Source organism: Papaver somniferum, unplaced genomic scaffold, assembly GCF_003573695.1.
Source record: "Papaver somniferum cultivar HN1 unplaced genomic scaffold, ASM357369v1 unplaced-scaffold_6, whole genome shotgun sequence".
Lineage (NCBI taxonomy): Eukaryota > Viridiplantae > Streptophyta > Magnoliopsida > Ranunculales > Papaveraceae > Papaver > Papaver somniferum.
In genome coordinates, this window is record NW_020648748.1 from 1,764,042 (window position 1) to 1,836,130 (window position 72,089).

A 72,089-nucleotide genomic window follows, 5' to 3' on the forward strand; every position below is an offset into this window, starting at 1 on the left:
GTATCAGAGCAGACCTTTATATCCTTAGGGGCTCACCATATTCTTAAGATACATAGGAGGGTATCAACGTAGATAATTTACGACAAGTCATTTGACGCGCCTTTACTCTGCGTCACCTGATTTATTGTGCACGATCAATGTAGACTATTTACGACGAGTAATTTGACCCGCGCCAGAGTCACCCGATTTATTGTACACGTGTTAGACCCGATAAGGAGCCTTTACTTTACATGGTATTAGAGTAGGCTATTTGTGACGAATCATTTGACCGCGCCTTTAATCCGCGTCACCAAATTTTTTGTACACGTATTAGACCCAATAAGTCGCCTTTACTCTGCGTCACCCGATTTATTGTGCACGTGTTAGAACCAACAAGGCCACACGTGAGGAGGCGTGTTGAGACTGTTAGTCCGAGCAGACTATTTGTGACGAGTCATTTGACCGCGTCTTTACTCTACGTTACCCAATTTATTGTACAAGTGTTAGTTGCAACAAGGCTACATGTGAGGGGTGTGTTGAAACTATTAGTCCCACTGATTTGAATCACTTAAAAGGGGTTTGAGGGCGTGTTGAGACAATTAAAAGGGGTTTGAATCAAAGGATGATTAACAATAGTTTTCAATGATCATCGCCGTCACGATGGTAGTTACTGGATAAAAGGTTGTGGATTTAGAGGTGACGGAAAAGTTACCTTGGAGAGAGAAGAAACAGAAGAGAGAAGAGAGAGCCTCAATTTACGACAACCCAATGTATTTTTCCGGTTTATACTAACATTTTGAAGATAAAAGTTAGTAATGTTGTGGTTGACCGAAACCCAATGAAAAGAGATAATCTTACTTTTGCTTCAGTTATCATCTCCTCTGCATATCTCTTCTTTTCGTTAATGCATCAAGAGTTTCTCTCGATCCTGTAAGATTTGCACTACACCAAAATTAGGGATTAGCAACGATACATGGCAATTCCAAAGTGGGGTTGCAACAGTCTGATCTGTTGCGAAAATCGATATTGCAGTTTTTCGCAAGGGCTACATTAGCGTTGCGATTGTTTTTCGCCATTGTTTCTAACTGTTGCAACTCTAAAATATTGCAACTGTTTCACTTGAATATCGCAACAGGCTAACTAGTTGCGAAAGTTTTGTAACATCAAAAAATAGCAGTTTTGACCGGTCAAAACCAGGTCAATATTAGAGTTCTCTATAGCAAAATCAAGTTAACCCTATTCATTTGAAATCAAATTAGTCAATAGAAATATCAAGATAGTGTTCTTAGAGTTAATTCACCATGATGAACTCCTACACAAAATGTATGAAGCACACCATAAAAATCATATGAAGGAATTTATAAACTGAGTATCACACCGAGGTTCTGACAAAACGATTTAAAGAAAAATGAACTCTCACATTCTTAGGAACTAAGGAAACCAGCTACCTAGGTGAACATTTCTGCTGCACTGAGGCACGCCCAAAGGTTGAAGTTTAAGTTGTCACCATGGGTTGTGAGGCATTTCTACTGGAGGAACCAGCAAGAACAATGTGCTAGCTAGATGTGGCACGCCCACTTCCACTGAAGCTGCTAAAATCTACAATAAAACAATGAACCAATTTACTATTAGTATTCAGTGTGCGAAATGAGAACACTATCGTTTTACTTGCCATACATGTGAATGCCTGACCCTATACACCAAGCCACATGTCAGTAAGAACAACACAAAGATGATAGCAAAGTGATATAAAGGCCTGGAGCGTTCAGAACTAGGTGAAGATCTATGCTACTCTGCAGTCCTGAATTAAGTGCATCCACTTCCGCAAGTGCAAATTTTTTCTTAGTCTTTAAAAGGCACCGAAAAGAGTGTTATGTTACTGACATATATGTGCGAGTAAAAGAGGGTGGCATCAACTTTCGTGAAACGACATGAAAAGATAATCTAGGATAGAGAGAGATAGGCAGGAGAAGCTTCTACTTACTTTTCTTTTTGCATAGCCTTCATTGCAGCCGCCCCACTTCATAGAGGTTATGATAGTCTCCACAAATTGCATTGAAGAGCTAGGTAATTTGAAAGGTGAGAATGGAAAGACTCACATGAATTGTTAGCACATGACAGCATAGAGGTTCATACTTTTCTTTACACAATTCCCAAAATTGTTTCCCATGTGAACAGTCAACAACTTCATCAGATGTTCCCTGCATAGGGATACAGAAGAGATGCATGTTATGACAGTCTCCACAAATTGCATTGAAGAGCTAGGTAATTTGAAAGGTGAGAATGGAAAGACTCACATGATTTGTTACCACAGGACAGCATAGAGTTTCATACTTCTCTTTACACAATTCCCAAAATTGTTTCCCATGTGAGCAGTCAACAACTTCATCAGATGTTCCCTGCATAGGGATATAGAAGAGATGCATGTTATGATAGTCTCCACAAATTTCATTGAAGAGCTAGGTAATTTGAAAGGTGAGAATGGAAAGACTCACATGAATTGTTACCAGGACATCTAATTAACTATATTTTGTCAATGTTCTGCACATAAACAAGAGGGAAAGAAAAGCTCAGACATACAACAGGAATAATCCAAGTCACTAGAAAGAAAGAAAAATTAAATAGTTGAGTATAGAAACGCAACCTTGTAGATGTCAACCAGTATGGCCACTTTACAAGATACAAGTCTGATAGTATAGGGATGGAGAACAGCGGCTCTTAACTGAGGCAAACGAGTTGTTAGGATCCAGCGTGGGACCACTTCCTGTTTTGGGCCCTAGATATCTCCTAAGCACTTATATAAAACTTCTACATATGTGTACATGTTATGCTCATTTGTCTACCAAACAGGACATGTGAAATTAGAAGTTATCATATTATTGAAAAAACATATTATGCATCCAAACTTATCCCCTGGAGATAAATTTCAAACTGAGCTAAACAATATTCAACTAGTAACTTATTTTGTACAAAAAGAGACAGCTAGACTAGTTAAGTTCATATCCAAATATAGCCGATGGCAATGAAATATACATGGTAGATCAGTCTCAGTTTTCCAAATTGGAGAGATAAAGTTGCCTACAAAGAAAAAATGCACTCTGAACCAAATAATTCAAACCTATTTCATTACTTCCTCAATAAATAAAACACAAATTCAGCAGTTATGGCTTTACATTACATCCCTCAAAGATTCTAGGGAGTATCGTAGTTTTCAAAATAATTTCTTCTTTCTATTTCTTTTCTTATAATAAGCACACACCACCTTAACAGATGAGAGCACATAGTGAGATGTCGAAAAGAATGCAACATGTTTTTAACAAGGCACTTTGTCAATTATCTACTTTATATATGTAGGAGTACATGAATCTTACCTTTCCTCCTTCTGTTATTGAACCTTCCTTATCCATCACACAGTAAATTTGCTGAGTTTGTAACTGCAATGATACGAAGTAAGAAAGATTTCAGCACATTTCATACGCCGAACCTTAAAATGCATGAGAGGTATAAAATATAATATAATGGTAATAAATATGCTCACCACTAATATAGGACTGTTTCCCATTAGTTTAGTTTCATGGACTTCAACGTCGGATATATGTAAGATCTGCAATATCGAAAAAAAGAGATATTAACAACAGGCACCATAAAGTAGATGCCGCTGGCATTTCAAATCAAGCAGGCATCACAAAAAGCGGTTGTATTTATGCTCTTCCATTAGATAAAGGAAATAAAGTAAATACTGTATCGACGCATTGAAAACTTCTTTCCAATATCATTACATACCAAATTATTTCCAGTAAATAGACAATTTAACAAAACCCCATCAACTCATTTCCAATTTAGATGTTCGTCGGCCAAACCTTATTGCTGAAGAACATTCCCTGGCTTCCGTAAGCTTGCTTCTCTGCTTTACATCTCTCACTTACTTCAAGACTACAATTCTTCTTCAGTGTTTCCACATCACCTTACAGAAAAACAAAATCCAACTTTTCTCATACACGATAACTATGTTTTATTACGATATTTCCTACATCTAGATGACCAGATCAATTATATTGAAATGTTAAAGGTACATAAGTTGTGTGTTTCATGATTACAAGTTAAACATCATTTGCTAGTCTTGTGGTTAGTTTCACTGTAAATGCATTAGAGCAAGTACTCGTTTTTAGTTGTCAATAAATGACGAGTTAATAACAACAAAACTTGAATGGGTATTACCGTAGGTATAGCTCCATAAGCCGGTCTATTTTTTCACACTAATGTTCCACAAACTTACTCAGCAATCGCTCTCTTCTTGAACCTCTTTTGATGCCACCTGAACAAGACCCGATAACCCATACAAGTTCAAGTGAATTAAATCAAACAACTCTAAATGAAGGTAGAAGCAGGATGGATAATTAACCAAATGGCTCTTCAGATATACCCAATAAGTGAAGAGAATACGACCATATACAACCAGATTTTTCCCATAGCAAGGAAGAAATTAAGTAATTAACCTAAAAATATTAGACATGGAGTCACCGATAATAAAATTAATAACACTTTTCTTTTATATACCCACACTGAAATTGTGCTCAGAATACAAATTACAGAAAAAACAGGATTACACTGATTATTAGAGAAGAACTTATAGATACATAAGAAAGGTTTACACTTATAGGGGGGTGTAATCCATTGGAGAAGCAACAAAAACCTGAGATTGAAGCATCATAATCAAAAAATCAGAATTAAGTCACTAAAACAAAAACCCGTCCCGAAAACATGACAATAAACAATCTCTAGAACTTATAATCAAAGATACTCGAAAATTAAAACTTTCTTGTTTCTTACCAAGTATGGTTTTATGAAGATGACTCCTCAAGATTGAAAACCCGAACCACACTGCAAAAAAGAGCCATACATTAAATAAAATTAATCAGCCAAATCAAACTAGGGGTTCTAATAAATATTTGGGTTTTAAGAGAACACTAACCTTATAATATCAAATAACTCCTCAACTGCAATTTTCTTTGTGATTCAAATCGTCCTCAACAGCGGTGTTAGGGTTTTTACTCGGGAGAGATCATATCTAAAGATTCAGAAATCTTTTAGTATAGAGAGAGTGAAAGGGAAGAGTGTTGGAATATATGCCATAGATGTTATCCACCGAGGTGGTTAGTTAGCATCACAGACTAAGTCTAGCTAGTGAATCCTCTATTCAAGTTAGATAACTTTAGTTTACCTAGTCAAGATAGTTTGTTATCATCTAGGGTTACTGTTTTATCCTATAATTCTATAAATAGGAATTATCATGTAAATGTAAATCATCTCTCTGAGTTCTAGAGATCTATAATACAATTCACCCTTATGGGTTTTATCAGTGGATGTAGGTCAGATGGACTGAACCACTTTAATCTTCTGTGTGTTCTCTATTTCCCTCTTACCATTCATATTTTATGTTGGTATCAGAGCGGGGAGATCCGCTCAAATGCTTCCGCTTTCTATATTTTTTTTGTTATCATATTGATTTTCTCATAGTTATGGACTTATGGGGTATCATCGATTCCGCATCTACTGGCATCTTTTTTTGTTTTAGTTTTGATGCTTACATGGTGCTTTCTCTACTATCCAGATTTCTTAGGGTTAGTATCTTAAATCACAAGTAAGTTCATAAAATCTGCTTTCCTTGTTATCAGAATGGGTATCAAGTAAAGAGGTGGTATAGTACTCACGTTTTGGCATAGAAGATTCGTGGGTTCTATAATCTTTATCATTATTGTACTGTACATCGCATCAACGTATGATTTTGAGTCTATGCAGTAATATCACTTTCAGTGATTGTCAATCTAAACGAGGTTTTATCTTGTTCTCAAAATTTGTTTGTTCATTCTCTCAAGAACATTCAAGTCAATTCTGAAAATATTTTCTATTTTCGAACTTCTTGCCATTTTTGGTAATCAAAATATTTGTGGAATGTATTCCATATCTTCGAAATCTATTATATTTCTAGTTTACTCAGTCAAAACCAGTAATTCCTGACTCTGAGTTGTCAAGCAGATTTTACTGACGGAAATTGATTTTATTTCCAAAATTGTTTTCGTATTCCAAATATTTGTTTCATGCGAAATTATGTCGTCATTTGTCTTCACTACAAATATTTCCCATATACGTGTGTATTTTCATGATCTATACACACCATAATTTTCGGGATCAGTTTTCTTTCACGAAAACTCTATTTCACGTTCATCTATAGCCGTGACTAATGGGAATCCATTAAGTCAGATGTGTTATGTTTGGTTATTTCTTAAATATTCTCTTTTCCTTCTTTTCTGAGAATTTATTTCCGAAAATATCTATACTTTTCGAGGATATCCTGCCAATATATGGTAGTCTCTTTTCCATAGTTTGGTAATCTATTTTGTACCAAGATTTTCTCTAGTTTTCTGATCTCATTTACAACAGTGTTTTTCATTCACGAAAACTCTCATACCCAGATGTACATCTGTGTTTCTCGGTCAATTCTTATACAAAACAATTTGATCGTTTCATCCAGCCAATATTTTCAACCCTGAGGGACAAGACTTTATGTGCTACGGTTGTGAAGATATATTTGCTGCTTCTGTACCTTTGTTCAAGTGTCAATGTCCGTGATTGGTGATCGAAGTTCAACCTACATAGTTTTGGGTTACAAAATTCTATTCCAGAGATTTTTCAAGTTGTACTCTTCCTTTATCTCTGAACTTCAATCCATCTTATACTTCAGTTTTCATGAGGTACTATGCTCTTCAGTACCTAACGGATCATATCATCTATTGGCATCCTTTTGTATTCTCTTGAGATCTGTGAATACAGAGAGAAACAAGATGTGTTAATATGCTATAAAAAAAAAAAAATTCTTTGCCATTATTCACGGCAAAACTTGGCTTAAATATCACGAACCTTTGGTTTCCTAATCATCAAATTATAATCTACTGATCATATTTTTATCAGGGATTCTTTTTATCAGTTTCAATCAATTTCTTTCGAACTTGAGTTCGAATCAATCCAACCCTATTGTAATGGGTACAATACAATCAACTTCTTGTATTATCTACTGATGATTGATATTTGGAAAGGATTTATATCTTTCCATTCTCCAAATATAATTTGGATGTTCAGATCTTCTATTTTCAGAGGGTATCAACATCTGGGTTTACCCATCTAAATCAAATTTTTCATCATCTTTATCAAGTTTCATCAAAGTTGCTTGTGCACGGGTCTCCCAGTTCTCAAACAATCAACAGGGAATACGTTGTGCGATAAAGATCCGTCTGCTTCCGCTTCTGTCGATGATGTTTTCTCGATCTCACCTAAATACTAGAAGAGTCTACATATTTAGATGAATTTTTCACCGTTTTTTTTTTCTTTCTTAGCATCATCATTTTTTTTTTCTATCACCAAGATCAATCGTTACTGCTTCCATTTCAATTTTATTTTCTTCGATGCAATATAATCACCCGTTGCATTTTTCTCTAAACCACTGTTTCAAGATCCATGTTTTCATATCAAGGGTTTCAATCATCTTTTCTGTTTTTATTTTCACACAAACATATTTGGGTTTTCTGTTTACATATTAGTCAAGTCCGCGAATATTCTTCGCATAACCCAAAATAAACCTATATCCATTTCAATTCTATCAATACCCATTTCAATATTAAGCTAGTTATTTGTCTGGTTTCTTTCTTCTCGGTGTTCAACGGCTCATATCGTGTTTGCTATCTTGTTATTGTGGTTCACTTTGGCGCATCTAGATTTTGTGTGTCTAATGCATCAGGGATAGATATATGTTCTTTTTACTTTTATGTCTCTTTAATATTTCTCATGGTATGGCTGTAAACAAAAAAAACAAAAATCCAGTTAGTTTAGGATTTGAATTAGCTGTTATTTTCCGTGTAAAGGGGAGATGCAAACAGTGGTACAAGTGCAGTACCATTTCGGGATTGATACTACAAGTCATCTACGTATTGATACTTCTGTTTTTCTTCTTTCAAGATCATATGGCGGGACTGAAGGCCTTGCTACAATGAACATTCAATATTGGTTTTATACAGCAGTATAGTAACGGGGTTTCTCAAGTTGACTATTATAATGGAGTTGAAGTTATATGGTTACAATCACACTGAAGACCGTTTTCCGCTACATCATCAGCTGTTGTTATTTTACTGGTTGTTCCCGTTTTTTTTTTTGCTTTTTGTGTTGCTGTTGCAGCGTTATGGTGTTCGCTGTCCAACAGAGTTCCTGCAATCATCTTTTGCCAAGTATTTGTTCCCTCAAGTACTAGTTCAGGTAATCAAGTTGCAGCGTTATGGTGTTTGCTGTCCAAGATAGTTCCAGCATTCATCTTTGCCAAGTAGTTATTGCCTCCGGTCCTAGTTCAAGTTGCACACTTCAAAAAAATTCCGTGTTCAACTTGAGGGGGGGTGTTGGAATATATGCCATAGATGTTATCCACCGAGGTGGTTAGTTAGCATCACAGACTAAGTCTAGCTAGTGAATCCTCTATTCAAGTTAGATAACTTTAGTTTACCTAGTCAAGATAGTTTGTTATCATCTAGGGTTACTGTTTTATCCTATAATTCTATAAATAGGAATTATCATGTAAATGTAAATCATCTCTCTGAGTTCTAGAGATCTCTAATACAATTCACCCTTATGGGTTTTATCAGTGGATGTAGGTCAGATGGACTGAACCACTTTAATCTTCTGTGTGTTCTCTATTTCCCTCTTACCATTCATATTTTATGAAAGAGATTCAGTGGTGGTGGTGGTGAGTGAAGGCGGCCGCAGAGCAGAGCTAGCTAGGTTTTTTTTGAGAAATAAAGAACAAGAAAGTGAAGTGAAGTCAGAATAAAATCTCTTTCGATAATAAAGGTTTGCCGACTCAGTTTTGTTCTGAATAGGTTGAATAACAAACTGACCGAGTCAGCTACAAAGTCTAGGCAGTCACACTAGTTTTTAGCACGCGGACAACTGGATTCAGTTGCAAATCGCAACAGAGTCAAATAGTTGCGAGTTTCGTAACTGTCTTAAGCTGTTGCGAACTTTTTTCAACTGAAATTAGAAACAGAAAATTCGAAGCTTAGCTGCTGTTGCGAATCTGAGTTGCTAAAATCCATTTTTGGTGTAGTGTTATATTGTATTGAATGTACAAAGATGAGATCAGAGATGAAGGACTCAGTCCTGTATATAGACAGGACAATGAGCACTAACTCATAGAATACATGTGACTTTAGACAGAAAATAAGAGCAAAACTAAATGACTAATCCGTACAAGTAAGACACGTCTGGAAAGAATAAAATCGTGACTATTAGATGAGTTAACAGCCCCCCTCAAACCGATGTCCGTACAAGAGGCATCAGTTTGGATTTCAAAATACTAAACTGAGACTTGGAGAGTCTCTTCATGAACAAATCTGCAATTTTTTGAGAGGTATGACCATAGGAAACTTTGATTAAACTAAACCTTATCAGATCACGAATCATATGGTAATCCACTTCACTACGTTTGGTGCGTGCAAGGAAAATGGGATTAGTTGTGAGACTACTAGCACCTTGATTATCACAAAATAACCTGCACGGCAGATGAAGATTAACTGAGATTTCTTCAAACAAATATGAAAGCCATAATATCTTTGTTGTTGCATTAGCAAGACCACGATATTCTGCCTCAGAGCGTGAAATAGTGAATTTCTTTTTAGATGACCAGGAAGCAAGACTGTCACCTACAAACATACAGTAACCAGAAGAAGATCTTCGAGTATCCAGACAACCTGCCCAATCATTCTCCCTGAAAGATTGCAATTTAGAACAATCACCAGCACTTAAAATAAGTCCTTGACCCAGAGAACTTTTATATATCTCAATATGTGTTTGGCAAGTTGAAGATGAATGTCAGTGGGGCACTGTAAAAATTGACGGACATAGTTAACATCATAACCAATGTCAAGTCTAGTAAGTGTTAAATACTGAAGCCCACCCACCATACTTCTAAAAGAAGTAGCATCAAATAATGGAGTGCCATCACAGATTGAAGCTCTATGACCTTGAGAAACTGGAGTCCTGCAAGGTTTGCATCCTAACATGTCATGTTTCTTCAAAAGTTCAAGAGAGTATTTATTTTGAGTGAGTAACAACTTCTTAGCTGTGGAATCAAAAGTAGCCTCAATACCCAAAAAATAATGCAAAAAGCCTAAGTCATTCATTGCAAACTCTGACTTGATAGAATTGATGAAGGAATGAAGTAAAGCATCAGAAGAACCACAGAGAATAACATCATCCACATAGACCAAGAGAATCAATCTGTCATCTCCTTTTTGATATAAGAACATAGAAGTATCACACAATGAGTTTCAGAAGCCAGAAGATAAGAGATATGAACTGAACTTCTCATACCAAGCCCTAGGTTCTTGTTTAAAACCATATAAGGATTTTTTGAGTAATAAAACATGATTGGGATGGTGAGTATCAACAAAGCCTGGAGGCTGCTCCATGTACACAGTTTCAGTTAAGTTTCCAAGTAAAAAGTCATTGCTTACATTAAGCTGTCTAATGGACCAATTTTGAGACAAAGCAAGACTAATTAAGAAAACATCTGATAATAATAGTTTTGACAACTGGACTAAAAGTTTCCTCAAAGTCAATTCCATCCACTTGATGATACCCTTTGGAAACTAGTCTATCCTTATGACTTTCAATAGTACCATCTGCATGAAGTTTGGTTTTTTAAACCCATTTACATCCAAGTACATTCATTGAGGGATGTTAAGGAACATGAATAAAAGTATCATTCTGATGAAGAGCTTCATACTCATTATGCATTGCCTTGATCCAAACTGGTTTCTTAATAGCCTCTTTAAAAGTTTTAGGATCAGAAATAGGTGTTTCTTTGCTTAGAAGAGCAACATGAACTGGATGCTTAAGAGCATGGTTTGCTACAAAATCTTTAGAAATAGGATTAGGTAGATGAATACCTGACTTGGACATGGTGTGCATCCTGGATGTGGAATAAGTATCATCACTGAAAGTAGAATCTTGTAAAGTTGATACAGAAGATGCAGTGGTTGACTCAAGTGATGAGAAAGCAGGCTTGCAAGAAACATTAGAAGCAGATAGTAAAGAAGTATTGTCTGAACAAGCTGACTGTAATGCAGTAGAAACTTCTGAAGTAACTTCAATAGTAGGTGATATAACAGCATCAGAAGAAGAAGGCATAACAGTAGAGATAGTGGTGATAGAAGGAAATTTGCTTTCATCAAAGACCACATTAGTGGTTACATAGATTTTGTGACTTTGTAGGTCCACGCATTTGTATCCTATATGGTGACTGTTATAGCCTAAAAAGACATATGCTGGGGATTTGGGACTAAGCTTATCCTTTCTATAGGGTACCAAGTTAGGATAACAAAGGCAACCAAATACCTTAAGCATATTATAATCTGGCACTGTATGATATAAGACTTCAAATGGAGATTTGTAGTTTAAAATTTTTGTGGGAAGTCTATTGATGAGAAAAACTGCAGCTAAGAATGAATCAAACCAAAAATATTTGGACATGGAAGGAGAAAAGGATAAAGTATTACCAACCTCTGTAATATTTCTATGCTTTCTCTCTGCAGAGCTATTTTTTTGATGAAGATAAGAACAAGATATTTTAAAGCAATTCCACAAGAATCAATGAACTCTCTAAAAAGTCCTTTTGTTAACTCAAGTGCTCCATCACATTGAAAGTATTTAATTTTTACATCCAAGAGATTTTCAACAAGAGACTTAAAAGTATTGAAACATTGAGTACTATATGATTTATTCTTCATAGGGTAAATCCAACTGAACTTAGTGCAATCATATACAAAGAGTATGTAGTACTTGAATCCTAAGTGAGATTGCACTGGAGCATGTCCCCATATGTCATAATAAACCAGTACAAAGGGAGAATGTGACACTGAATCAGTGGACTTAAAAGGAAGACACTTATTTTTACCCAATTGACATGATCCACAAACAAAAGTAAAAGACTTCTTAGAGAGTTTGATTGCATATGCAGCATCAAACTTTTGAAGAATGTCTGAAGCAGGATGACCCAATCTGGAGTGCCAAATAGTTGGAGAAGCAACTAGATATGAGAAAGACACATGATGAGGAGGTTGACAAGTGCTTATTGGATACAGACCATCATGTACTTTGCCTCTAGCTAGAATATGATTGTTCTTCAGTGACTTAATATCATAACCCCATGGATAAAAGATGAAAACACAATTATTATCTAATGTAAATTGAGCTACAAATAATAAGTTATGTTGAATATGAGGAACATAAAGAACCTTGTTAAGGTGGAAATTAGTATTTGAAGTATGTAATACAGAAGAGCCTTGCAAAGAAATATGGAGAAGCTTACCATCACCCACCATTACTTGATCCTGTCCAGAATAAGTAGAAGGTTGATTCAATATTGTGGAATTATTTGTCATGTGACTTGATGCTCCAGAGTCTGGAATCCAAACAGGACCAGAAGCACTATGTCCCCAATAACCTCCAGACTCAAAGGCAGTTATTTGTGGTTGAACATTATAATAAAATTCATTTGCAAACCATGGTGAGTAATCTGAACTGCTACCAGCATTCATATCAATACAAATAAAATCTCTTTGTGGAGGTGGACCACTATTCTTTGAAGGAATATACCTAAATCGACACATGCTAGCCAAATGACCTTGTTTAAGAAAAATTTGACAAGGAATAGTGTCTGGATCAAGATATTGTTTCTGAGTTGGATTGAACTAAGTCTTCTTAAAACCAGAAGAATGAGATGAAGATGAAACAAATTGAGATGAATTGGTATAATGAAATGAAGGAAAACCAGGAGGGATATTTGGTTTTTGAAAAGAAGAATTTGAATGAAAACTTTGCTTCTTGACATAGAAAGCTGAGTTTGTTGGATCAGAAACAATAGAAGAAAAAGAATCTGCTTCTTGTTCTTTTAGAAATTTCTCATGACTAATCAAGCGAGATCGTAATTCAGAGAAAGAAATAGGAGGTTCTCTATGTTGTACACCTACCATAAAATGGATATAATCTCTTCCTAAACCTTTGAGAGCATATATCACAACATCTGCATCAGGGACAGGTTTACCAATTTCTGATAGTGAATCAGATCCAGTTTTGAGTTGATGAAGGAAATCACTGATAGTTAAAGAACCTTTCTTAATAGAATGTAACTGAGATCGTAACATGGACTTTCTAGCAAATAATTGTTCAATGAAGAGTTTGGCAAGATGAAGCCATTTTTCTCTGGCAGAAACATTACCAAGAAGCTCGGAAGATAAAGATTTATCCACAGATGCATTTATACACGATCCAAAAAACTTATCAAACTGCAACCACTCAAGATAGTTAGGATTTGGGATTTGAGTATTGTTGATCATGACAACAGGTTGTTCTGGAGGAATCGATCCATCAACAAAGCCATAGATATTTGTACAAATCAAGATCGAAGCCATTTGATCTTTCCAAACAAGATAATTGGAATTATTAAGCTTTTTCAGAAACAAAATTTGCAATATTTAGAAACGAAATGCTAAATTTACTTTGAAAGATAAAAGGATTGTAAGTCGGTTGTTGAAATTGAAAAGGAAATTGTTGTTGTTGTTGAATGTGTGGTTGAGGTTGTGACTGATGATAAGAACATGATTTGAAGGCGGTTGTAGAGATCTATATTGTTGAGCAAACTTACGAAAGGATGATGTATAAGACGGTAATGTAATCGGTGTATGATGAAGAAAAGGTGGTGATCGGTGAGAACCAGTGGGTGAAGTTTGAGATATGGGAGAAGAACAAGGTAATTTAGAAGAAGATCGTGGTAGCGGAGGTGGTGGTTGAGTTGATGTAGATGGTTGAGAAGAGAACACCGGTGGTTGTGATGTAGTTGGAGAATAAAGAAGAAGGCATTCCAAATTGTGGTTGTTGATGGGAAACAGCGGAAGATGCTTGAGTTGTTTTTAAGAAAAAATTGCAGGTTTAATGGTGGAAAAAAAAAGGATCAGAGAGAAGTTGAAATTCTCTTTTGGTATCTGATACCATGTAAGATTTGTATTGTATTGATTGTACAAAGGTGAGATTAGAGATACAGGACTCGGTCCTTTATATAGACAGGACAATGACCATTAACTCACAGAATACATGTGACTCTAGACAGAAAATAAGAGCAACATTAAATGACTGATCCGTACCAAGACATGCTGGCAAGTATAGTATCGTGACCATTAGATGAGTTAACATATCCAAATGTTCCAACAAATACTTTCAGGAATGCATTTCCAAACGTCTTTTCTCAAATTAGAATTATCATACTTCGCCCGGTTCTTGAACAAATCGAGTAAGTTGTTAAAATATGGCAAAGATAAATCGGCCTGCGTGCAGGAAAAATATCTAAGAAAGCCAAGTACAACTAACTCCTGAAACAAGAAATCCAAGTACAAAATCCCGCATGATTGCTTTGAATCATGGTGAGGAAATTTTGTTTTGGTTTTCTCCGATGTCTCCAAAGTTTCATCTCCATATTATTGATAATAATCCACATCTTTTTACCCGCAGTGTTTATTCGCTTTTATTTCCATGATGACTATAAAGAAATTTATAATTGATGGACATATAGTGGCCTAATATTGTCTACAATACTAGGTAGAATATGAATGAACATCTACTACATTTCTTGTGTGGTTTTTGTCCATTCATTTTATGTGTAATATGTTCTCCTACTGTACATTTTAAACTCTAGATTTTTTTTTAACCAAGGAAAGAACTTGTATTAAACATGAGTACCTGATACATCACAATTTATATAGGGAATTAACAAAGGAGGTGGATGAAACCACCAATCCCCACATAGATTATGTTTATAAGCTTCCTTCGCTATTGCATCTGCAGCTTTATTACCAGACCTATACACAAAACTACAAGACCAACCAGGATTAATATTACATATGTTTACACATTTTCGCAACAGGGGCATACTCTGCCAGTGACAAAGAGAAGATTGTTGTTGAAGAAAAGAACAAATTCCCAGATTATCAGATTCAAAAATAACTCGAGACCAACCATTTGAATCTTCCAGTTGCATAGCCTCCCACATTTCCCAAGCTTCAGCCTGCTGAGCATTACTAACTTTTCTCAAGGCTCCCCTTCCCATGACATATGCCCCTGCAGAGTTCCAAATTATAATTCCAATACCAGCTAACAAAGAACTAGAATGATAAGAAGCATCGATATTAATTTTAATGTACTGCAAAGGAGGAGGTTCCCATTTATTATGTAAATGCTCATTATGAACATTAGGATGATTGTAGTTAGCAGGAGTGTTTCCTAGATGATGCTGGAAAATGTATGAAGTAACCTGATGGACTACAGAGTTATGGTTGGGAGTGGTATTGTTAAAAACAACACTACATCTAATCTTCCATATGAAATGCATGATGCACATAGCTAATTGAACAATCTTAGGGGACTTCTGGATGCTGATGATAGAGTCTTTGAGTTGCCAAGTCTGAATCCAGGATAAGAGAGAAGAGTGCTGCAAAATAAAGTGAAACCGCTGAGGTAAAAAATACTGCCATATTTCCCTAGAGAAAGGGCAATGAAGAAAAAGATGGTCCAGATCTTCTATTTGATAGTGGTTGCAAAGAACATATTGTAAATCAGCATTATGCACATGGGTGAAAATTCTTTCTTTGACTGAAACAGCATTGTGAATAGCTCTCCATAGGAAAAGCTGAAACTTGTAAGGCACTTTCAACTTCCATAAAGATAACCAAAAATGTTGAGATAAACCCATGGAGTTATCTGTTAGGATATCCTTATCACACAACATCCTATAAGTTGAGGCAGTAGTAAAAATACCAGTGGTTGTAAAGGGCCATATTAATTTATCCTCTTGATCTAACTGAATGGGAATGGTTAAAATGGAGTTCACCTGATCAGCTGTAAAAAGGAGACGAAGAAGCGACACATTCCACTGTTCAGTATCAGTATCTATAAGATCAGAAACAAACTGGTAGTTAGACATATCCAAATCACCCCAGTCCTGTAAAGCAGAATTCAGTGAAGGAATCCAGTTAAAAGTCCAAATGTTGATATGAGCTCCATTACCAACTTGCCATTTATCATGTTTCAACAAAATCTCAATCCCAATAGAGATACTTTGCCAAATCCAACTTGAATTTAAGTTAACCGGTGGAGGGAAAAAATGCAGGTCATGATGAGGAAAATGTTTACCTTTCAACAGCTTAGCCCATAAGGCATCTTGGTTATGTAACAATTGCCAAGCAAGTTTCGCAAGAAAAGCTAAGTTATAGTTGCATAGATTTTTAAGTCCTAAACCACCTAGCCTTTTAGGTAAACATACCTTTTTCCAAGAAATGTACTTTTGAGAACGTGGCTTGACATAACTGTTCCACCAATAGCTTCTCTGAATTCTTTCCATTTGATGAAGAGATGTTTCAGGGAGTTTGAAAACCTGCATCTGATACAGACCCATAGAGCTTAGAACATAATTAACCTGAGTAGTTCTTCCTGCTTGATTTACAATTTTTCTCTGCCAGCCCTGCAATCTGTTATTCATGTTATCAATAATACCCTGACAGTTCTTATGTCTAGATCTATGCAGCAGAAGAGGTATACCCAAGTATTTTTCGCCAAGGCCCATAACTTTCATACCAAGAATACCAGTAATATTAGACCTATGAGCATTAGAAGTGTGCTTGCCAAAAAATAAGGTTGATTTATGCATATTTATCACCTGACCTGAAGCTTGTCCAAATATATGAAGCAAGTGTTGAAGCTGCTGCATTTGAGTAGAATCAGCTTCAAAAAATAACAAACAATCATCCGCGAAAAACAGATGATTAATTACAGGGAAGTGCTGATTAATTCTAATCCCTGAAAGACAACCAGAGTCCACATTAAGCTGCAAGAGTCTAGAAAAAGCTTCCATGACTAAAAGAAATAAAAAAGGAGACAATGGGTCTCCTTGAAGAATACCCCGAGTCGGAGAAAAAGTTGAAGAAGGACTGCCATTGATAAGAATGGAAATATTTGAAATAGAAATACACTGCTCTATTAAACTAATCCAATCATTATGAAACCCAATTGCCGAAAGATGGATAGCAGAAAAGACCATTCCACCCTGTCGAAAGCTTTCGACATGTCTAATTTCAAACCAACCAAAGCCTTCTTAACCTTTTTACGTTCCATACTAAACAAAATCTCATGAGAAATAATAATATTGTCATGGATATGTCTTCCTGCAACAAAGGCAGTTTGAGTAGGGGAGATAATATCAGGAAGAAGGGGTTTAAGACGGTTGGCTAAAATTTTAGAGATAATTTTATAGCTAACATTGCACAGACTTATGGGTCTGAAATCAGCAGGAATTTTTGGGTTTGAAATTTTAGGGATTAAAACCTTATAAGTATGATTGATGGCTTTGAGCATATGTTTATGTGTGAAAAAATATTGCACCATGGAGAATACCTCCGTGCCAACAACATCCCAACAGTGTTGATAAAATCCATCTTGAAACCCATCGTTACCCGGAGAAGCCCAAGGTTTGATTTGAAAAACCACATCCTTTATTTCTTGAGCATGAGGCACCTGGATAAGACTGTTATTCTGTATTTCTGAAACACAAGGTTGAAAAAGCTGCAGAATCTCGTTATTAATCTGAGGCTTAGAAGAAATAGCAATATTCTTAAAATGGTTAGTAAATATAGCTTCAATATCACTTCTGCTATCAAAACAAATGCCCAAGGGACCCTGGATAGAATTGATAGTTGATCTTCTCCTATTGTAATTGACTATGGAATGAAAATAACAAGTGTTTCTATCTTCTTCAAGAAATTTATCACCTGCTTTTTGCATGAAGAACTCCTTTTGAATCGAAAGCCATTACTGCAAGGAAGAGCTTAGATGCTTAACTTGGGGATGAGAAGAAGGCTAATTGCAGTCATAGCAAAATTGTAGCTGCTTCTGAATATTTTGAAGGTTATTCTCAATGTTGCCAAAGGAAAGTCTTTTCCATATCTGCAGCTGAGTTCTGGTTAGTTTTAATTTACTGGAAAACTGAAACGAAGGAGACCCCGAAAAACGATGCTGCCAGCTGCGTGCAATAATATCAGTACATGAATCCATTTTAAACCAACACTTGTAGAGTTTAAAGGGAGAATGTTTTGTAGCAGAAGGAACTGTATGTAGCAGAATCGGGAAGTGATCCGAAGCAACAGGTACTAAATGTTGAAGATGTGCATTTGTGTAGTGGTTGATCCAGCGATTATTCACTAAAGCTCTATCTAGACGAGCAGAGACATGATCATCTCCACTACGATGATTTGACCAAGTTGTGTCAGCTCCTGAGTAACCTAAGTCAATGAGACCTAGTTGCTGAACAAAATTTCTAACATGTCTAGCATGATGAGGATGAGTGACACTAGAGCTATGTGTTTCAGATTCATGCATGGTGAAGTTTAAGTCACCAAGAAGAACCCAAGGAAGATCAACAAACAAATGCATATTAATAAGATACTGCCACTGGTTAGCATTTTCTGTATCATCATGAGCATCATACATGAAGGTTATCAAGAAATCCATATTATTATCATGAGTGTGGACAATAGCATGGATAGTTTTTGAGGTTGTATGCATGATTTCAATATCAATTCCATTTTTCCAGCCAAGAGAGATACCTCCAGAGAGACCCAAAGCGGGATGAAACCAGTAATGAGGATAATTAGTTCTATAAAGATAAAATCTCATATTATTAGACTGAGCTTTGGTTTCACACAAGAAAAAAATATCAGGGTCATTGTTGGTCAAGCAGAAATGAAGATAATCCCGGGTATGAGGGTTTCCTATACCTTGACAGTTCCAGGAAAGAATTTTCATGACGGCGATAATAGAGAAATTGAAAAAAAAAAAGACTACAAGAAAACAGTAAGAGAAAAAACAAAGCAAAATTGAAGAAAGAAGGATAAGTTTTGACAATCACCTGTTGCCATGCATCAGTGTGATTCTGTGCATTATAAGCAGAGGCTGCAGCAATGTCCCAAACATTATCCAATGGCTGAAGCAGTGGGATCATCATCAACAGAGACAGTATCATCCGCTTGAGAAGTAACCACCTTGTCTTCCAAATCAGTATCAGAAAGAAGCGGCTCAGAATTTATAACCAAAATAGGTGTACGACGATATCTTTTCTTAACACCACTAGTACTAGCACCATCACTAGTCATAGGATAAGAAGGTCTCAAGGCTGAAGAGGGTCGAGCTTGATTGTAATATGAAGAGGAAGCACCAGAACCTGGATCAGTGGCCGAGAAGATTGAAAGGCGCATACCATCAAAGGGTCTAGGCTGTTGTTCCATAAGTTGTCGTAGTCTATCCCGCCTCTGAGATCCATGTTGTAGGAAAAGTTGTGCTTCTTGCTCAGGATTCCTTTGAGGAGGTAAAATGGGCTCTACATAACCAAAACCCCTAACAATTTCTTCCATCTCATGACGGGTATGAGTCATATTTGCACAGTCAATCTCTTCATGATTGGGAACTTTACATTCAGGACAAAGACGATATGGCTGTTTCTCATAAAAAAAACCAATCCACCTAGTTACACCAGCAACATTAGCAGTAGTTATACCAGTAATAAGGGGAGTGTTAACATTTATGAGAACAAGAGCTCTATACTTAGAGGATGTAGGAGGGTTCACACCATCTGGTTCTATAACTCTAACTTCCCCAACAATATTACCAAATATTCGAAGAATATCAGCATAGGAGAATTCAGGTAAAAGATATTTATATTCTAACCAGAAAGGAGAAACCGTAAAATCCAGTAAATGGTAATCCATAGTGGGATTCCAATCCTTTAAAACAATCAAATGACCATCAAAGTTCCAAGCTCCACCAAATAAAATTGCATCTTTATCTTCTGAAATTTGAAACTTGATAACAAAAATATTTGGTTCTAAACCACACACCTGGACAAACCATTGATTGTGTCTTCGAAGCTGAGGCCAAATAAATTTAGCTGCACGTTCAGCATCCTGCCAAGACATAACCCTCGGAGCATAAAGCTTACCAGCAAGACTAAACTTCCAATCCCTAATTCCAGCTAAGATAGCAGTATTAGAATGCATAATCACTCTTAACCTAATCGGCTCTTCACTGATAGAAACACTTTCCATTTGGTGAGCAATATTATTCAAGGAAGGAAGAGCCATGAAGATAAAGAGAAAGATGAAGATAACAAAACAGAAGAGGGTATGAAGAAAGCAGAAGGTTGTGAGATTGGTTTTATAATCAAAACATGAAGGAGGTGGCAAGAGATAAAAGGGATAAGTATGGGGTAAAGTTTTAAGAAATTGGAAGAACATAAAAAGTTGCAGGAATCAAAGCTTCTAAAAGAATTGAGATAACATCAGAAGCAGAGATCAAAAAAGGTAGCAGCTCGTTAAATCCAAAACTATGATTCCCAAACAGATAGCGATGGAGAGACAAGATAAAGATGAAGAATCTACACACCACTGTTAGATAAGGCCAACTTTTGAAGACGCCAACTTTGATACTGCCAACCATTGAGAAACCCAGATAATTGATGGGACAATACTGCAACACCATGCGTGGCAACAGATAAAGGAGAAGCTTAATCTTCCATTAAAGGAGAAAAACAGATCAATTAGCACCAGAGGTCGACACGAAGAAAGGGGTAACAAGAAAAACAAAAGCTAGGGTAAGAAAAACATCGAGAATTTTACAATAAATTCTAAATCCAAAACAAGAAATCAAACAGAAGGATTCAGACAAGAAATTAAAGCTGATGATTGAACAAAATAAATACGGATCAGATCAAATTAAATGAACTCAGATTTGGGTTGACTAATTTTGACTTGGTGATTGACTTTTCGCCTCAGAGCGTAATGTAATCAAGTCGGTTCTATTTACTTTAACTGTTTAACACGGTGACCAAATTAATTGTGTTCTGTAAGAATCCGTATAATCAAAGTCCAGCAATAGGAGAAACGGTTTAGGGTTCGTAATCAGAGTTGTTCTAGCTCTCAGCCTCTTAGGTAGAGAATCTGTTTGACACCAAAAGAGACAAGAAGAAACAATAACTCTAGATTGTTGGTGCCTAACAGTTGTGTTGTTCAAACACTTTGAATGTCCTATCTTCTCTTTTTTAACTTTCTACTCGGACAAGATGCAACTGGCCGTAAATACTCCAGGCAAAAAGAGGCTGTTAGTAAAGTCCGTGTATGTTTTAAAGTTAGTTGGTCACGTACTGGGTATGTGAAAAACTTGGAACGGGCTTTCTTTTCACGTACTGGGTATGTGAAAAACTTGGAACGGGCTTTCTTTTCACACAATTAGGGATACGAAAATAATGGGAAAATTGGATTCAATTGTCAATGGCTCCTATCGGAAATAGATTGACTACGGATTCCATGAAAACCTCAATCTTTCGAATAGCCTGATCAATCATCAGTTCATCACATATTAATACTCAATTTCTTCGCAAATAAAACACAAGTTAGGAAACTAACGTTTCTTACTTCGATTTCAAGTTAAATATTATATGGTACTATTACACAAACAGAAAAATACGAGTTCAATATTGAAGTCCTTGAATCTTCACCTTCCGGATATAAGCAAACCCAAGAATACTTCCTAATACCTGCGGAAACCACGATCAACCAAACGACCTGAGGGGCATTGGAAGGCATGATGACCCCGGCCACCACAGTTACTACAGATCCCAATGGATACACAGTCACGACTGATGTGCCCTGGATGATTGCAGGTACGGCATATGATATCACGGAAAGGGCCTCCAACTCTTTCTCTCTCTGATGGCATATTTGACTTGGGGCACTGCCGAGCCAAGTGGCCTGACATGCTGCACACGTTGCAAACAGGGTCGTTGGAGCAATCACGAGCAAGGTGACCAGGCTTGCGACAGTTGTTGCATGCCTTATCGTTGTTGCAATCGGCAGCAAAGTGACCTGGTTCGAAGCAGTTGTTGCAAAGCCTTTGATCGTGAAGAGCTGCACCTGAAGCTGAACATTCCCGTGCTAGGTGCCCCACCTTGTTGCACAAATGGCAGATGGGATCATTGCTGCACTCGCTCGCAAGATGGCCATGTTCCTTGCAGTTCCAGCACATAGTTTTAGAGTTGCACTCTGCCGCAATATGCCTATCCAAAGTGATAAAACAGACCAACAACAATAGAGATCAGCGTTTTTCTTGAAGATACAAAAAACTGAGATAAACAAAACATCACAGGTTACCCTACAAAACTCCATAGATCTTTCTTTTAGGTTGACATGTTCCAATGAACTACTTAGAACATATGCCTACAAAGCATGAATAGTGGTTCTTAACTCTCTTGAGTTTTCTATACGTATAAAAAAATTCGAAAATCTCACTTGGGACTAAAATGCTCTGTTTCCACTTTACAGAGCTTATCTAAGCATTTTACGGTAGAAAATTACTGGCCCCTATATTACGTGATATAGATCATGCGTATGATTACAGCAAGATATCGAGATGCATAAGAATCTATTTGACACTTGTTCATGTCAAGTAATTTTAGCTATGAAGCTTGGCATATTACATCTTTATCACATCTTAGTAAGTTCTCCTTAGGCATCCACAAGTGCAACCACTTCCCCAAATTATTCCTTAATCTTTATTAAACTGATGCAGTATCCAGCCCCAATCCTGATTCAGTTTGTTAATAATTCTCACTTGTGTGAATATGTGACTTGAATCTTATGCAGTTTCTATTGAACATATGTTATTGCTGATGCATAAGGATGATTCCGTGGATGACTAAATCCTCATAAGTCCCCCAGTAGGCATCCAAAAGTGCAACCATTTCCAAATGCTCCTTAATCATGTATGGAACTGATGCCGTATGCAGATAGCAGACCCTATCTTAATTCATTCTGTTGTTAGGTCTCACTTTCCTGAATGTGTGACTTGCAACTTAAACATTTATAATATTATACAAATGTTATTGTTGATGCACAAGGATGAATTGACATCCACAAATGTAACCAGTTCCCAAATGCTCCTTACTAATTTATTAAACTAATGCAGCATGCAGAACAAATCCTAGCACAGTTTGTTGTTAGTTATCACTTGCCTGAATGTTCAACTTGCATCTTATACAGTCAGTGTTTAAAACAGCGAAAGCCTAAAGCGACGCGCTCACTTAGTAAAGTGTAAAGCGCAGTTAAAAAGCGCTAGTAAAGCGCTGCCCCGCAAAATAATTAAAAATACACTGCTTATCCCTCCAGTGATAATCTTGTGCCAAAACTTGCAGTCTAAATACACTGCTGGCTTTCCATTGAGAATTGGACCTTTCACTTCAGTTCCATATTTCCAAGCTGGATCAGTTTTCATAGGCTTTCTACCTTTGGCTTTGGTAGACATGATTGAAGAATAGAAGAAGAAGATGAAGAACAAAAGAAAGAAGACAAAGAGTCTGATGAATAGAAGATGATGATCACTAATGAGAAGAAAAGAGGGAAGAAGATGATGGTTCAGCGATCAGAAGAAAAGAGGAAAAAGAAGGGGCGATATAAGGAGAAGAAGAAACGTTTTCTTCTTGTAGAAGAGAAGTTTAAGAGATCTTTCAGTTTTTTTATTTATATAAAAGAATATAGGGCCTGTTATTTACTGGGCTATGCTTAAAAGCCCTATTTATTTATTTATTTTAATATTAACCAACTCTCAAAGCGCATTATGAAGCGCTTTGGAACTGGGGCGTTAAAAAGCGCGCCTCAGTGCGCGCCCCAAAACGCTTTTTAAAACACTGTATACAGTTTTTACTATACAAATGCTATTGCTGATACTAAGAATACTACTACCTCCGTTTCTAGAAAAGAGATACTATCACTTTTTTATTTTTAGGCCAAAATAAAAAAGTGATAGTATCTCTTTTCTAGAAACGGAGGGAGCATAACAATGTCGAACAAGTAAAATGGGATTTCTCATGCATGCAAAAACATAAAGAGTGGCGACACTATCTCTAAACTACGAGACATGAGGCTCTGATGTCCCTCTAATTGCTTGTAATAATGTTTGAGGCTGTGACTGGTAAAGTTTTCTCTAGTCATATCATAACAAATAAAAAGAAACAAGCATTGTCCTAAAAACCAAACAAATGCTAATTAGAGAATACGCTTACCCTGGAAGTCCACAATTGTTGCATACACCAATATTTGGACATTCTCTGGCATAATGACCGGGCCGCTTGCAGTTCTTGCACAGTGAATCAGGCCTGCTAAAAGAAGGTAAAAAACAAAATCAAAACCGCTAAGACCCCAAGATTTTGTAAGTAAAACGCCATGGAAAAGCAGATATCAGATAGAACTAATTCTTCAAATTTGAGCATACATTAAAACCTCTTACTTCAGCCTTAAGGATATCATACCAATACGTTTCTTAACCGGTCATTTATCAACCAGAGGGATTGGAACATGACAACCCTTCACCCACATTTCAATTTTATATCATGACAGACTTCGTTAATATTGCACAATAAACAAATTACAGAAGGCCAAGTATAGATTTTGTTCCTTCAGGACACCAATACCGCGATACCTCATGCTCAAAAGATTTCAACAGCATAACAGATTGGCGCGAAGAAGGAAGAAATAAGAAATCCGTGTTTTTCGACAATACCGTTGAATTTCATTTTGTGTTTTTAAGTGCCTACTCTAATGAGTAGGTATTGTGGTAGAAAATCATGTATATATGCAAGAAAAATAAAAGATGATGTGGTAAGTAGCAAAATTTTAACACCCTGGCACCTGAAACTACTTCGATGATCCCTTCGGTATGGTGCATCACGATAAGATGCTCGCTCCCTGTCCCTGGAACGCATAACTGGCCTTGATCTGTGAGGAGGAGGACTCCTGCTACCACCAGAACTCATATTGGAAATATTTCGAATAACGAAATCCCCAAAATATCAAAAACCACCACACCAACACCACCGCCAATCTGAATCACCACACCAAAAACCACCAACAGCTCTCCTCCTTCCTGCCACATCAATGCAAAACCAAAACCACCTCCGTAAGTCTTAAAATCCATCTCCACTCTCCAACATTCCCAATTCACAAAAACCCTAACACACCACATAATCAATGTTCAAAAAAACCCAAATTCATAATCTACCAAAACACCCACACACACCATCAACACATAACAACATCATCAAAACAACCTTCCATTCTTTAACTTAACCTTCATCATACATACTTCAAATTCCCCTTCCAAATTCATTAAACCCAAACCCAAAGACCCAGACATTGAATCTACAAAAAACAATCGGAACCCCTAATTTGAAACACACAACATGCATCTTAACTCATAAGAAATACAAACCCAACATTCTGGTGCTTAATTTATGTAAATTTCAACACCAATTCACATATCAGAACATAAAAATTTGTCAGGAGAAAATGGAAATTCACGAAGAAATTGATTATAACTCGAGAGAGAAAATATATGCTGAAAAGATAAAGATGGAAAGGGATAACAATTCACTCACCTTCTTAGGATTTGAAATTTAGAGCTCGACCACTTGTGAACACGATTGTGAACCCTAAATCTTGTAAGAGAATCGATGACGTTTTCCTAAGCGAACAGATAAAAAATAAAAACAGAACCCTAGATTGTAAAAACTGATTTTTGTCGATTTAATTGGATCAAGGAGTGAATGATTTTTCGTTGACCAAAATAGCCCTTTCAAAATACAAAAATAACTAAAAAGGCTATTACGTCATTTTATTTGTTTTTCTTTTCCTTTTCCCTTTTTTTTAAAGGATTCATTTATTTATTGAAACAAAAGAAAAAGGTTTATTTATTTTTTTGAAGGAAGAAAATGAACTTTTCATTGATAAATTGTAAACAGTTCACACATCAGATTCAAAGAAAAGACAATACAAGTGGTGATGAAATTGCATGTAATTTCAAGAGAAAATGAATGTTTTACAGCAAATGGTTTTTGAAATTAAACATTTTGATTTTGATTTTGACTTTGACTTTGATTTGTGAGCCTTCGGATTCTAATTTTCCTTTAAAAAGAAGAAACTCGTCCGTGATTTGGAATTCTTCTAACTCTGATTCTTCATTAAGAAGAAGAAAATCGTCCATAAAATTATAGTTATAATCATAAAAGGATTCGCATCACTGGTTTACTGTGCAACTGGCATGTTACTTGGTTATCAGCTCAAACAAGAAATAAAAAAAATTGTCCGACCCTCAAAAACAAATATTCCCCAAGTCTCCAGAAATATCACATCTTGACGAGAGATTTCTACCATGCCTATTTTCCTAAAAAAGTCTCTCCAAATTTCTGAAAACTATAAATCAATGACTTTTAATTCTCGTTCGAATAACAGGGATGTCGAAATGACTCTTAAGAAATTCTAATCCAATAACATGGAACAAAAAATGTAATGACTTAAAAAAAAGTCTCTAACAAGAGACATAATGAGACTCACCAAAAATTAATATGGACTAACAATGGATTTGATAACTCTCTAATATCATTTAACTAACCCCTTGTAAGTCTGGGAAACTTTCTGAAATGCTTCTTATTTGAATAAATCTCAAGTATCTTGAATAAAATATCATTATCATTGATAACCTTCGTCACTGTTATCGTTTACGCAAAAGTTAGTTTTCTCCGGTGACTCACTTTAAATCTTGTCATATAATATTCAAATTCTTCCTAACGAAATCCAATGTACACGTAGATAAGCGTGAAGGTGTAAATTGGGATATGTCAGCATGATCGCATCACGTTAAAATTTGAGCCCAACCCAACCCAGTATGTTAGTCAGCCCAGCAAGACACAACAATTAGCTTTATGTCTTGTACAAGGCCTGACTAATCGGCACAATAGTATAAGATAACACGTGGCATTGATAAGCACATGGCACAACAAGGCGCAACATGCTAAGAAAACACGTCATGACATGTATAAAACCCTACACAATATGTTATAATATATCTTTCTTTTTTTTGTATTTCACAAAAGAGTATATTCTGACCAATTTTTGACATTTTTATCGTCGTTATGTTTAATGGCACATATCATATCTAAATATCAGCAAAAAATTTACTTTAAGAAAATACAGAATAAATGTGTCAGGCACAACTCACCATGGATGTACACGATCATTTTCCTGGCACAACATAACATAGCATGTCTTCGAGCACGGCAAAACACGATACATCTTAGTCCCTGATACGACACATCACTACACGTATCACAGCGGGGTCAACTGTTATTGGACTGTGCCGGACCGTTTTACACCTCTAGATCACCGATTTAGTCGAGCTTTTAAATACAAAAATAAAACTTTGATGATAGTTTAAGTAGAATTTTTTTGAATATCCGCGTCAAGTTATTTAAATGATAAACGATAATAAGTAGATTTTTAAATTAGAGTATGCATGAAATTGAGCATATGATTCTGCTTCTAAAACCTTGAAATGACTTCCATAGAGCTTATAGTATATTGGGTAGACTCATCCACTATCAGTATCATTTACTTAAAATTTTTTGGTTTCCTCCATCGTTCTCGCTCTAAATCTCTTATTTGCATTGAAACCTTCCACTCTTTGATAGCAAGGATAACTTGCATAAACAGATGATCAATTTAGTTAAGCTTTTGAGATTGGATGCTAATTTTTTTTGTTAGTTACCGTCTACAGTATAACCATGCTTAGATTCCAATCAGTTCATTTTATATATATAAACCTTATAATATATTTGGTCTCATACATTAGTCATTTTTATTTTACGACATAACTTAAGAGATAGCGAGAATCATATGCCCAATTTCATGTGTACTCCATTTCATTATTATTATGGTATCAATATCATTTAGCATGAAATTAAAAAACACGCCAGTTATATGTAGTTTGGTTTGAACATTGTTAAGGGCAAAGGTTGTATAACCTACTTAATTATCTAAAGTCAACGACTGTGTGAAAACATTTAGTTACTAATTAGATGAGGACACATGCATGGATTTTGATGACACTTTAAGTAGATTTTTATGTATTTAAGCCGTTATATGCCACCCTTTTGTAGGTAGAAGAGAAATGGTCATCTTGCTATTGGTTGATATAGGATATCCCCGATGAGGTTGATGGACGTGACCCAACAGTGAAAATAATTAAGTGTTGGAGTATATTGATTTTAGAAGTTGCTGCAAACTGTCTGAAAGCAAATGAAAATACAAAAACCAATTGTTCTCAACATCAGGTTGTCTTGATTTTAGGTCAATGTGTTTCACATAAGCTACGGCATAGCTTAGTGAGTTGAGCGGGCATGCCGGTGTGAAATCTTTTAATGTTTTAAAATTTCAATTCTTGATTGGAACCTGGATAATTTTTGTTTTTAGTTTTCATCGTTAACTTTGTGGAACTTATGTTTGCATATGTTCTTCTTTATCTCAATAGATGAATGAATTTTTTTTTCTTTTTTTTGTGGGGATGTCCACCGTTGCCTTACATTGGTGCGCATTCAGAGTAAAAGCGTGTGAAAGGAAAGTTTATGAGCAACTAGGTTTTCTTCTGGCGGATTGAAATTGAAATTCGCATGACTTGCGCATTCAATGTAAAAGCGTGTGAAAGGCAAGTTTATGAGCAATTGGGTTTTCTTATTGCGGGTTTATATTCAAGGTCGCATGACCTATTTGAGCTGATACGTGTGGCTTTGATATGTGAAATATTTTTTAGACATGCCATGAAAAATGTTAAAGGAGTTCCCTGCTTGTAATACTCTAAGAAACTATTTTGGAGTTTCCCTCCGTGAGATACATTTATTTATACATGCACTCTCAAACGTGTATATAATTCTACATGGGAAATATCTTCTTTTTTTTGAAGTGAAGCCAAAACAAAAGCATTTTTCGAACATATTATTTTTTTAACCACAGACCATTAGATTCAGATTATTTTCTTAGAAATTATTGATCTTCGAATCAAATCTTACATTACAAAATGTAACACAACGCTACCATCATAAAATTCCTTAAATTTGATGATATTGAAATACATTCCACGAGCATCCAATATGACTCAGATACATAACGTTTATTTAAATGATATGAAATTGACTCCCATCATCTGCTTAAAATTTGTTAAGTTTACTCCAGCGTCTCATTTTAAATTCTTAATTTGACCTTCAACTCTTTGATAGTATGGAAGAACATATACAAAAAGATGACAATTTAGTTAAGCTGTTACGATTGGATGCAAAGACTTTGTTGTTACCGTTTACAAGATAATCATACATAGATGCCTACTGGTACATTTTGTATACCTTTCAGTGTATTTGTTCTCACATCATTCAATTATCTTTCAAGAGATAACTTAAAACTATAACCAAAATAATATGCTCAATTTCATGCATACCTCATTCATTTTATCATGGTATCCATACGAAACTAAAACTATTTTTCTTTTGTAAATTAATTGTTAGGAATTAATGTAGTTCATTTCGATTTGTTGTGAGAACCGCAATCACTATATTTGGCCATAATTTCCTTTTCAACTTGTAGTAAGCTTATTCGGCTTTTAATTTTCAAGAAAATCGAATAAGACACCGGAGGAGACGAAGGTATGTCATTTTGCTTTAACGGGTGTCTTTTGAGACTTCAACGATATAATGGAGACACTTGTATTTTAAACATATACCTATGTTATGTTATTTTAGATTATTTCTTTTTATTTTATTTGTCTTCCTGTTTTTCATCGATATAAATTATGTTTATTGAGTCGATCTGAATTGTTTTAGTTTTATATTAAAACAAAAGCAGTCAATCTTCTGACTTGATTATGTTCTGCTTGTATTGACCTCTTCTATAGATATCTTCTTCTCTCTGATTTTTACAAGAAAAATTCATTAATGCATTACTGTCATTTGGTCGTTCCGTTCCTATTGGAAAAAGAAACATTTAGTCTTTATGTGACAGTTGACAACAAGGAGTGTATCTTTATGCCCCTGTGATAGGAGGATGATAGGGGGACGGGTTTGGGCCCTTGTGGCCCGTTGGAGAAAATAGGAGATGGGTTTGGGCCTCACCGGAATTTGTCTCAGTCCCGACACACACACATCCCCTCGAGAGAAAGTCCACGAGATTAGATTGTCCCGATACTGGGCATCTAAACTGAGACTGTTTAACCAATTCCACCAACAGCCGTCTAGTACAGTGATGAGGCACCAGCTTTCGTCCATATCTCGGGCGGGAGATAGGGATATCGACTCCCACTATCTTATAATATAAGCTGAATTAAGTATAGGTATGAAGTCTATGTCATACGTTGAACCCCGATTGATAGCCTACGACATAAAAGTCATCAGTTCCTTTCTAGAATAGATGTAGACAAAAGACCTAAGTGACTTCACCTGGAACTTTTCTGAACAACTGTGTGCACCCCGGCAACTGATGCAGACCTCGTCTTTTTTGTTTTTTGTATACTACCAATTGCAGAGTGAAGATAACATGACAATAAAATTAACAACAGACAATCAACAACGGCGGACTCAAAGCCGGCATAGTCCCACCTACCTACAACTAATATGCGTATCCTTGAGAACCAACTAGTAATCGTTATGGTATTAGCGTCTCACCCATACCATCATCCAATGACATTAACAATAGTTATTGTCCCACCTCCCTACATGTCATGAATGATTGGTTATTGAACAAACTAAAACCTAATCCGTTAAAGAGAGTGATGGTTTATTTATATATTAGATCATACCAGAGAGTGATGGTTTATTTATATATTAGATCATACCAGACAGATCAAAAAGAATCAAGAAGATATTGGGGAAATCAAACATGTTTTGGGAAGTTTTTCCGAGAGAAAGATAGGAAAGAAAATAAATTAAAAGAGTTTAGAAAAAGTTGTTGGGAAGCCTAGTCACTGGCTGAGCTTACATATTCAAAATACCCATTTTCATACAGTTTATACAAGATTTACGTAATCAAATATAATGGAAACGAATTATATTCTTTTCGTATTTAAAAAAAAATTAAAAAATTTATCGCACCTGGATATGTTGTCTCAATGAATACTTTGCTTTAATTAATTTGCTTTCTACTGATAAAATTAAAAGTGTTAAAAACTTGATTAATCCATTAGTATGAAAATCCTCTCGGGCTATTCTGTTTTAATAACAGCGGGTGGTCATTTGAGATTTATATATATATATATTTGAATGATTTTTTATTTGAGTGACTCCCGGTAATTCTCTAAAAATATAGGGATTTCTAGTGATTCTCCAAGAATATATTAGAAATTCTTTGTGATTTGTAAAGACAAAAAATTGATATTCATAAAAAGTCTATGTGATTTGTAGAGACAAAAAATATATATAATATCTAATCAAAAATTCAAAACATCGACCTGTTACTTTATTATGCACATTATAATCTTAATAAAAGTATCGTGAAATACCTGGTAAAATACGTGTTCGTTGTCAAAATAAATATCGTTTTTGCCCTTTGTCTATGTTTTCATTCTCTTTGTTTCACTCATCCCACATTCATTTTATTTGCTATGCTATCTCGCCACTGATTTACTGCGCAAATGGCCCGTTACTTAGTCATCAGCTCAAACAAGAAAAAATAAAATAATTTTTTGTCCTTCTCTCAAATACAAATATTCCACAAGTTTTCAAGTCTCCAGAATTATCACCTCTTGAGGAGAGATTTTTACCATGCCTATATTCCTAAAAATGTCTCTCAAAATCTCCGAAAACTAGAAATCAATGACTTTTAATTCTCATTCGAACAATAGGGATGTTGGAGTGACTCTTATGAAATCCTAATCCAATAACATGGAATTTCATAGAATTTCAATGACTTAAAAAAGTCTCTAACAAGAAACATTAGGAGACTCACTAAAAATCTCTATGGACTAACAGTAGATTTGATAACTCTCTGAAAGTCATTTGAAATCTAATTTGACTAACCCCTTTTAAGTTTGGGAAACTTTCTGAAATGATTCTTATTGGTGTAAATTTCGAGCAATTCGAATAAAATATCAAATGTCATTGATAAACTTCTTCACTGTCATCAATTATGCAAATTTTAGTTTTTCAATTCTTTTAGATGACATCCAATGTACACGTAGATACGCGTAGAGGTGTAAATTGGGTTGTGCCAGCATGAGCACAGTCATCCCAACACGTTAAAATTTTATCCCAATCCAACCAGACATGTAAGTTAGCCCAGCATGGCACAACACATTAGCTTAATGCATTGTACAATGCCAGACTAATCGGCACAATGGTAAAAGATGAAACGTGGCACAAATAAGCACTTGGAACAACACTGCACAACACGCTCAGGTCACATATATCACCTTTTTTTTTTTTTGTATTTCACAAAAGAGTGTTTATTCTAACCAATTTTAGACATTTTATCTTCATTATGTTTAGTCATTTTAATAGCAACACATATAATATCTAAATATCCGTAAAATATTTACTTTAAGAGAATATAAAATAAACGTGTCAGGCACAACACAACACGGGACTACACGATCTTTCCTATTACATCACAACACAACACTCCCTCGAGCACGATACAACATGACACATCTTAATCTCTGATACGACACATCATGACGCGCATCACAACAGGCTCACCTCTTATTGGGATATCCCGGCCCGTTTTATACCTCCGATTAAACAATTTAGTCTAGATTTTAAATACAAAAATAAATATTTGACGAGACTTTAAGTAGATTTTTCTGAATATCCACATAAAGTTATTTAAACGATAAATTATACATAGATTTTTAAATCATAGTATGCATGAAATTGAGCATATAAATCTGATTTTAAAAATCATTATCATCTACTTACAATTTTTCAGTTTCTTCCATCGTCTCACTTTAAATCTTTTATTTGCATCGTAACCATCCACTCTTTAATAGTAAGGGATAACTTACGTAAACAAATGATCAATTTAGTTAAGCTTTTGAGATTGGATGCTAAATTTTTCTTTTAGTAACCATTTACAGTATAACCATGCTCAGATTTCAATCAATTCATTTTGTATATATAAATCTTGTAATATATTTGAATATATTTTTGTCTCACATATTAGTCATTTATACTTTACGACATAACTTAAGAGATAATGAGAATCATATGCTCAATTTCATGCATATCCATTTCATTATTAGCATGGTATCAATATCATTTAGTGTGAAATGAAAAAAAAAACGCCAGTTAAATGTGTGACCAAATTTAGTTACTAAATGGATGAGGACACATGCATGGACTTTGATGATACTTTAAGTAGATTTTTAGGTATTTTGGTCTACATCCTAAGCAGATGCATCCACGTTTATCTTGATTGTATTCTATGGTGGAGCAACCCATTTTATTTACAAGACCAATAACTGGAGTCAGCAAATTAAAGGGTACAAACTGACCAATATGCCATAATATAACGCTATTAAAGTACAAGTTCGACTTATTGGTATTGAAAAACGTGCATGTAATTCTACAAGGCCAAGATCTTCTTGTTTTTGAAGTGATGACAAAACAAAAGTATTGTTCGAACGGATTATTTTCTTGGAAACCATTAGATTCAGATTACTTTCTTAGAAACCATTAGATCTTCGAATCAAAATTTTACTTTACAAGATGTAACACACAATTACCATTATAGAATTCTTCAAATTTGATGATATTGAAATACATTCCACAAGTATCCAACCTGACTCCATACATAAATTTTGTTTAAATGATATCAAATTCACTCCCATTACCTGCTTAAAATTTGTTCAATTTATTAACTTCTAAGTTGTAACCTTCAACTCATTGATAGTATATATGGATAACATATACAAAAACATGAAATTTAGTTAAGCTGTTGCGATTGGATGCAAAAAACTTTGTTTTTATCATGTATAACATAACCATACAAAGATGGAAACTGGTACATTTTTTAGACCTTTTAGTGTATTTTGTCTCACACATCATCCAATTCTCTTTCAAGAGATAACTTCAGACGATAACCAGATTACTATGCTCAATTTCATGCATACTTCATTCTATTTATCATGGTATCCATGTGAAACTAAGACCACTTTTACTTTGTATATTAATTGTTAGCAATTGATATAGTTCATTTGGCCATAATTTCCTTTTCAACTTGTAGTAAACTTATTCGGCTTTTAGTGTTCAAGAAAATAAAATAAGACACCGGAAGAAACTAATGTATGTCTTTTTGCATTAACGGGGTGTCCTTTGTGTTAGAGCATAGCTCCTCAACTCACCAAGCGTTGGTATGTCAAATTTGGTTGTTATATTTTATTGTATCAAAACTTATTTGGAGTCGCTTGATTAAATACTATAGTCAATTTTTTTTAGGTTAGACAAGAAAGTCTAGGAATGTTGAGACATACAAGTATTACTCTGAAGACCTAAAGAATGTGAAGAAGTAGCGAACTACAATGACAACATCATCCTTCAACTTTGAACCGTTTCATTCCTGACGTATCTTTCAATTCGTGCATATTGAAAACATAACTTCGATGTTGTGTATGCTGTACATATTGTATAATACTCTAATGATGTGACATGATCAGAATAGATGATCATAGTATTAGGGAATTAAACTACGAAGTATAACTCTTATCTTTTGAACTTCGTAGATATGACATCGACATAATCTTGTATATATTGTTATGATTATGTGAATGAGTTATTGTGAATATTTCATCCTAGGAAACAATGTTTTACATTTTTTAAAGGAAGTACATTCATGAACTTGTTTCGTGAATCAAAAGGGAAATCATTAGGCTTATTGTTCGGTTATTCACTGTAAATCTTTGAATGACAATTATGTGTGAGATGGTAGAACCGATTTTTACTTATGTTATGTATCTTGGTATAACTAATCACAGCGCCTGACTTATTATTTGGTATGACTAGTTTTGTTAATTGGTGTAACCGATCCTAAGTAATCACCATGTATGGTATGATTGATCCTTGTAATTGGTATGTCTGATCGCAAGAGCTTGTTTAATCAATCCTTGTAATTGGCAGAACCTATCCTAGTGACTGGTGTGGCCGATCAAAAGTATATACCATATATATATGTAACCGATCCTACCTAAATATTTCTATAAGGTAGTACTGGTCCCGAACTGATTATCTTTAAAAGGTAATTGGTGTAACCAATCCTTGTAATTGGTGTAACCGATCCTGGTAATTGGTGTGACCGATCATAAAAGGGTGTGTGACCGATCCTTGTAATTGGTATTAACCCATTCTACCTGATTATTTTTATTGGGTAATATGAATTCCCACCTGATTACTTTTAGAAGGTATAAACGATTCCCTTAAACCTCAAGATGTAAACATACTTTGAACACCAGCAGTAAATCTTATCATTTATTGTTCAAAGATATTCCTTAGTACTCAAGTAGATCCCGTACCAAAATTACTTGAGAATATTTTAATTAAGGATTTTACTTTATATGCTTTAATTACCATGAATTAATGCATAGCTCTAGAGAATAAAAATTAGTAATGTGCATTTACTAATTGGGGATTTTCTATTGAGATATTTTGGAAATATTGGAAAAGCATTTATTGGAATTATGAAAACCGAATTTTACAATTCATTGCATATCTTGAGAATATCTTCGGTATTGGAAATTCGTTGGTGTCCAAACATCCTTGGTCTATAAATACCTAAGTTTTCATTTATAGCAAACTATCCTAAGAGTCAGGAAAACTTCATTTCTTCTTATTTCTGGTGGAGACGTCTATTTGAAGAGGAAAGTATCCTAATTAGGTCAAAACTCTTACGACCGCTCGTTTAAAGACTTATGAGGGATCAAGAAGCTCTACGAATACACCGTTGGTGGGAAACTAGATAATTGCAGTGTTATTAATTTTAAATTGATTTGATTTACTAATGTTTGTTGAAACTTTGATTGCACCTAGTTTGTTATTCTTGAGAATCTTCTCTTCTAACATAATATTCACTCAAACTAGATCAAAGTATCGACGGGATCTTTAGAACTGTTTGTGGATCTAAAGAAATCTTATGATAACCATGGTTAACAGACTGCGTTCTATGTGTGATTGATCATAAGAGATTCAAGTGGCATTGTGTAGGTTATTGAAGGTTAAAGAAGATCTTAAGACGAAGAAGATTTCTTATTGGTTTTCGTATCTTGCGTTTTATGCACACACTTGATCGGATGGGATCCAACTTGAATCATATTTATATTTGATAGATTTGATCGTCGAGTTGCTTGAGATCGGCGTTCTCAATATATCTCTATGAGATTTATTATTTTTGAGTGTAAATCTAGACTTAACTATTTCTCTAGTTAAAGTGAGATTGATCTTACCAGGAAAAGAAGTTTATTAGATTAAACTGAAGAGCCTTTTAGTATGACTTAAGATATCTTATATATAAAAATAATCTTGGGAATTGTTACCAAACATATTTGTTGCTCCTTCACTTTTTATAATATGATCAAAAAGAATTGTACCAGTGAATGACTCTTGAAATCGGAAGCGCAGGGACACCGAGGGGGTGGTTGCTTGGTCTCAACTATATGAAGTTGGTTTAAATTTTGTACATCGACTTAATTCTGAGAGTATTCAATTCTGGACTAGTTTCCGAGGTTTTTCTGCATTTCCGGGTTCCTCGTTAACAAAACTTTCTGTGTTATTTAATATACTTTTACGCAATTATATTTGGTTATATAATTTAACAACTTGTACGTTAACTAGGCACTTCATATTGATCTTATAACGTTTCGGTTATTACCGTGCATATTATCAAGTGAAAACTTTGTTGTTATATTGCCTCGATTTCATATCCATAGACGATCACACTAAGTGTATTGGATTTATCCACTTGACTTTGATATATATTCACATGTTAGCCTAGTTAGGACTAACCCTATCTCATGTGGACACTGTGTTGAAATATTCCTTTAGTGATTGTTGCTTCAAGAGGTTTATACACGGTGGGTCTTGTATATGTTGTGATCTAAAGTAAAACATTGTGGTGTGTTTGGCTACCCTCTTCTTTTCAATTGGTATTATAGCATGCAAACACGAAAATATCTAACAATCTGTGTTTGGTGCAATCCAACCTATAAGACATGAGTCAGAGTAGAATTAAGCGAGTGCGGAAACTAAAGAAAGACTTAGTCAACGTATCAGAAGACTTTGGAAGTTTTGATTTTAAAAAATGCTTTGAAGGGACTTCCTCATCGATCTCTCCCGTCTTGTACTTTTGAATATTTTCAAGATGAGATTAATTTAAGTCATGTACTGATGATCAATGGCCTCGATTCTGAAGAAATATTCGTAGGAGATGAAAAGTTTGTTGATCATGTAAGTATAAAAACTTCCGAGCTACAAGAGTTAAAAGAAAATTTTCTATCTTGTACAACTGAACTCACTCTTGGTCTAGCAAGACAGGGAAAACTTCTAGAAGATCTAAGTAGGTTTCTAAGATGAAAATGAACAATTTGTTCGTGATCTGTCCACCTTGATAGTGGAATTAGATTCTCTCAAGAATATATCTTTCTTAAATTTTCAATCATTGGAATAGAAACTTGCTGAATCTCATGCAAGGAATAACTCTCAACAAAAGAGTGTTTTGTAAATAAACAAGGTGAATATGTCTCACGAGAAAAACTCCTTGACACTGATATATATCTGGTGCTCTTGATAAAATCAAGACGTTGGAAGAAGAATAGTTAGACCTTAAAAAGTTTAATGTTAGATAAAAAAATTTAACCTCAATGAGGATTGGGTTAGAAGGGAATAAATACTTGAAATATTATAAAAGAGGTAAAATTTGTCAAGGCTACAAATTCTTATCAATCAGAGACTTCCACTGATGTCAACGATGATACTATTTCTTGTAAAGAAAAAAAATCTGTCGAGCCTAAGAATTGTGTTCAACCAGTAGCAATTAAACAAAACATTTCTGCTAATGTCAAGAAAACAACAATGTTGAACAATGATAAGAAGAAGAAGAATAATCGCCAAGCTCCATTGCAAGAGGATACACAAAAAGGTAACATTAAAATCCAGTCTTCGTGTGCTACAAAACATTTGTTATTATTATGGTAATAAAGGACACTTTCAATGGGTATGCAAAGTTCTTAATATGAAAGATGCACTTTATTTTGTGCAAAAAGAATTGTCTAAGTTTGCTCCCCTAAAGATCTCAGATATGATCGTTATTGTCCTAAGTTTAGGTAAAAGAATTATTATAAAGATAGTTCAAAACTTTCCTATGATCGAAAAGGTCATCTCGTAAATAACCCGAATATAGAAAGATAACTTTGTGAATGTAAAGACAAGATTTGATGTTCCAAAGTTGTGTTGTGCAGGTTGTTGAAGGTTGAAGAAGATTAGAAGACAAAGAAGATTTCTTATTGGTTTTCGTATCTTGCGTTTTGTGCACACACTTGATTGACTGAGATCCAACTTGAATCATACTTATCTTTGATATATTTGATAGTCGAGTTGCGTGAGATCGACATTTTCAATATATATCTTTGATATTTATTTTGTTTGATTACAAATCTTGACTTAACTATTTCGATAGTTAAAGTTAGATTGATCTAACCAAGAAAATGAGTTTATTAGATTAAATGGAATAACCTTTGCGTATGTCTTAAGGTATCTTTATCCTGAAGAAGAATCTAAGAAGTTGCTACCAAACAGATTTGTTGTTCCTTTACTGTTTGGAATACGATCAAAAGGAATTTTACCAGTGCGTGACTCTTGAAGTTAGAAGCGCAAGGATACCGATGAAAAAAACTGAACTAGGGGTAGTTTCTTGGTATCAACTATATGAAGTTGGTTTAGATTTTGTATAGCGGCTTAATTTTGAGGGTATTCAATTCTGGACTAGGTCCCGATATTTTTCTGCATTTTCGGTTTTCTCGTTAACAAAATCTAGATGTGTTATTCACTTTAATTTTTCGCAATTATATTTGGTTACATAATTTAAAGTAAATACACTTGTACGTTAAGTAGGCACTTGATATTGATCCTATAAGGTTTCGGTTATTACCGTACATATTATCAAGTGAAAACTTTGTTGTTGTATTGTCTCGCGTTCATGTCCATAGATGATCACACTAAGTATAATAGATTTCCCCACTTGACTTTGATATATAATCACGTGTTAGCCCAGTTCGAACTAACCCCATCTCAAGTGGACACCGTGTTGAAATATTCCTTTAGTGATTTTTGCTTCAAGAGGTTTATACGCGGTGGGTCTTATATAGGTTGTGATCAAAAGTAAAAGATTGTGGTGTATCTGGGTACCCTCGTCTTTTCAAAAACCTTACCAATTTCACATCTCTCCTCTTTAATCCCCAACCCTCACTGATGAAGATTTTTATCTGTTCTTTCCAATTTAAAGCAGTCTCCAACAACACGCGCTTGCGAATTATTTCGGAATTACTTACAGTTAAGAGGAAGAAAAGGAATTGAGAAGTAGTTCGGCTAAAACAAAGACCAAAACAAAATTTTATTAACTCCGGGCTTGAGAGAAATTTTGTGATATAAAATGGGGGCGAGAGTGAAGTTTTCTCCCATGAGTTTCAAAGTGCAAAAGTCTCGGAAAATGGGTTGAGAGTAGTTTTCACTTGTCAAAATCAGGGTGAACATTTTATCCGTAATCCGCGGATTTAACCGGGACCAACCTTATTTGTGCGGATGGATGCCTGGACCATCCGCTAATGGGTTGGACGCGGATGGAATTTCTGTAATCCAACGGATTACGGATTGGACCTGGATGCAACCTTGAAAATCCGTTGGACATCGATACCCGTTAGATTAAGGGCATTTATATAGTTTCTAGAAAATATTGGATAATTTTAGAATTTTTAGGTGTTTGCTTGGAGTGTTGTCCATGGAACTTCTATATTTATATACATATATAAAATGTGTAACCGGGACCAACCGTATTTATAAGGATGGATTCCCGGACCATTTGCTAATGGGTTGGATGTGGATGAAAATTTTGAAATCCAACAGATTACGGATTGGACCCGGATGCAACCTTGGAAATCCGTTACACATCCATACCCGTTAGATTAAGGACATTTTATATACATATGGAAAATGTGTAACCGGGGCCAATCATATTCGTGCGGATGGATGCCCAGGCCATTCGCTAATGGGTTGGACGCGGATGAAATTTCTGAAATCCAACAGATTACGGATTGGACCCGGATGCAACCTTGAAAATCCGTTGGACATCCATACCCGTTAGATTAAGGGCATTTATATAGTTTCTAGAAAATATATGGATGCTTTTAGAATTTTTAGGTGTTTGCTTGGAGTGTTGTCCATGGAACTTCTATATTTATATACATATATAAAATGTGTAGGTTCTATAAGAAGTCATCTATAATCTTTATTTTTTCATTATAAATTTTAACTAACACAAATCAATTGGATTATCCGCACCCAATTTGTTCAGTCGTGCATCCATTGGATGTTGGATTGGATGCAATTTGAAATCCGTAGTGTATTGGATTGGATGCGGATAAGGTGAAAACCGGTCTATACCGGCCCCATGGTCACCCCTAGTCAAAACAAATAGACATCTATGGCCCATTTGGAGTGGGTTGGGCTTGAAGCCAGTGCGTATATGATAATTCCACAACGTCGAGATTATGAAATATGAATCTTGTGTAATAATCTATGATATGTAATAAATTATGGGTATCATATTGAGACGGATCATCGATTGGAGAAAATGAAATCAAAGAACACAAAGATCTTAACGTGGTTCAGTGCTAACGCCTACGTCCACGAACAAATCCCCGAAGGGAGAAATATTATTGATCTCCAGATTATATGATTCTAGGATGATTTAAAGTTACATCATTGTTCCTATTTATAGGAATGATAAGATAAACAATAAACCTAAACCTAGAAGATAACAAACTATCTTGACTAGGTGAAACTTATCTAGCTAGAATAAAGGGTTTACTAGCTAGACTTATTCTTCTGATACTTTAGCTGACCACCTCGATCTTATGAGTTGAATATATGTCAATATATTCCAATACCCCCCCTCAAGTTGGACATGGAAAATGTTTGTAGTGTACAACTTGAATAAACTTTGTACTTTGGGAAAAAATGCTTAAGAATTCTTCGAAAGCATCTTCATGACGATTGGACAACAACACTTGATGTATAAAACCAAGTCTTCATCGGTGAATCTTCATTATCACAAAACCTTTAGTGTACCATATATGATATGGTTGAGACAAAATTTCCCCAAAAAGGGGCTTGGTTTGTTGATTTCTAACCAAGACCGGACAAGATAGACAAACCAACACATAGAAACCAATGATGGTCGTCTAAGAAAGTTTTCACTTGTGAAAACTATAGATTTATAACTAAGAGCAAGGTTTATGATTGATTAGTTTATAGCAAAAAAGACTTTTTTTGTTATGCTTGACATACATGATCTCTTTATAGAATAACATACATAACAAGCGAGCAGTAGAGTCTTCTTGCTCACAACTTGCTTCTGAAAATTGATAAAAGGTACAAGAATTTATAGATACCTTCAATTTGATTGTTAAAATGATAATTCCGAATGAAAAAGGCACAACCAAACTGCACAGATTTTCATCTGATAGATTGACAAAGAAACATAGACTGAGATCATTATTCCACCACGATGATTATTGGCGTGGAAATCTGATTTGCCATATAAGGCAACAATTGATAGAGGAAAACTATGTATGTAAAGGTCTTCCTTGAGAATAAAAAACCCATGATGAATGGATTTTGATTTTGATGAATAGACCCCCAAAATATGGGACAGAGCGGGAAAGAAAGATTTTTTTTATATCCAAAAATATGTTCAGGATATTAAGAATAAGTCAATCATGATATTGAGAATAAAAGCCAAGATTGTGGAGCAACACTTACCAAAATCAGTGCTGCAAGCAAAAGATAATAAATACCCATAATTACCATAATAACTCTAAGGTAAAAAGTATTGATATTAAGAGAAACATCTTGCCGTGAACAATGGAAAAATAAATTGAATATCATGGTCAACATGGGTTGAACTTGGGTTTGAACTATTGAATTGGAGAATCCAACTCTGTACATGAAAATATTAGGTCTTGATAAAGCAAAACCTCAATGAGATAATCTTGTTAAAAAATGATAACAAGATATCCGGAAAATGAAATACTCTTTGGAAATGACGGAGTTTCCTTGAATCTTTGCGACAAGAGCAGGAAAAGAAAACAACAAGTCATGAAACTATCATCTTCTGCACATAGTCATGAAACTATGATTGATATCCATAGTCATAAATATATGAGAAGGACTCATGATGATGAGAGATCAATGAAGTTCAGAAAATAAACCAAGTTTTCGCAGCAAACATTATGAAATCTTAACACATTTGGTAAAAGATAAAATGTTTGGATTAAATTACTTCCCGGAAGTTGGGAAATATATTTAAGGAATAAAGAGTTTCGGAAAGAAACAAATATATTTGGATATCAAAGAATATATTCAGAATTGAATTTGTATTCCGAATAATCTTGATAAAAGGAAAGACTTTGGGACAAAAAAAATCTTGAAGATATAACCAAAAAGATTGTGTATCTCCTCTGACTTAATGAATTCTATTAGTCACAGCTATACATGAGAACCAATATCGACGTGTGGATGAATAATTTGTAACACCACACGTAGAAAGAGAAGTCATTGTTACTGTAGTTATGCAGGACAGGAAAACAATAACAACAACCGATGATAATTCAATAAAGTATTTCAGTGAATGTATATTTGATCATCCACATCACTTTGATGGAAAACTTAAAATTAATAATCATTCATTGAGAAGAAAAAAAATGACTATTGAATATTTTAGTCAGAATAAAATCGACGAAAATGATAACCCAATAAATAGAAAAGCAAAAGCAATTGAGCGGATCTCCCCGCTCTGATACCATAATAAATTATGAGTATCATAGAGACAGATCATCGATTGAACAGAAAGAATGAAACACAAATAAAGATGACAGGAGGTTAAAGTTGTTTAATAAAGATGATAGGAGATTAAAGTGGTTTGGCACTAACGCCTACATCCACTGAGAAACCCGTAGGGTGAATTGGATTTATCTCCAGACTTACTGGGGTAGTTACATCAACATGAAACACTCTTATTTATAGAGTGATAAGAGATAAATATATTTTTGATCTGATAGTTATCTAATACAACTAACTAGGTTTATATTTTGAATCTAGTAAACTAGTTACATGAGATTATCTTGGAAGCTTTTGACCACTTCACTTGGAGTCAATTGAGATAAATTGATACCATGTTAGAATACGGGCATCCAACTAAAAACCAATTGGAAATGGGTGGAGAGGCCCTAAGGTTTATAAATTGCAGGATCTTAGATTGCCCAGACAATGTGGGACTAATAATCTCAACACTCCCCCTCACGTGTAGCCCCGTTGGGTCTAACACGTGGACAACTAAATCGGGTGACGCGGATTAAAGATGCGGCCAAAGGACTCGACACAATTAGCCTGCTCTGATACCATAATAAAAATATGGGTATCATGTTGAGACGGATCATCTATTAGAGAAAATGAAATCAAAGAATAGAAAGATCTTAACGTGGTTCGGTGCTAACGCCTACATCTAGTCCACGGACAAATCCCCGAAGGGAGAAATATAATTGATCTCCAGATTACAGTTCGTATTTATAGGAATGATAGGATAAACAATAAACCTAAACCTAGAAAATAACAAACTATCTTGACTAGGTGAAACTTATCTAGTTAGAATAAAAGGTTTACTAGCTAGACTTATTCTTCTGATACCTTAGCTGACCACCTCGATCTTATGAGTTGAATATATGTCAATATGTTCCAACAATATGATTACGTAAGAAATATGCAGCTAAGTATTGGTATTGCGTGACATTTGAGAACTCGGTTTTTGAATAAGTATGTTTGAGTGGTCGTGTGAAAAAACAAATGTTATATAATTTAAAAAAAAAATAAAAGCGTGTCTGAAGACTGCCAGCTGCGATGCCAAAAGAAAAGCCATGAGCTTCAGCCACCACAAAAGGGAGAAATGAGAGAAAGTGGTATTTGTGCCTGCAGTCTGAAACTATCCAAGCCAATTCTTCGCCACAGTATTCTGCGTCCCAAACTGATGCGTCAAAGTTTATCTTGAATCCTTGATTGCATTATCTAGTGGAGCAACCCATATAATTTACATGACGGGTAATTAAAAGTTGGCGGGTTAAGATGCACAATTCGACCAATACAGCTCTATTAAAGCACAAGTTCAATTCCTTTACGCTTGAAGACCTTTTATGATAATTCTAAGGGGGCTAGCTCATCTTGTTTTTTAACTGACACTAAAATAGATGTATTTTTTGAATAGAACTTTCTTTTTTTTTGATAGGCTAAAACTGGATCCAGGTCCCTACCCAAATCCAGCCGGTTGGATTATCCCAATTGCTAGACCCAACCCGGTCAAACCCCTCTATACAACTAATTAAATACAAACCTCTACCACTGAGCTATATTCTTGGACCCTGAATAGAACTTGCTACACTTGATTTATATCCTTTTTTTAGAACTTGCACTCGTACACCTTAAAGTTAAAATATTACTTTCGAAGGTGTAATACAATTTCATAAAATTTCTTAGTCTGTTTATATTGGTTAGACCCATTTATCATCGTCTGTTTAAAATTTCTTCAGTTTCCTCCGCCGTCTCATTTTAAATTTTAAGTTTTAACCATGAACTCTTTGACAGTAGGGAATAACATACACAAGAAGATGAAAACATGGGGTAAGCTGTTGCGAGTGGATGCTAAAACTTGGGTGTTATCATTTACAAGACAACCACACATAGATTCCAACCGGTTCATTTATAAACCTTTTAGTTTATTTGGTCTCACACATCATTCATTCCTTTTTGCAGAGATAACTTAAGACGACAGTCAGAATCCTATGCTCAATTTCATGCATACTTCATTCAGTTTATCAAGGTATCTATGTGAAACTAAAACCACTAAAAGAATATCATTTTCCTTTGTAATTTTAACTGTCGGGAAGAGGGTATCATTTTCATTTGCATTTGGTGTCTCAACTACAATCATTATTATATGGCCATAATTTCTTTTTCAACTTATAATAAACTTATTAGGCTTTTAATTTTCTAAAAAATCAAATAAGATATAGGAGGAAACTAACGTATGCCTTTTTTCTTTAACGGGGTGTCCTTTGAGACTTCAGTCAGAGAGAGGAGACTTTTGTATTTTAAATATATACCTAGCTTAGCTCATTCCTTTTTCTTTTATTTGTCCTGCTATTTTTCCTGAATAGAAATTCTGGTTTATCGGGTCAGTCTCTTTTTACCATTCTTTACAAAATCAGTTAATCTTATGACTTGACGATGTTCTGTCTGTATTAACTTCTCTTACAGATATTTTCTTCTCACTGATTCTTACGCGAAAAATTCAGAATTCCTTTACTGTCATTTGGTCTCTCTGTTTTCTATTGAAAAAAGAAAAGAAAATTGGTCTCTCTGTGACAGCTGACAACATGGAGTATATCTTTATGACCTTGTGACACGCGAACGAGAGCAGAGTCAACTAGATTAGAATGTCTCCATACTGGGCATCTAAACTGAGATTGTTTAAGAATACATTTCGTCAATAAATTTGCTATTTCTTACTCGCAGGAAGCCTTCGGAATTCTTGCTCCTAAATTCCCATACCCTAAAATATCATGGCCAAATTGCACAAAAATGAACTTTTTGGTGCCAAAAAGGGTGCTTACTGTATGTCAAAGTCAGTAATCGGTTGTTGAGAAGATTGTAAGAAGAATGCATGTGTTTTATAAAGACAAAGAGGACGATGAATTTTCTTTAAAGAACAGACCAGCGTGTCCTCTAAAAACTCCAGGATCAATATGGAAGGTGATGAGCTCAATATAGGTGTGATAAAATATTTCATCTCCATGCATGTTAAATGATCATACGAGGCTGCAAACGCATTTAGAATGGCTAGAGGTGGAGCTTCGTGACAAAATTATTCATGAAAACCGTATGCGGCTAATTGGTGTCTGGCAAGCGATCCGGGGAATACAAGTCATATGTGTTTGAAAATTGATGGTTTGTTTGTGTAGAGTTCTACCAAAAAAGAATTGTATGGTATCATTGTGGGCCTATAATGGCGACGAAGTTTGGTGATAGACGGATTTTGGTTAGATCAGACTCAACAAGTGTTATTTGCGCACTAAGAGAGGCAGATGTACCATGGTTTGTGGAACAACGTTGGTTAGCGGTGAAGAATCTTCATGACTCTATGCGTTTTGTCTATACTTTTCCAGAAGCAAATTTTGCAACAGATTGTATGGCTAAAAGGGGATGCAACCTTAATGAAAGGGAAATGATTGATTATGTTGGTAGACCAGATTTTTTGATTTCGGTTGAGTATCCACATGTATCATATTTTCGTTTTCCATAGATGTTTAAGTGTTTGGGGTCTTTTCACCTCTTTTCTTAATAATTTGCTTGTAAATATTTTTCTTCATTAATTCAATTTCGTGACTTATCAAAAAAAACAACATAGAATTGGTCAATTAACTCAATAACGACAATTCCTGGGTGAAAAAGACATGTAAAATTTGATACTGTTTAAATGGACGAGAATGTAAAAATAGCCAAGATGTAAACAATTTCATCTTATCCATTTTCAAATACTTTTTCTTATTTTTAATTTACATCAGGATGCATCAAGTTTCATCCTCGCTATTTTTTGAGTTTAAGCTAGGATGAATCCAGTTTCGTTCTTGCTATTGTTTTGGTGTCCATTTCACCCATACTAATTTTTACTCGTCCATTAGAACCATGTTTTAAAAATATTTGGACAAATGACCCATTTTCCGAAAGAAAAAAACTACTGAAAAATAATAATGAATAGGGTTAGGAACATTGTATTACTAAGAAAATATCACTTAGATATACTGGACTTAGCTCTAAATCATAAAATTTTAATAAGAAGATTTTGATCTCACATCGAAGAAAAAGAACTCCTACATAAGCTTCACCAAAAGAACTCCTACATAAGCTTCACCATCGATTACCATCGGAGATGCTCTAAGTATTAGTATGATTTCTTTCGGTCAAGAGAGGGAGAGAGTGTGTGACTTATAAAAAAGAAAATCAGTAAAATAGATATAAAGGATAAAAGTTGTTAGTGTTGGATAAACTTCAACATTAAGCCTAAGATAGTCTCTAACAAGTTGGTTAGAATAAGGAAAGGAAATCCATGTATTCCTAAAGGGAATTAGGTGTTAGCTAGTTCTAAGAAAAGGAAATTCATTTAATAAGGAAATAGGATTATGAAAAGGAAGTCATAGTTCTATATATACATGATCACCAAAGTTGTGGTGAATCATAAGAAAGATTAGAGCTTTGTGTTTAGTTTTGAGATATTTTCTAAACATCAATAAAGAGAGTTGTCTTTATATAAGGTAAGATTGGTCTTTCAATTACCATTATTTGGTATCCGGGCTTGGTTACACCAAGCCATGGGAGATGAGATCACTACTGTGCGTGCAAAAGATTTCACATCACCACCAATCCAAGTTCCAACCCTCAACGCCACCAATTATACAGTATGGGCCATGAGGATGAAGATACTGATGAAGATTTACAAAGTTTGGGAGACGATCGAACCAGGAACAATGGATTTAAACAAAAACAATATTGCCATTGGATTATTGTTTCAAGCAATACCAGAGTCTCTTGTTTTGCAAGTTGGTGAACATGAAACTTCAAAGAAAATATGGGATGCGATTAAAGCACGTAACCTAGGAGCTGATCGAGTTAAAGAAGCACGTCTTCAAACCTTAATGTCTGAATTCGACATAATAAAGATGAAAGAAACTGATACTATTGATAATTTTGCTGGAAAGCTATTGGAGATAGCCTCAAAAGCTGCGTCACTTGGACAATCTATTGAAGAAAACAAACTTGTGAAGAAGTTTCTCAACAGTCTGCCAAGATCCAAATACATTCATATCATAGCCTCTCTCGAACAAGTTTTGGACTTAAAAAAGACAAGCTACGAAGATATAATTGGGAGACTAAAAGCATATGAGGAAAGAACTCTTGATGAAGATAACAATTCAGAAACTCAAGGAAAACTTTTGTATACAAACTCTTTTCAACAAAGTACTTCGACAACTACAAGAGGAAGAGGTCGTGGAAGAGGTGGTAAAGGATACAAAGGACGAGGAAGAGGAGGAAGGTTCAACTCAAAAGATAGAACAATAAATAAAATCGATCAAAACCAAGGGAAAGAAAGGAAGGACATATCGACTATTATTTGTTTCAGATGTGATAAACCAAGTCACTTCTTCTCTGTATGTCCTGAAAGAATATAAAAGAAACAAGAGGCAAACAAGAATGAAACAGAAGAAGCAGTTTCTTCCCTATTCATGCACGAAGTAGTATTCTTAAATGAAGAGATTCTAATACCAAGGAACTACGAAAAAAAAGATAGTGAAGAAGGAATCTGGTACTTGGATATGGAGCCAGCAACCACATGACTGGTAAGAGACATTAGTTCTCTGAACTTAATGAGAAAATCAAAGGAAAAGTGAAATTTGGAGATTGTTCTTATATAAAGATCAAAGGGAAAGTATCAATCCTATTTCAAAGCAAGACAGGTGAAACGAAGCTCGTCACAAATATCTATTACATACCGAACTTACAAAGTCACATTCTGAGTCTGGGACAAGCTACAGAAGTTGGATGTGATGTTAGAATGCAGCGAGACTATCTTACAGTTCATGATCCCAGTGGAAGGCTTCTGGTTAGAGTCTCACGATCACATAATATACTCTACAAGATAAGTCTTATGATCGGGAAACCAATGTGTCTAAACGTAAGCCTTGAAGATCAGACATGGAAGTGGCATGCAAGACTAGGGCACATAAGCTTCAAAACAATAGTGGCGATGTCTCAAAACAAGACGGTTCGAGGACCACCGCAGATAAACTGTAAATAAAGAATCTGTGAATCATGTTTAGCTGGGAAACAAACTCGCCAAAGTTTCCAAAAAGCAACGACATTCAGAGATTCGAAGCCATTAGAACTTCTCCACGCCAACTTATGTGGTCCCATTACACCACAGACCCTTGCAAATAAAAAATACATATTTGTTATTATAGATGACTTCTCAAGATACACGTGGTCTATCCTTATGAAAGAAAAGAGTGAAGCATTTGACAGATTCAAAGTACTCAAGAATCTGATAGAAAAGGAGTTCAATGAGGAGGTCAAGATGCTTAGAACGGATAGAGGAGGAGAGTTCACGTCAGTAGAGTTCAACAAACACTGTGAATTAAATGGAATCAAAAGACAACTCACAACACCATATACACCACAACAAAACGGAGTGGTAGAGAGTAGAAACCGAACTCTAATGGAGATGACGAGCAGTTCATTAAAGGCTATGCAGGTACCTAATTGTCTATGGGGAGAAGTTGTACGACATTCCACATATCTAATAAACAGGATACCTACGAAATCTCTTAACAACATGACTCCATACGAAAGTTTACATAATTAAAATCCAAACCTAGATCATTTAAGAGTGTTTGTATGCAGAGCATACACAAAAGTTGATTCCACAACTCTTAAGAAGCTGGATGATCGATCTCAGACCCTTGTGCATCTAGGAATTGAGCCTGGATCCAAATCTTACGGGTTATACAATCCAACAACGAGGAGAGTGGTAGTGGGTCGAGATGTTGTATTCAATGAGAGAGCAAATTGGAACTGGAAAGAAACTAACGATGGACCAAAAAGGGATCCAAAAATGTTTCACATGAGATGGGGTGAAGTAATTGATGAAGGAGAAGGACCCATAATCATCAACACTGAAGAAAATAACAATGATATTCAAGAAGAAGAAGAGAACATCGAAAACACTGAGAATAACGAAGAAGATGATGAAGAAAAAAACGGTGGAGCTCAAGTAGCTCAACCTTTTCCACTACGAAAATCAACAAGACAGACACAAAAGCCACAGTATCTGGATGATTATGTTCTTCAAGCAACAGAGGAATGTGAGATAATACTGCTATCTGTCAATGACGAACCAAGAAACTTTAAGGAAGCAAAGGCCTCTCCTAAATGGACGCAAGCATGTAGAGAAGAAATTGTTTCAATCAACAAAAACAAGACCTGGTGTTTAGTTGATAATCCTAGTGGGGTAAAAGTGATTTTCCTCAAGTGGATCTTCAAGATTAGAAGAAATGCTGATGGTACTGTTAACAAATATAAAGCAAGGGTTGTAGCTAAGGGATACGTACAAGAATCAGGCATAGATTTTGATGAAGTTTTCGCACCAGTTGCTAGAGTTGAAACAATACGCTTATTAGTTGCAGTGGAAGCGTCAAACTCATGGGAAATTCATCACTTAGACGTTAAAACGACATTCTTTCATGGTGAATTGAGAGAAGACGTGTATGTTGAACAACCAGAAGGCTTTGAAGTAAAGGGACAAGAGCATAAATTTTACAAGTTATCAAAAGCTCTATATGGTCTAAGACAATCCCCTCGAGCTTGGAATACAAAGTTAGATCAAATCTTAAAGAGAATTAGATTTATTAAGTGTTCTAAAGAAACCTCCGTATACAGAAGAGAAGAAAAGGGAACACTTCTTGTGATTGCAGTCTATGTAGATGATCTATTTGTGACTGGCAACTCACTCAAGGTAATCAATGAGTTCAAGAAAAAAAATTCATCAAAGTTTGAGATGACATATCTCGGAAAAATCATTTATTATCTTGGCATAGAAGTTCATCAAGGAATAAATGGAATTCAGATCAAACAAGAAGCTTATGCAAAGAAAATTCTGCAGGAAGCAGAACTTGAAACTTGTAATCCAACGAAGATACCAATGGAGTTTGGACTTAAAGTTTCACAAGCACTAGAGGAAACAAAGATTGATCCAACTAGTTATAGAAGAAACGTCGGGTGTCTTAGATACTAGTTACACACGAGACCAGACTTAGATTTCTCTGTGGGAGTAGCTAGTCGTTGTATGCAAAGTACACACAAGTCTCATGGTGACATAATGAAGCAAATATTAAGGTACCTAAAGGGAACAAACATGTATGGATTAAAGTATGGCCGAGGAGGATCAAAGACGATTGTTGGGTACAGTGATAACAGTCATAACATTGACCAAGACGACGGAAGAAGTACGATGGGTCATATATTCTACTTTGGAAATACACCTATCACATGGTTCATGGCCGCAACGGAAGAAGCTAAGCAATCAATATGGCTTCAAGAACTTTTGGGTGAAATCATAGGAAGAGAACCAGAACTAGTCCTCATCAAGATTGATAATAAATCTGCAATAACACTCACAAAGAATCCAGTGTTTCATGGCAAGACTAAGCATATTCACAAAAGATATCATTTTATACGACAATGCATTGAGAAGGAGATCATTAATGTCGAACACATACCTGGGACTGAGCAGAAAGCAGATATATTGACAAAGGCATTAGCTCGGATCAAGTTTGAAGTGATCAGACAACTGATCGGAGTACAAGACATGTCACAAGAAATGTTGAAGCTTAAGGGGGAGAATGTTGGATAAACTTCAACATTAATCCTAAGATAGTCTCTAACAAGTTGGTTAGAATAAAGAAAGGAAATCCATGTATTCCTAAAGGGAATTAGTTGTTAGCTAGTTCTAAGAAAAGGAAATTCATGTAATAAGGAAATAGGATTATGAAAAGGAAATCATAGTTCTATATATACATGATCACCAAAGTTGTGGTGAATCATACGAAAGATTAGAGCTTTGTGTTTAGTTTTGAGATATTTTCTAAACATCAATAAAGAGAGTTGTCTTTATACAAGCTAAGATTGGTCTTTCAATTACCATTAGTTAGGTCATACGGCGGGTTTTCAACAGTGTTCTTTTGAATTTTGGATATCAAAAGTTGGGTGTTAACAATTTTCAAGATGCTAAACGTTGAATAACGCTTGATTTACCTCCAGAACAATGTCGTTTGAAGTTTGATTTGTCAAGTACATTATGTTGCTCGATGGTAAGCGATTTAAATAAGAGGAAGTAAACATCTGTTATGAAGGATTAATCAAATTAAGTTGTCTGAATCCTGGACTGTTATGTAAACATCTCTTACCAAAGAAGTTGGATTTATGGGCTAGGCCTAGGCCGTTGATGGTGAAAGCTGGTCATACCCGTTTCGTTAGTCGACTTTCCTAGTTTGTAAAAAATTACTTGAGCAGGTTGAGTCCTAGTAAAACTAGAGTTCCCAGCTAAAACTATAAATGGGGAGCGGGTATTGAAGGACAGTACATAGTTATGCACTAGCTAAAGTTTGGTAGCGTGAGTATTTTGCAACATCGACGCTCTCATGCAAAGATCGAACAAGGAAAATGGCCATCTTTATTCGTTTCTACAATTTTTGTTCCTTTCTTTCTTTCTTTTATTTGTCTTCTTTTCGTTTTATTATTTCTTTGTTTTAGAAAACTCACGGGGTATCCGCATACCCCTGACGGGAAAATGGCCCCTTGCAATAATAAAATTTGTTATACAATTTGTTCTGTATGTTACGAAGATCTAAAACCTCATAGTGAATATCTTCAGGCAATCTCCACTTGCGGTCATGTATTTCACGAGTTTTGTCTTCAACAGTGGTTAAAGTTCTGTGCTGCAAGCAATAAAACATGTCCAGTATGTAGACAAATATGTCGCCAAGAAAATATAAGTCGTCTCTAGTTTCAATCCAATGGTTATACAATCCATTCGCAGAAGCTACCGGTAAAGGGAACACAGGAAGAACAAATAGCGAGGTTACAAGGTAAGCTTTTGAGACTTTCATCTTCTTTTGAGCATCAACAACAAAAGTTGAAAGATATGAGTGCAGAGCTTACTAAATGCAAGGAGGACAAAGAGTCTTATAACGCTTTATTCAAATTAAGATCCAAGGAACTCGAAAAAGCAGAAGAAAAATGTTCCGCCCTTCAACAGGATTGTTTGGGATATCATAGGAAGCTTGCTGCAGTCAAATCAGCATTGGATGCTGATCTGTATGAAGACATCCCAGATGCTAAATCAAGAGTTAAGGGCATAAGTGAACCTCCATCAAAGAAGCCAATTGATCTTGAGAATGCTCAAAATAATTTCGTGAGACGTTTCCGAAGTTATCGAAAAGCTCTACTCATCGGCCAATACACAGGGGAGAGAGGGAGATGATGACCCATAACTAATGTGAGAATACAACTTTTCATCTCCGTAGCAAATCAAATAATTAAAAAATAAAAATAAGAATAACTCTGATAATAATTTCGTGTTTTATTTATAGAATATCTTGTTCATAACACCTGCAAATCTGTGGGCATGGGTGTTTCCTGAGATGATGCTCTCGTTTGCACACTCTTGGCCGTGTAATTCTCTGTCAGCAAAGTGGTATGGGAGTTAATCCCTGCAGCTGTGATTTGGTTCCTTTGGAAGGAAAGAAACTGCCGAACATTCAAAGAGAGCTACAGCTTTAAGACGGATAACTAGTTAGCTGATGAAGCAAAGACACTAGTTCTGACTTGGGCTGCCGCCTGTGGGAAAAGGGTGCACTTCAACTTCACTTATTCTGTGCAAAATTGGGATACCATTTTTTGTTAACTTCTGTTTTTAGTTTTATTTCATCTCTACCTTTGGTAGACTTTGTAAATTCTCCCTGTTTCTAATAAAACTCTCTTCTCATCAAAAAAAAAAAAGAAGAAAGAATATCTTGTTCATTGTTCTTCTGTCCATTTGCTGCTAATACGTCCCTCTATCTAAATCAATTACTCCTTTTAAACACCAGCAACAAAAGTTGAAAGATACGAGTGAAGTACTTTATAAATACGAGGAAAAGGGCAAACTCTTCTTCTTCTAATTTTCTAACAAAGCAGCTTTTTAGTTTTATTCAAGACTTATTTGTAAATACATAGGAATTTACCCACAACAAAATAAGTTCCCGTAGTAAAATGAAAGCATAGCATGTTTTATGTCTAACACCAGGCTGCAATTCTTCTTCGGCTCCATGTATCCTGATTTGCTACCATTCTATGACTTCATACAACTCTATTTTATTCCTACTCAGCGTCTCAGCCGCTAAATGACCGGATAGAAATGACTATGAATGCATGAATGATTTTCATTTCCTTGCCGACTCAAGAATTGAAAGTTTTGATTTTTTAGTTGAAAAATTCAAGACTATAATAAACTAGGAAATCATCATGAAGAACACTTAGAAGTCTTTTATTAAGTTAAGAAATCAATACAAAGAAGTAAAGTAGAACTCTTAACTTGGGAGCAAACAACTTTCTCTCTCTTAAAGTTCTATCTCTATTCTCCAAAAGATCTCCCTCAATACAATGGTAGTTGGTCCTATATATAAGAGTTTTAGATAGTGGAGGACAACTAATAAAGCCCCTATTTTCGGATCTGACGTGCGATGTCCCCGCACATTATGTTGGATCTTCTCGCATGAACCCTTTAGTTTCGTACAACCTTCACACTTTACTCGTGACTTCTTGACGTCATGGATTATGTCAACTGGGATATACTACGTGCGAGTACGTTCTCCCCCTTATAATAATATCCCTTCACATGATAATTATAGGTGCGATATTTAACCCCTACATTTTGCCTCTTCTCTTAGCGATCTTTATTATGAAAAAAGCGATGAGAGAAACTGCTCTTATAATCCTCTTCGCACCTTCTATGTGATTTGCCGCATCCTATCAACTTTTCATATTTCTTAACTGATATTATTCCGATATCTCGGATTTTAACTTCTCCACGTGTCGTTCTGATCGGTTCACATTTGGACACGTTGCGATTAACCCCTGCAACTGTCGCTTTATGTCCTTTCACTCATTAATGCGTTCATAAAAGTGAATTTCGTGGGGAGAAAACGAGATCCTTTATAAGGCCTCTTCTCGTTTTTATTCATTTCTTTTTACTCTTTTCCTTCAACCTCTGCAACTTTTATTTTTTCCTTGTAGTTACTTTTCCGATCGATCTTGATTCTTGATATTTCTTCGTTCCAACTGTTGTTTCTGTTTCTTGTCTGTTGTATTACTTTGCCCCTTTGATCATATTAGCTATCTTGACTACCTTGATATTTACAAAAAGGTTTCACATTATCATCTCCTTCTTCATCAGGGCCTACTTTGACGCTTAACCCTAAATGCTTCAAGACTGATCAATGGAATGATCAGAAAATCATTATCTCTGTAGGGCAGCTTCTCGCTGGTCTGCCAATTCCTCTTTTGGATCCACGAATTCCTCTGTTTTATAGAATCCTATCACATGATAAATTTAAACGTGCGATTTTTTAGTTGAGCGGGGACGCTATAGGGATTATGGTGGAGTTAGCTCGTCGTGCGGCTGGATTAGGATCCCTTTATCCTAGAGAATACTTGAATGAAGCGTATGCTGACTTAGAAATTATTCCTTCTGATTATACTGTTGAGAGCTTCTTTGCTAACTACGAAATGGTGATCATGAAGTCTGAGTCGTCTCGCTGGGAAGTTCGTCTATCGAGGAAAGATGGCATCACAGAGAATCAAAGGATCATGCGAGACGTTGATTTTAATGATAAAATCAATTGCACTGCACGGAACTCTAATGACAACCGCTGGGATGTTTATCCTATTATTCTTGAGGGTCCATACATTACTGGTTATGGTGACAATAGGCCGATGAATCCCCTTACCGAGGGTTTTCCTGCTCTGTTCTCCTTGGGAGTTTAATTGGATTGAGGAGAATAAAGTGGTACGTCTCCTTGTGTCATTGTGTTTGGATTTATTTAACTTTATCTAGTTGTTACTTGTCATATTTTGAGTGTTAGAGAAGTAAGTGTTCATAGATCGGGCAAGTCATAAATTCTTCCTTTGTGGATGCAGGGAACTGCTCTTCTGTGTTTCCTTTGGCCTTTGGGTTGGGAGGGTTATTGGATTGATTACTGAATATTACACTAGCAATGCATACAGGTAATTTTTCTACGTAAAGATTTTTATTCGTCGTTGTTCTGATGTTTAATTGGGTTTTGTTTGAAGCCTTACTTTTATATTTATGTTGTAGCCTGTGCCGAACTGGAGATGGTTCCTGCCGAAATCGAGCTGCTACTAATGTTATCTTTGGCCCTGCCTTGGGACACAAATATGTTATCATTCCGATCTTTTTTATCGCCATCAGTATCTTTGTCAGTTTTAGCCTTGTTGTCATGTATGGAATTGGTATAGCTGCTCTTGGCATGCACATCGCTATTGCTACTGTATTGGCCATTGATGCGTATGGTCCCATCAGTGACAATGCTGGAGGTATTGATGAGATGGGAATGATCCACAGGATCTGGGAGAGGACTGATGCCTTGTATGCTGCTGGAAATACCACTGGTGCTATTATTGGAAAGGTATAACCTGTGTGACATCTTTTTCTATTTCCATTACTTTCTGCCTTTCTGGTATTTAGTTTGTTGAACTATTGTGTATAAGGATTTGCCATTGGATCAGCTGCTCTTGTATCCCTGACACCCATTGGTTCCTTTATTTGTTTGCTTGTTGGAGCAATGCTTCCATACTGGTTTTCAGCTATGGCCATGAAGAGTGTAGGAAGTGCATCTCTTAAGATGGTGGAAGTTTCCAGGCAATTCAACACCATTCCTGGTCTTATGGAAGGTAATGCAAAGACTGACTATGCCAACTTGTGGCATGGTCTCGACAGATGAATTCGTCAAAGAAATGATCCCACCTGGTTCCTTGGTCATGCTCACTCCTCTAATTTTTGGAACGTTTTTGGCATCGAGACCCTCTGGAAGCTGACTTCAGAACAATGAGAAGCTGCAAAAAAGAAAGTTCCAGCTGGGATGGATCGGTATATCATGGAAGAATTTGTTGAGAATTAGAGGAAGGCTGAAAATATTACAAGGAATCCTAAGAATGTAGAATGCCGAAAAAAGCAAAAGATCCGTCATACACTTGGGCGATGCTCTTACAACAACAAGCAATATATACTAGTAATCATCTCTGCTTATGGTTATTGTGCTCTGTTTTAATGGTTAGTATACTCTGTTTTTAATATAATGTGGTGAACACGTAGGACAATGATTCGAATGTCAAATCTATACACGAAAACACCACAGACAAGTGGTTGTGGGGACTAATAGAATGAATATTATCCTGTTACCGTATTTAGAATAAGGAGAATAATCTCCGGTTTTATTATTGTAATTCTCAAAAGATATCATGTTTGGAATATAAATCTGAATCTGGGAGAACATTACTCTCCAAGGAAATTATCATCAATTCCAAGATGGTATTAGCCCCCTACGATCCTATTTTCTCTAAACCATTTAAATCAATGGCGACAGAACAATTGAAGCTCACAGACATTGCTGAGGAATATAGTTCTATGCATCTACAACAATCCTATGATGCTTTCTACATGGATACCGGTGCTACATCGCACCTTACTGCTGATCCAGGTAATCTACACAACGTTTTAAATTCTAGCAATGTACGATCTATCTTAGCTGGGAATTGCGATAGTATTCCAGTTACTGCTAGTGGTACCAAGTTCATAACCCTTCCCTCTCGCACTCGTCAACTCAAAAATACTCTTGTTGTTCCCGATATCATTAAAAACTTAATTTCAGTTCTTAAGTTCACCACTGATAATCGTGTTTCTGTTGAGTTTGATCCTTCTGGTTTTTCTGTAAAGGATCTAAGTTCGAGGAATATTATCCTTCGATGTGATAGTTCTGGGGAGCTCTACCCTATCACCAACTCTGTCGTGTCACCTACAAAATCGTCCCAGTCTTTTCTTATTTCCCTTGCTGCTTTTTCACCAGATATTTGGCATAGCCGTCTTGGCCACCCTGGCAAGGCCATTTTAGATGTCTTACGCAAAAATAATTATCTTCATTGTAATAAGAATAATTCTTCTCAACTTTGTCATTCATGTCAAGTTAGTAAACATGTCCGATTACCTTTTTATGAATCAAATTCCAATATTTTTGCTCCATTTGATATCATTCACAGTGATTTATGGACCTCTCCTCTACATGTTGATACTGGTTTTCGTTATTATCTTATCTTGATGGATGATTTCACCAACTATCTTTGGGTTTATCCTTTAAAATTTAAATCCCAAGTCTATGACAAGTTTTTGGAATTTCGTTTTCTTGTTCAAACCCAATTTGAGTGTCAAATAAAAAGTTTTCAATGCGACATGGGACGTGAATTTGAAAACTCTTCTTTTCACAATTTTGCTCGTACTAATGGTCTAGTTTTTCGCTTCTCTTGCCCCCAAAATTCCTCTCAAAATGGCAAGGCCGAACGCATGATTCGCCGTGTCAATGATATCACCCGCACTCTTATATCTCATGCTTCCGTTCCACCAAAATTTTGGGTTTATTCTCTACTTATGATTGTTTATCTTCATAATATTCTTCCCACAAAAATCCTAAACTTTTCTTCTCCCGTGTCGATTCTCTATAAACGCCAACCAACATACGACCATCTTCATACTTTTGGTTGCCTTTGCTATCCAAATCTATCTTCCACAACTCCTCATAAACTTGCCCCCCGCTCCGTTAAATGTGTCTTCCTTGATTTTCCTCCCAACCATCGTGGTTACGCTGCCTTGATCTTGCAACAAACTAGATCATTATTTTCCGTCATGTCACTTTTGACGAACGAGTTTTTCCCTTTAAAGACCCTCCACCTCGCTTGTCAGATGGTGTTTCCTCTTTCTCACCAATCAAATCCTCATATCTTGGTAACACCTCTTACCCTTCTACTGCACCTACTGTCAACCCTCCTCCAACTACTCCACATTTATACACTCCACCTCACCGTCGCTCAAATACCCTGTCCACTACAGCTCCTTCCATCCCAGTTCCCACTACAGAACCTTCCATCCCACGTCCCTTCACCTTCCCCTCACCTATACAGAAAACTTCTTGTCCCACCAACTTACCCTCTGTGCGTCAGTCAACCACCTCCACGACTGTTCAACTCCCATCCACTTCTTTTCAATCCACTCCTCTACGTATATTTAATTTCCCTTCTCTACGACAGCCAACCCTTACTCCACCCAGTACAGAACTGACGCCAGTACCTAGTTCCCCTACATCTGGTCCTCCACCTACTACTACTTCCTCTTCAACCACTACTTCCCCTACACCTACTAGTACTTCCCATACACCTGCTCCCTCCATCACTACTACAAATCCTCCCAGACCTTCCCCTCCACCCATTACTGAATCTCCATGTTCCCCTCCTGCTCTTTCACGCCCTGTGACTAGAGCTTCCCATGGAATTTACAAACCAATCCACCGTCTCAATCTTGATGTCCAAACTTTACAACATATCTCCCCAATTGCTCGCTCTCACTTGTATGCTCTTAGGGATATAAATTGGAATGCCGTCATGAAAGATGAGTACAATGCTATGTTGAAAACTAATACGTGGGAACTTGTACCACGACTACGTGATGCTCATGTTATTCGTTCCATGTGGCTATTTCGTCACAAATATAATGCCGATGGTTCTTTGCAGCGACACAAGGCTCGTCTTGTTGCTAATGGTAAATCTCAGCAGGTTGGGGTTGATTGTTTTGAAATGTTTAGTCCGGTTGTCAAACCCGCTACTATTCGTACAGTTCTTACTATTGCCACCTCACGTTCTTGGTCAATTCATCATCTAGATGTTAAGAATGCGTTTCTCCATGGTGATCTAACCGAGACAGTTTATATGCATCAGCCTCCGGAATTTGTTGATCCTGATTACCCTGATTGCGTATCTCTACTACGTAGATCTCTTTATGGCCTCAAGCAGGCTCCTCGGGCGTGGTTTTAGAGGTTTGCCAAGTTTATTACTAATTGTGGTTTTCGTGGTAGTATGTGTGATTCATCTCTCTTTGTTTATCAATCCGGCTCAGATACAACATACTTACTGCTATATGTAGATGATATTGTTTTGACTGCCTCTAACAATACTCTCCTACACCGCTTCATTGATTTGATGAAACGAGAATTCGCCATGTCTGACCTTGGACCGCTACATCATTTTCTGGGTATTACCGTCACTCGATCATCTTCAGGGTTATATTTATCTCAGTCATTATATGCTCAAGACATCATTGCTCGTGCCTCCATGACAAAATGTAACCCAGTCGCTACTCCGGTCGAAACCAACTCCAAAATTAGCGCTACTTCAGGTCCTGCGATTAAGGATCCTACTCTATACAGAAGCCTAGCTGGAGCTTTACAGTATCTCACATTCACCAGGCCATACATCTCATACGCAGTTTAGCAGGTATGCTTATTCATGCATGACCCTCGAGCGCCTCACATGCAGGACCTTAAGAGGATCATTCACTATCTTCAGGGTACAATTCATCACGGTTTGTTTATCTCGGTCTCCACTACTTCTGGATTAACGACATACTCTGATGCTGATTGGGCGGGATGTCCTGATTCCCGTCGATCGACTTCGGGTTACTGTGTCTTTCTTGGTGACAACCTCGTCTCCTGGTCATCCAAACGTCAGGCAACGATTTCTCGATCCAGTGCTGAAGCTGAATACCGGGGGGTAGCAAATGCTGTCGCTGAAACTACATGGCTTCGCAACCTCCTTCTAGAGCTTCATCTTCCTCTACGACGTGCTACTATCGGATATTGTGATAATGTGAGTGCAATTTATATGTCTGGAGACCCTGTTCAACATCAGCGCACCAAGCATGTGGAAATTGATATACACTTTGTACGTGAACGCGTTCGTATTGGTGACATTCATGTTCTTCACGTTCCCTCTGAAAACCAGTATGCTGACATCTTCACCAAGGGACTTCCTCGACACCTATTTGTTCGTTTTCGGTCTAGTCTTAGCGTTTGCTCCTCTCCCGCTCAGACTAAGGGGGTGTAATAAAATGAATATTATCCTGTTATCGTATTTAGAATAAGGAGAATAATCTCCGGCTTTATTATTGTAATTCCCAAAAGATATTATGTTTGGAATATAAATCTGAATCCGGGAGAACATTACTCTCCAAGGAAATTATCATCAATTCCAAGAGGGACACCAACGAGCAGATTGGTCTGTGCATCACAGTGCGGCCGAGACACATGTAAGCGCACTCTGTTTCGTACTCCGAGTAACTTGAATAACACCTCACCTACTTGGATGTTGTAGTATCAATTTGTGATTGATGCTAACCACCAACTTTCAAATACGAAAATGCAGAAGAAAGTTAAACATGCTAAAGAGGGGAACAAGGAAAGAGGAGACAGTAGTAGCAACGATTATATGGTTTCACAAAAACTAGGTAGAGGTGTTTGGACATAACCGAAAAGATGGGGTTCGTGGATACTCATCCAATGTATCAAAGAAGCAGGCTGAGATGGCGGCGATAGCATGTACCGGAAAGATGGGGTTCGTGGATACTCAGGTTAGCATATTCCGGTTACCACTTGCAACCTGCATCTTTTTTTCATGTCGTATTGGAGCATTAAACTATCTAATCAACCAAAGATCTCATTCTTATGTACTGAATCTCTTCTTGCAGGAAGTAAATTGCCGTGTCTCCCCTTCGTAACACATTCCATCTTGCTCTTAGGACTATTCTTTCCTTCAGGTAAATGACATCCTTCTCCTGCAATATTTACTATTTGTTATTTGGAAAAACTGTTGGTGCTCGTCATTTGATCACTATTTTGTTTCTTTTTGTTATGGGTATGTGTAGGTATTAGAACTGATGCCTCGAGTCATTTCATCTGTGGAGGCCAATCTATGTTAGTTATCACCGTCCTTTTAGTCCATCGCAAAGCGCATACTTTCTTTAGCTACTTTGTTGTATCAATTCAGTATGAATCTATGGTCAGTGTTCCCACCACCCCTTGTAATCCATATTTTCATTATCAGTCTTCCCAGACTATCAACAATGGCATCTTTGAGCCGTTCTTTATCATCCCATGACCTTTCCAATTTCATATTCATTAATAATTTACACGCACAAGATACCATAGTTAACAGTTATTTCTGTCAACTCAATGTCATGCTAAGCATTTTTATAGAGGCAACTTTAAAAAAAAAAATCGTCTAACTAATCAAACTTTTACCTTTGTCTTCTTGTAGGGCATAGTTCGCGGGAAGCTGGATCAGCTGCGAAGATGCTTTGAGGTCTGAAATACATTCTCGTCATTTCAAAGTGGCTTTTCTCTTTATCAACTGCTTGAAGACTGCGTTGGAAATTCTGTTATCGAATTCGTTCCTTTATACCTACATGTATGAAATACAGGTGCAATTTGCTGCAGTAGGGACCTGAGGCCTGTGCAACTCGGGAGCATGACACAAACATTGTCATCCTGGTAATCTTTTTTTTCTTCAAATGGAAACAACTAAGAATCGGTTTGTTTGGTTAAGATTAATGTTAGCTGTTTAGTTTCGCAGATTGGGTTCCATCTTGATGCATGGTTTGATCATTGTCTTGGTTGTATTACTTTTTAGGTTAAGTACTTCGGACAGTCCTTTTTTTTCAATCCAAGATAAAGATCAAATGGGAAGATCTTGTAGATGTTTATTTATTGGTGACTTGGGTAAGTCATATATATGTTCGCAATTTGCTTCGGCCTTAATCCATCAATAACGATATTGAATACTCTGTCACAAACCATTTGCAAGTTAAAACACACTGAGGCTTTGCTTTTTTTCTTAGGCTGCTTGTAAGGTAAAGTGCATTTGTCCTTGACCACTTTGGAAGGTAGAATATGGAGACATTCTTGGTAACATATGCAATTTTACTTCTATCTCTGGTTATCGTATGTGGTATCTGTATGTTCTGAAATTTAGGGCTCTCTTACGGTTTACATAATTAGTTAGAAACCAGTCTTGTGGGTGGTGATGACAAATCAATCCTTGTTATGTATATCTGGGTCTGCTAATTATGTAGGTGTAGAAATCTTTAGTGGCAGATGTAGAAATCTGGAAAACCGGATCAGCATGAATCGATTTTTTTTGAACCTGATTAAACTTTACAACGTATATAAACGTTGGTGATTAAAGCGTTGCTGACAATCGAGTGATAAGCAACGTATATAAATGTTGCCAAAATGCTGACAAGGTGTCACCATTTTCCTGGGACCCATTGACACGTGGCCAAAGCTTGGGCAACAGTTGATATTACGTTGCTTAAAAAAGGAAAACGTTGCTTAAATTAATTTAAGCAACTGTTTGAGGGTGAAAACGGTTTCTGCTGATTTCAGTAATTTCGTGTGTGTTGTCAGAAACGAGTCTAAACCCTAAACAATGTATTGTACGGGAGTAATTTAGATTCGATAGATCAATCTGTACAAATCCGGCCTAAACCAAGAAATGGCCATTCTATAGTTGCTTCTGTCACAAAGTGAAGGAGAAGGGTTGGATTTGGGGAGGGAATCGAAGATAGTGTATCAGAAAGCATAAGCTAACAGATGGGAAAGCTAACATGTGATTTTTGAATGTTGTATGCTCCTGACCAAAACTTGTTGTTTGGTGGAAATAGGTGAGACCTATTTATACAAGTCGCAACGAAACGTACCCTGGTCTCGTAAGAATTGGAAACGGTTTGAGTAAATGGAAGGAAACGATAACGGGTACCGCCTGGAATTAATGTTTCCATAATGAAGGAAACGTTTCACCATTACTCCTTGTATTTACTAACCGCCTCATTCTTATGACACTTTCTTGTAACGGGCGTAGTGTACGCCGCACGCTGTAAACCGCCAGACCAATACCCTAATGAGCATGCCCCCGTTTGTGACATGTGTTGATGTATCGAGTGTTTTGGTGGAAAACATGTAGCATGTTGTTGTTGTTTGGAAAGTTGAGCTCGGTGGTGACCCTCGAGGATCGAGATTTTGCATCTTGAGAAGAAGGGTAGCCGTTGATCCATGCATGGCTTTGACATGGTTAGGCGTGGCCAAGCTAGGATTTTGGCATAGTTTAGGCGTGGCCAATAACTAGGGTTTTGGCAAAGTTTGGGAGCGGCCAAAATTAGGGCTTGGCGTTGGGCCAAAGGTTGCCACACGTTAGCTGGTGACCTTGGACGGCTAAGATTTGCATCTTAGATGGAAGGGTGGCCGTTGTTGCAACCTTCATTTTGGCAACCAATGACGTGAAGGAAAGGCTGGCATGGTTTTGGCAGGGCGGTGCGCTGGCATGGTTGGCATGCCTTGGCGTGGAGATGTGGCTTGCACGGCATGCCATTGGCACATGTGGCATGGTTGGCATGCCTTGGCGCGGAGATGTGGCTGGCACGGCATGCCATTGGCACATGTGGCATGGTTCACATGCCTTGGCGCGGAGATATGGCACGGCATGCCATTGGCACATGCGGCATGGTTGGCAAGCCTTGGCGCGGATATGTGGCTGGAACGACATGCCATTTGCACATGTGGCATGGTTAGCATGCCTTGGCACGGCATGCCATCGATACATGCGGCATGGTTGGAAAGCCTTGACGCGGGCACATGCGACATGGTTGGCATGCCTTGGCGCAGAGATGTGGCTGGCACGACATGCCATTGACACATGCGACATGGTTGGCATGTCTTGGCGCGGAGATGTGGCACGGCATGCCGTTGGCACATGCGACTGCAGATCACTTGCTGCTACACTATGATTTCTCTTTTCATATGTGGGATTGCTTCATCAAATCACTGCATATCTCTTGGCCGGTACCTGGAACTGTTTTGCAGCTTTTCAAAGCTCGGAGTTGGAATGTTCTAAAAGGTAGATGCAAACATATTTGGAATATCATGCACTTTGCTATAATATGGAATATTTGGAAAGAGAGGATTCATAGAGTGTTTGGTGGAAGACCTAGAGAAACTACGAAAATTATTGTTCGTATTAAGCAGACGTTGGTGTTATGGAGCTGCGGCAGGGACACATTCAAATTTCTTGTAGTAGTCAAATCCTGCATAACTGGGAACTGTGTACTAATATGTAACTCTGGGTTGGGATGATGATCTTGGCTGATTTCTGTCTCTTTGCCTTTGTCTGTACGTTTTGGTTTTTCACTTAATATAAACTTTTCTACTCGAAAAATAAATATGTTAAATAATGAAGTTGGTCTCTAATAGAACAATCGTAATCAAGACAATCATAGAGATTTTGGGCCAGTAAACGAGAAATCATTCCGAACAATCCAGTTTGCACTATGATGATGATCAGTAGAGTGAGATGGTGGCTAAAACTTATTTGTTTTCCTTTTATGATGGCAGTTGAATGAGACTGATGATGGAAAGAGCAGCGGGTTAATTAAAAACGAGACTAACCAAAAAGACCGAGAAGGATCAGCCTGAAAAGCCTTACATGATCGAGATGATTGAAACAATTAATGAGCTTCATACGTTGAGGCCAAAGGTGCATGCGGGAGAATGCAGAACCAAAGCAACACAATAAATAATTATTATAGCAAAAGTCACAAAATTTGTGATGAATTTACGTTAAAAAATTTTTTTCTCCCAGTATTCCAAGTTACAACTTACAACCAAATAAAAGAGTACATTATGAGTATCGGAAAATGGGTCATTTGTCCAAATATTTTTAAGTCACGGTTTAAATGGACGGATAAAAAATAGTAAGTCCTAACTTAAATTTAAAAAATAGCAAGGATGAAACTGGATACATCCTGTTTAAATTAAAAATAAAAAATAATATTTGAAAATAGGCACGATGAAATTGGTTACATCCTGTCTATTTTTACATTTTTGGCCATTTAAACAATATCAAAATCTAACTGTCCATTTCACCCAAGAATTATTGATTTTGGTCTTTTTAACAAATTTTGTGTATGAGTATGTATAACATTGGGTATAACCAATTATTCTGACAACGCAGTCAATAGATCTCCAATACCTAAATCACCATTTCTCTTTATTGAGATGTAAAATAAAAAACAGACCCCAAAATCCAATTCTAATTCTGATTGCAAATTATTGCGAATTCTAATTCTTAAACTGTTAGGTTAGTCAAGTCTCTGCAATGCATGAGAGAACTATGTACATGGTGGGTTTACTGTCACGTATAGTTTCGTTTTATAGGATAACCGATGACCCAAATCGGAACCAATGCTAGTGAGGGTTAGCAGTAAGCCTCTTAACTGTTTTCGTAGTTCGATTAGTCGACTATCCTAATTAGTTTCGTTAATGGTTAAAGGTGTTCCTGCCAGTTTGATTAGTCGACTATCCTAATTAGATTCTCAGTCGAATTTCCAAATTTGTAAAGTACTATATATATATATATATTCCGTTAATGAAGATTCCATAAGCATGTTAGGTTGGGAGTTCCCAACTAAAACTATAAATAGGGAGCGGATAGAGGAGCAGTACATAGGTTTGCACCAATTAGTGAGTTTGGCAAAAGGGATAAGGGTTTTTTCTGGCCGTAGTGTTTCCAAGATCCGCAATCTCCTACAAAGATTAAAAAGGTAGATGACCACTAACGAGAACGAATATGGTTATACAATTTGTATGGTATGTCTTGAAGAGCTAAAACCTCTGACTGAACATCTTCAAGCAATCCCTACATGTGGTCATGTCTTTCACGGGGTTTGTCTCCAACAGTGGTTAGAGTACTGTGTTACAAACAATTATACAACATGTCCAGTATGTAGACAAACGTATTGTCAAGAAAATATAATTCGTCTCAGTTTTCAGTCAATTCGTGATACAATTCGTTCACAAAAGCTACCGGAAAAGGTAACACAAGAGGACAAATTAAGGAAGTTAGAAGGTAAGCTTTGGCAGCATCAACAACAAAAGTTGAAAGATATGAATGAAGAGCTAAATAAATCCAAGGAAGATAGTGTGTTTTATAAGACTTTCCTCAAATTAAGAACGAGTGAACTTCTTAAATCAGAATTGCAGTGTTTGGGATATCGTAAAAAGCTTTCAGCAGTTAAATCAGCATTTGATATTAACCAGCTGGGTGAAGAGGTCAGTCTTGCTTCATATGGTAATGTTACTAACAACAAATATAGGCTGCACATTCCTAATGCAGGAAGTGGAGGAGGAGGTAAGGCACGGACACGAACAAAGAGATCCTACTTGAAGGCCGTCCTGGACAAATTTCAAGATAACAAGGAGAAGTACTACGAAATTATCAAAGTCGTCAACGATATTGAGGCCAATAAAACTGAAATATCAGATGCTAAATTGAGGGTTGAGGATATACTCCAAGGTCATCGAGAACTTATATCCGGCTTCAACATCTTCTTGCCCTCCCTCCATCGTGAGAGGGTCCAGAATTTTTGGCTGAAAACAGAAATACGGTTCAAGAATAATTTTAGTTTGTTCGATGGCCTTAAAAGCATGCATAAGAGAGGGAGCATATCCACGAAGGATGCTCTACATGAAACTACGATTCTTCTTCGTCACCATCCTGATTTGCTCCATGAATTCCATAATTTATTTCCACCTCATGTTGTTCCTATTCATCGGTAGGGACATGCGGAGATGATGACCCGATAGGCGATAGGTCTATATCTATTGTGAGAATTTAACTTTTCATTTGCGTTTGCTAAAGCTTAAATCTTCTGTCTTATTCATAGAGGTAAAATTTGTTCGATTTTCTGCTAATTCGTTCTTTTTATATAAATCAACTTAAAAAACAAAAATCAAGACGTCCCGTTCTCTCTTTCTCATCGGGGAAGAGCCCCTGCAATATGCTATACAGAGTTTTTTTTTATATCACTAGCTTTTCCAATCACTAGTAATAGATCTAAATCAGAACCAATACTGACTATTGAGGGGTATAAGTGTATGCATAATGTACGTCGATATGACGGGTCCGGGGGAGGGGTCTCGGTAGGATTTTTTTCTAATGTATTCTCTCCTTTGTTTCATGAAAAACAAAAGAAAATAAAAGAAAAGGTATCAGTGAGCCTTAATGGCTTTCCTTGGTCGTGAACACCAGTGAAGGTGATTCAAAGGCTAGACCTTTAATGGTTGGTCAATGCTGGTCCTACCAGGTTAACTAGTCTACTACCCAACAGACCGTATATTTCGATGCTTTTATGATGCTGAATCTTAATAAAAGTCTAGGGTTTGCGTCGAAAACTATGAATAGCACTAATTAAGTTTGGTCGAATCGATCAGGGTTTATTTTGCTGAGTGAGCAGGAGGAACATGGCCATTAACGAGAATGAAGAAGCTAATGCAACTTGTCCAATATGTGAGGAAGATCTAAGACCTCTGACTGAAAGCCTTCAAGTAGTCATCTCCACATGCGGTCATGTCTTTCACGAGATTTGTCTCCAACTGTGGTTAGAGTTTTGTAATGCAAAGTCGAAGAACAAAACATGTCCACTATGTAGACAAACATGTTGTCAAGAAAATATAATTCGTTTATATTATCAATCCAACAAAACACAAGAAGATGAAGTAAAGAAGTCAGGAGGTAATCTTTTGCAGCATCAAGAACAAAAGCTTATAGAGATGAGCAAACAGCTTTGCCAATGCAAGGAGGAACTTGTTAAAGCAAAAGAAGAATCTTCCAAGTCTCAACAAGATTGCTTGGGATATCGTAAAAAGCTTGCTGCAGTCAAATCAATGTTGGATGATAACCTGGATGAAGAGATCCCGCTAGATCCTAAATATAGGGTTATGCAGATAATAAACGAGCCTCCCTCAAAGAAGCCAATTCTTCCGAGAGCGGGAAGGAATTTTTTTGCGCGAGTGCGAAGTAACGAGCCAGTACTGTATAATTTATTCAGAGCTGTTGTGGCAATGCACAAGGGATGGAGCAAATCCCCGACTGATCATGAATTCTACCACGAGGTTTCAATTCTTCTTGGGAACCATCCTAATTTGCTCGATGAATTCAATAATTTGTTTTCGCATCATGTTATTCTGACTCATCAGCCAATACATGGGGTTAGAAGGAGATCAGATGAACCATAACTAATGTGAGAATTTAACTTTTCATCTGAATATCTAAGAACATAAAAATAAATCCAATAATAGTTTTATGTTTTTCACAACAATTTACTGAATTATGAATCTTATATATCTTCTTGTCTTGTTCAGTGACATTATTTGTTCGATTTGCTATTACTTCAAAAAAAAAAAAAAAAAAAAATCAGTAGGTCTCATTCTCTATTTGTCATGTGGGAAAGAGGAGCAACTTAAGTGCATGCATGCATATTGGAAAAATAATCTGGAGTGTTTTATTAGTTAACTTTCAGAATTTAATCTTCTTGGCTTTTCAGTATTCTACATCGATTTTCCTAGTATGCAATGAACTATTTGAAGAGGTTGAACTGAATCCTAATAAGACTAGAATTCCTAGATAAAACTATAAATTGGGAAGGAAGAGAAGATCAATAATTTAGTCAAGGCGATCTCGACTACAGTGACCAGAGCCCAGAGGTAACGATTAAGGGTTAACTTTGAATGAGTTTTTGCTAGATCGGAACCCTTTTGCTAAGATTGAACAAGAAAGATGGCCGACAATGAATTTGGTTATACACTTTGTCCAATATGTCATGCCAATTTAAAACCTCTGACTGAATATCTTCAAGCAATTTCCGCATGTGGTCATGTCTTTCACGAACTTTGTCTTCAACAGTGGTTAGAGTTTTGTAGCACAAACAATACGACATGTCCAGTATGTAAGCGAACATGTTGTCAAGAAAGCATAATCCGTCTTTATTTTCAATCGTCGAAAGATATGAGTCAAAAGCAAAAGGAAAAGAAGAAAGACATAGCATTATATAAGGCACTATTCAAATTAAGAACCGAGGAACTTATTAAATCAGAATATGAGTGTTCTATGCAGCCCCAACGCCATAATGCTGGGATTGCAAGAGGAGGTAAGACCCGCAGATTTACAAAGAGAACCTACTTGAAGGCAGTGGAGGACAAATTCAAGATAACAGGGAGAAGTACCATGAAATTAATAGAGTCGTTAAAGATATTGAGTCCAATAGAATTGAAATATCAGATGCTAAATCAAGGGTTAAGGATATACTTGAAGGTGATCAGGAACTTGTTTTAGGCTTCAACAAACTTATTACCAAAATTTTTAAGACACGGTTTCAAAGTAACGATCGTGTGTTTAAGCTGGTCTTAGATCTTGACAGAATGTAACGGGGAAAGAGTATATCCGAGAATGAGTTCTACCAGGAGGCTGCAATTCTTCTTCGCAACTATCCTGATTTGCTAAATGAATTCGAACAATTGTTTCCGGATAATGTTATTCGTACTGTTGGAAACTGGCCAAGATTTTGGAGCATGAGAAGGAAACACATAACAGAGATGTTGTATTTCTGACTTGCGAGACCCTTCCGAATAAATTCGCGAGTTCAATTTAGCTAGAAGAATTGGTCTATTGGAGTCCTTCAACTTCTGTAACATATCAAAATTTTATTTATTTGCTTCTTTCTTACTCCATTTATAATTTCAATTTTTGGTTTCTTAATTAAATTCTCACATACTTCAGTTTTTTGGATGAATATGTTTTACTTCTATTGAGATTTTTCAAAATAAAGACTATATTTCTCTTAATTCTGGACTTAGAGCGTGCGTATGGGTTTCCTTCTAGGATAGCTCACAACTAAATAACTTCTCAGACTCTGCGGCTAAAAGAGAAGATGACCATTTTGCAGAGCTTGGTACTGAAGCTGACAACTAATACAAGAATCTCGTAAAACAGCATCCAACCTTTCACATGTTTCATTCCGTCTAGAAACATGAAATGCCGGTGTTGGTGTAGAACAACTTGATTGTTGAATGCAATAGATTGTAGATAAACACGATGGACATTCGACTTCTAAACTTTCCCATCTTTCATCAGTCCGATCTTTTATGATCAGTCATAGAAATGTTTTTACAAAACTGATGACTTGATGACCTCTTAATTCCAATTCAAAAAGAAAAGAAAAGAAACAGTCAAGCACTGTTTTTATATTCGCACTATTTATGAAAAAAGAGATCAAAGAAGTGTCCTTTAGCTCTCCATGGGTTGACCTTCTGCAAGATCTTTCAAGGAAACGATGCTATTTGCATGAGGAATTACATTTATCATGTTGCAACCCGCATCACGACCATTGAAAAATTCGTTCCAAGTCGAAGTTTTAAGATCATAAGAATAGAGAGTCGTAATGTAACGCAGTAGAAGTTCATCGTTCTTTGTAATTGCCAAAAGGTCATAAATCCGTAGATCGTGCCAGTACTGCTCTTCCCACTCTATATTGAACTCCTTGATCCAGTGCCAGGAATTCTTGTCCTTGTAATTTTCTCTCGTATCATAACCATTGGTGCTACTGGTATTGGTTCTCTTATATGCCCAAATATCCGTGCAATGCTTATCATAGAATGTATCCACAAAATACAGATTCTTCCCTCCCAGCAACTTGGGGCCAAGCAAATGGGGGCCAGGAGAATGAGGGCGGTATGTGACGTCTTCAAGACGTTGCAGTGGGAGAAACTGGAAATTCTCATCTTCCAAGTCAATAGCTCAATCATGGCGGCATTCTTTGTATTTAGGTCCGCGGTATCGGCCGTGCAGCCGATCTATAGCTCCGTTGGCGTAGATACCTACTGAATGCAATGGAGGAGTCTGGATGGATTCTATGTATGTTATTTCTTGAAAATCAATGGATTCTTTTTTTTGCTTCTCCATTCACCACCACCGACGGTATAAACTTGGACATGGTACTCATTAGTTTCTGAGTGGATTCTAACAATCTTGTACTCGTTCGTTGATTGACAATAACCAACTCCACTATTAGCAACCGGACCCCAATTTTGATCCATGTATTTATTAGGTTTAGGAGCATAAACAACTTCTCCCGTTAAGGGATTACAAATTAAAAAATTATTTT

At 36.3% G+C, this 72,089-nt stretch overlaps 3 protein-coding genes across 4 annotated transcripts; 1 reads left to right on the top strand and 2 right to left on the bottom strand.

Annotated features, from left to right (window-relative positions):
* Positions 1 to 9,044: 9,044 nt before the first annotated feature.
* On the bottom strand, positions 9,045 to 10,199 carry LOC113343500 (uncharacterized mitochondrial protein AtMg00810-like). Its single transcript, XM_026587659.1, has 3 exons — positions 9,901 to 10,199; positions 9,569 to 9,784; positions 9,045 to 9,177 (listed from the first exon to the last, which is right to left on the bottom strand). Exons 1-3 carry the CDS (start codon positions 10,197 to 10,199, stop codon positions 9,045 to 9,047), a joined length of 648 nt encoding a protein of 215 aa, XP_026443444.1.
* Positions 10,200 to 21,474: 11,275 nt separating this feature from the next.
* LOC113343557 (cellular nucleic acid-binding protein-like) lies at positions 21,475 to 25,734 on the bottom strand. Of its 2 annotated transcripts, none has more exons than XM_026587713.1 (4): positions 25,598 to 25,734; positions 24,852 to 25,086; positions 24,227 to 24,319; positions 21,475 to 22,225 (listed from the first exon to the last, which is right to left on the bottom strand). In XM_026587713.1, the coding sequence occupies exons 2-4, from the start codon at positions 24,974 to 24,976 to the stop codon at positions 21,700 to 21,702; spliced, it is 744 nt and encodes a 247-aa protein (XP_026443498.1). In that variant the 5' UTR covers positions 24,977 to 25,086; positions 25,598 to 25,734; the 3' UTR covers positions 21,475 to 21,699. The 2 variants fall into 2 exon arrangements, with proteins under 2 accessions (XP_026443498.1, XP_026443497.1); XM_026587712.1 differs by having other exon boundaries at positions 24,227 to 24,322.
* Positions 25,735 to 60,121: 34,387 nt separating this feature from the next.
* On the top strand, positions 60,122 to 60,535 carry LOC113343501 (uncharacterized mitochondrial protein AtMg00810-like). The gene has a single exon (XM_026587660.1). It carries the CDS (start codon positions 60,122 to 60,124, stop codon positions 60,533 to 60,535), a length of 414 nt encoding a protein of 137 aa, XP_026443445.1.
* Positions 60,536 to 72,089: the final 11,554 nt, after the last annotated feature.

Bases quoted from the DNA above. Each gene is read 5' to 3' on its own strand.
- LOC113343500 (XM_026587659.1), bottom strand. From the start codon at position 10,199: ATGAATGACTTAGGCTTTTTGCATTATTTTTTGGGTATTGAGGCTACT. The intron at 9,785-9,900 runs GTGCCCCACTGA...GCAATCTTTCAG, and splicing joins TATGTCCGTCAATTTTTACA to GGAGAATGATTGGGCAGGTT. The intron at 9,178-9,568 runs GTTATTTTGTGA...GTCTATATACAG, and splicing joins AATCTTCATCTGCCGTGCAG to GACTGAGTCCTTCATCTCTG.
- LOC113343557 (XM_026587712.1), bottom strand. From the start codon at position 24,976: ATGAGTTCTGGTGGTAGCAGGAGTCCTCCTCCTCACAGATCAAGGCCA. The intron at 24,323-24,851 runs GTGCCAGGGTGT...ACCTTCTTTTAG, and splicing joins GATCATCGAAGTAGTTTCAG to CAGGCCTGATTCACTGTGCA. The intron at 22,226-24,226 runs GTAAGCGTATTC...CACTTTGGATAG, and splicing joins AACAATTGTGGACTTCCAGG to GCATATTGCGGCAGAGTGCA.
- LOC113343501 (XM_026587660.1), top strand. From the start codon at position 60,122: ATGTGTGATTCATCTCTCTTTGTTTATCAATCCGGCTCAGATACAACA.